General features: G+C 42.6%; 2 protein-coding genes across 5 annotated transcripts in view; one reads left to right on the top strand and one right to left on the bottom strand.

Annotated features, from left to right (window-relative positions):
• The first annotated feature begins 8,934 nt into the window (after positions 1 to 8,934).
• On the top strand, positions 8,935 to 61,519 carry PHLDB3 (pleckstrin homology like domain family B member 3). 4 transcript variants are annotated; one of them, XM_075190293.1, is made up of 15 exons: positions 8,935 to 9,177; positions 32,597 to 32,844; positions 38,561 to 38,692; positions 44,782 to 44,919; positions 45,265 to 45,393; positions 46,238 to 46,393; positions 46,670 to 46,780; positions 47,927 to 48,010; positions 48,920 to 49,010; positions 50,944 to 51,130; positions 51,737 to 51,815; positions 54,968 to 55,096; positions 55,310 to 55,526; positions 57,125 to 57,210; positions 58,683 to 61,519. In XM_075190293.1, exons 2-15 carry the CDS (start codon positions 32,617 to 32,619, stop codon positions 58,815 to 58,817), a joined length of 1,902 nt encoding a protein of 633 aa, XP_075046394.1. In that variant the 5' UTR covers positions 8,935 to 9,177; positions 32,597 to 32,616; the 3' UTR covers positions 58,818 to 61,519. The 4 variants fall into 4 exon arrangements, with proteins under 4 accessions (XP_075046394.1, XP_075046396.1, XP_075046395.1 ...); XM_075190294.1 differs by lacking the exon at positions 8,935 to 9,177 and adding an exon at positions 30,494 to 30,683; XM_075190295.1 differs by lacking the exon at positions 32,597 to 32,844.
• Positions 61,520 to 68,621: 7,102 nt separating this feature from the next.
• The window catches only part of LYPD3 (LY6/PLAUR domain containing 3), a 9,443-nt gene continuing 9,247 nt past the window's right edge, over positions 68,622 to 68,817 (bottom strand). The window contains exon 5 of the mRNA XM_075191687.1: positions 68,622 to 68,817. This exon is cut by the window's right edge and continues 1,036 nt beyond it. The gene's annotated coding sequence lies outside the window, so the exon portion shown is untranslated.

Genomic DNA, 68,817 nt, shown 5'->3' with positions numbered 1-68,817 from the left:
TTGGCTTCAGGGAGATCCCGGGGGAGGATGGCGTTCGGGGGCAGGGCTTGACGAAGCGCATCATTTTGGCTAAGATGACACAATATTTATGTTATTAAGCCCCGTCCCCCACACTTATCTATTGCAGGGGCAAGAACCGGGAGGTCTCCCATGAATGCAGGAGTCTCTGGGACATTCCGGGAGAGTAGGCAACTATGCGTTAAAGAAAAGCAGCTAATGAATCTCTAGAGACTGAAGTGTCTTTTACATTTCTGTCGCCATTACTGAAGTCATGTTGTCTTACCTGTCAGTCTTTGATGAAATCTTGGTCTACATGAAAATGGCCACCTCCAGAAGCATCAATACATGGACATAGGACACAATTTCTGAACTGTGTCATCATGCCACAGATGGCGAAGCCAACCACGTCTTGTTCTGGCTCAGCATCAGGGAGAATGCCAGACTCTTCAGGGAGTGAGGGAGATCAGCCCTATTTCAGGGAGTCTCCCTGACATTCAGGGAGAATTAGCAAGTATGCCCTAAATCCAACAAGACTCAATTTTGGGATCTGCGACAGGGCACTGCCAGCAGGCAGTGGAACTTCAGCCCTCTGCTTATAGAACCTGTGTACGTGCACGTAAGTCAGTCAGAAAGTATATACTTGTGCTTCCATTCTTAGGTTTTCTAGCATAGACAAGGATAACAGAGCGAGTAAACAAAAATGTTAACGTACCTAAAACAAGCACTTGTTGAGTACAACGGGAATAGGACGGACTTCCTTTATTGGTGTTAGTAGATTTTATACTCCACAGGTACATATTGTATTAACCTATACTATTGTACTATGTATACAAGCATTGTTCCTCTTTTGCTGGGTATTTCCAATACTTTTCCTACTGATACATTTGTAAATTATTAATTTATGAGTTAATTAGTTTACTGCTGAATATTGCAGTGTTACAGCTGACCATTGGGTGACACATATGTTATGGTACATTTTTCATTCAAATCAATTTCTATTTACAACCCAAGCATATAACTAAAGCTATGGACTATAGCTTTACATCTTCCCGGACATTTCCATTTATGAAAATGTACCCATTGCCTACAGCACAGCGACAGCGGCTGTTTTGCAAGCCAGAGAAATGTTTATGAGGATTCAGCTGATCAAGTTACTGGATCACTGATTACTAGTAAAGTCATGTACAGCGCTCTCCCAAACATTGGTGGACTTTATTCCTAAAGCCTTCGTTCCTGCAAATAATTTCTTAGAGATACCTCCTTCTTGTTCTCCTTAACCTTTATTACTGGAATTTATGGACACACTTTAAAAGTTTGCCCACAACTTTTTTGTGCAGCCTAACACAGCCCGACAAGTTATCTGACCAGTTTACTGAAGAACCACTACTCATAACGTGACCAAGGGGTCTATTAATGACCCTTCGTAAATTCTAACCGTTTCTTATGATTTCTCATCCTATTGATAAGAAATGAAATAACGTTCTAATTTAACAAAATTGTTCAGCCGGGACAACGGCGAAGCTTTTCGAAACTCCATAAATCTGTCAAGACCACAGTCCCTATTCAGAATTACAGGGACTATGGTATTCTGCGATAGTTGGCCTAATGCAGGAGATATCTCTGATATCTCGTGTATTAGACTTTTGTTAAACAGACCAGGTGCTATTCCATGCCTAAATCATGCGTAAACAGCCATTTCCGCATGGTTTAAGCCTTGATAAATAGGTCCCCGATTCTCTTAAAACATGTCACAGGTCAAGGAATACCGACTGGAAGTCATACATGGGGAAGTACAAGTAGAGAGGTAAACCAGGGGGTATATTTACTAAACTGCGGGTTTGAAAAAGTGGAGATGTTGCCTATAGCAACCACTCAGATTCTATTTATCATTTTGTAGAATAAACTAAATAAATGTAAGCTAGAAACTGATTGGTTGCTATAGGCAACATCTCCACTTTTTCAAACCCGCAGTTTAGTAAATATGCCCCCAGGACTTAAATTCACATGTACATTTAACAAAACACAAAATAGTTTTAGTATGTTTATATGTGCTTTTAAACACTAGAGGCCTGATGGCGAGCTGAACACAACTTGGGCTAACTTTACGGGCCATAGACGTGCTTGCAAAAAAAGTGTATTTCATCCCATGTGCTTAGTCGAGCACGTGTCAATAGGCATCCAGCTCTGCGTCTGTAGCCTACGCTCCAGGTTTTCCGCAGGCACACTTACACCCGTATACACAAAAGAAAAATAAAACAATATATATATATTTTTTTAATTAAGCACACAAAATCCTATAATATATATGCGGGAGCAATGAGGAAAGCAACTAGTAGCTTCAGAGGCGAATTGGTAATCTGTCAATCATCATCCAAGTCTATTTACACCAGTGCCCAGGCTGGTTCAAATAAAACAGGTGCACAATGCATATTTGCTTCTGCATTGAGAACTGCTTTGGCTCGCAATTTATTGGCGATGGACACTACATCTGGTTGGACGACTACATGTATGTAGTCATCATCTCACCACGCTAATGAATCCTCGTCGCTTCCAGCCATCTCGTCGCTTCCAGCCATTATAGATGCTCAGGCTTGGTTCCTCGAGAATCGAACACACCCAAACTTAGGGGATCCGAGTACTGAGCCGAGCCATACCCTCGGAATTGAAAACGAATCAAAACGTCATTGTGACGTCGTCGGATCTTGGATCTCGCGAGTTTTGAATTCCTTTTTAAGGGGTGGGAGGACCCCATTTTTATTTTCTGCCACTGCTGTGTGCCAATGTGTCCTAGATGTGCTAGGAACTGCCGTGTGTCTGTGTCATTGCTCTGTCGCTTACCATCCAGCCAGGTCGCTGCAGTATTTGTCCGAAAGTGTATGAAAATAATATTGTGACCTGTGAGGTGGTCTAAATTGACTGGAAATGACTGGAAATTAGTGTTATTGAGGTTAATAATAATAATGTAGGAACAAAAAAGAGCAAAATCATGTGATTTGAGCATATTTTAGGAATTTTTCTAAAAAAAAACAAAACCCATGAGGGTGGTTTTGCCAAAACCAAAACCAAAACCAGTTCACGGGGGTCAGTGAGCATCTCTAGTAAAAAGTAACCAAATAGCAGTGTTTATATATCTGGGTTATCTCTGAATATAATCTTAATTGGTAATAATCACTATGGGCCTGATTCATTAAGGAACGTCAATGCTGATACCTGACGTATTTTGCGTAAAATCCCTCTGCGCATGCCTAGTGAGCGCAAGAATTCCCAATTCATCTTCGAGCGCAAAAGACACTGACGATAGCCTACGATTTCAGGTGAGGAAATGTGCATATGCCCGTAGTCAATGTACAGTAAGGTTGTGCCAAGCTTGAGCGCACACAGCAACATCCGATGTAATTTTTGGACATCTCGAAGGTACGTATCACTTGCACCAGCTAGAGGACAGGTGTAAGTGCAGAGTGATAGTGATGACAGCTATGTATACATGCTAGAACATGTGTTTGCAATCAGGAGTAACTGTAAAAATGCATTTTATATATAGAAGACATTAATAACGTCCTAATAAATGTATTTTATGGGGGAAAATGTAACTAAAAACTTTTATTACATTTTTTTTTGTCATTCATGACTATATAATTAATAGATGACATTAATTGAATAATTTATTTTTTTCAGTGCGTTCTGATGGGATTTTATATTCCACGTATGTATTAGACGTGTCCTGCAGTGTATTGTCTGTCAGAGCTAAAATTGCAACATGATTATAAAACATTAAGAAATAATAAAACAAATAATGAAAATTATACTTAAAATCCATAACAATAACAATTCAGAATGTCTGGGATCAGACTTAATTAATGCAAAAGCACACACAGGACTGAAATCTATACAAATATCAACCTCTTACAGGAACACACAGTCCCAACCAATACAAACAGAAGAAACTCCTTTTTAGGAACATAACGTCCCAAATTACTTTAGGATATTTGGATAAGACCTTGAAGGCATTAGAACAATCCTAGATGATTTTTCAGATATTCCACTATGTAAAGAAAAAGATCTAAATGTTGATAAAAGAGTGGAACAATTTGAAAAATATCTGAAGGCAAGAACAGGACGTTTAACGGAGATCAAGGGGTAAATGTATCAAGCTGTGAGTTTATGATGGGTTGGAAAGGTGGAGATGTTGCCTATAGCAACTAATCAGATTCTAATTATCATGTTGTAGAATGCACTAAATTAATGATAACTAGAGTCTGATTGGTTGCTATGGGCAACATCTCCACTTTTCAAACCCCGCCGGAAAATCGCAGCTTGATACATTTAACCCAAAGAGATTAATAAAATGAAGGGGTTTGTACATATCACAAGAAGAGTTTCAATTTTAAGGGAAATATGTATAACTATAAATCTTTGAAAGATAATGAAATGGGGAACAAGGAGAACAAACTTTATCAACCAAGTCCATTGATTAGACAAAACAGTAATATTGAAGGACAAAAACAGCTAATTGTAATTTATTAAACCTTGGTATGAGAAATCAGGGAGTAAGTAATACCCTGCTGCTTTCATATTAGATACCAGAAAAAGAGCAATAATCTGCCACCTCTCCCTATAGAAAAAAGCCAGAACACATCCATTTGAGTGTTGCAACAAGTACAATCCTCTATTTCTGGGTACCACAAAATGAAGAAGGTACTGAGATACAGAGGAGTATAGAGCCCTAAAAGAACTTGAGTACGGACTGATGAGGAGCAATGCTGGGGGAGGCCAGTAAGGAGGAGGTTGCAGTAATCCATGGGAGATTATCGGAGAATGGATGAGAGTTTTGGTGGCATCAGTGGAGAGGAAGGGTCTAATAGAGCGATATTGTGGTGATGAATGAGGCAGGATTGGGTAATGGATTGGATTTGGGTGGTCAATGAGAGGTAGGAGTAAAGGATGACACCAAGGCATTAACCTTGGGGAGAAGAGTAGATGTTGGTATTACCAATAGTGATGGAGAGGTTGGGAGGGCAGTAGTGTCTAGATGGAGGGAAGACTATGAGTTCGGATTTGTCCATGTTATGTTTAGGAAATGTTGAGATATCCGGGAGGAGATGGCAGAGAGGCAACAGCATACCTAAGTGAGGAGGGGTGGGGAAAGGTCAGGAGAAGACAGGTAGATTTGAGTGTCATCAGCATAGATGTGGCACCAGAAGCAGAAGGAACTAATAAGTTCACCCAGTGATGAGGTATACAAAGAAGAGAGCAGAGGGCCAAGGACAGAGCCCTGATGGACTCCTACAGGAAGTGGGGAAGATGGGGGGTGGGCATTTCTGGGGTACAAACAGAGAAAGAGCGATTAGGGAGATAGGAGGTAAATCAAAGGAGGACAGGGTCAGACAAGCCAATGGAGTGACGGATGTGCCGTAGACGAGGGTTATCAACTGTGTCAAAGGCTGCAGATAGGTCCAAGTGGATAACAAGAGAGCAGTGGCCTTTAGATTTGTCAGATAGAATGTCAATTACTGACTTTAGTCGCTAATGTCCCTGTCAAACCAGCTAGTAATATACCTAATAAAATGTAAACGCAATCTACAATGCATAGGCAGAACAACATGCACACGTTTCCTGGAACATCGTAGAAACACAGACCTAGGAGCTTAGTACTATGGCAGATTACGAAGCTTTCTTGCATGAAATCACTGTGTGCATGCTCAGAAAAGTAGCTGCATGCATATGCGCCTATACAGAATTGCGTAATTGTGGCACTTACACCTCAGCTGGAGACACAAGATGACGAAGAGAATGGACGCCCTAATGCGGTTCCAGTACAGTAAGGGGGTATTCAACCAATTTCGAATGGATGCATACTAGGGCACAGTTGCATGAATGCCTATCCAAGACTTATGCAGGTGGTCAAGGACGGGTGCATTAGCGGATGACGATGGCGGTCGCCAGCAATAGCGAACCTCTTGTGATTGGCTGTTCGGGAATGAACTGCGGATGCTGGTAGGTGTCTTCTATGTTGCGCGTGCCATGGTTTTGTGTGCGTATTTAATCAAAAAAATTTTCACGTTTTTTTTACAGTTGTTTCTCTTGTACTAGAAAGATTTTTGAAAATGTTATTGATGCCTAATAATGAATAAGTATTTTGCAAACAAAACAAATGTATATAAAGATGGGCGTAAGTATATGTGACGTATTCATGGCCTACATTTGCTACTGGTACAGACCTGTACGTATCTTACGATAGTTGCAGCTTTGCATATTTCTGAAATTGCGGCTTTTTTTTTTTTTTAAGTGAGCACAATTTGCGAATGCTATTTGGGGAGCAATTGTGGCCAATGTTGCATTAGCTCCCGAGTGTACCTATGAATGCATTTGAAAATGCATCTAAATGTATGATAAATGCATATGTAAGTGCAATGTGGTTTATATCGGTTTTTAGCTATATTTTAACATGCGTTAAACATGCACTGCAAACAGCAGTGTGTACATAGCATTTAGATGCCCACACGTGCAAAAATTCTAGACATTTTAATCAAAAGGTCTTTTCATTGGACAGTTTGTACACACACAGAAGGATCTAAACATGATAAACTTGATAAAGTGAATATGCACAGAAAAGAGATTGCTTAATCATGATTGATCTGACCACACATAGGAAGGAATTCAATTCCCCGCGTAGTGCCTGCGGAACGCACTGTGCAGCGATCTAAGATTTCAGATTTTCCTTCACCCCATAGAGCAGGGTTGTCCAACCCGTGGCCCGCGGGCCGCATGCGGTCCAGCACGCCTGTAAATGTGGCCCAGCAGGAGTTTTGGTTGTGGCAAGGGGGCAGCACTGTTAATGGAAAAAAAAATCCTGCAAAAAAAAAAGAAATGAAAATACTTACCTTGCAGTCACGCCAGCTGGTACTCCGGCTCCCTCCCTTGTCTCCTCCTCTGTGCAGCGCTCGCAGTGAATGTTGGGCGTGTCATCACGCCCAACATCTCTGCAGCACAGAGGAGTCACCCGCGCAAGAAGAACAATCAGCAGCAGAGAATCGGAGAAAAGAAGAGAAGAGGATCAGAGAACCAGTCGATTAAAAGGTAAGTTAAGGGGATTTTTTTTATTATTTCAATGGACACTGACCAGTGAATAAAAGTCACCTGGTCCTGGAGCATCATGGACCTTATCTCCCTGCTACATATAATATATTATTCTCTTTGGCCCATTACAAGTTGTTATCCCTTAATTAACATAGTGGTGTAATTAGCAAAGCAGGTGACAATTTGGGGTCACAGTGGTGTATAGGTCAGTACCGCAGGCCTGGTCAGGGCACCCTGATATACAATGCCTGCCTTAAATGCACTTTATTGATATTGCATCGAAACAATAAAAAAAGTGATTATAGTATAATAACTAGAGAGGATTTTTTGAACAGGGCGATTGAAAGGTAAGTATAGGGTGATTTGAAAAAAAAGTGATATATATATACATATATATATATATATATATATATATATATATGTTTTCTATGGTTTTTTGGATGATCAGCTATCATTATTGTTAGTGTATCTTATGTGCGGCCCAAACCAACTCGTCGTCCTCCAATGCGGCCCAGGGAAGCTTAAAGGTTGGACACCCCTGCCATAGAGGTTTGCAAGAAAAACCATAATAGTCGGGTTTGTAGTACTCGTAAATGAACTGTGATGTCCGTCTGTTCATTGTGGGTTATTGAATTCCCCTCAAAGGTTGATAAAACTGATTTCCAGTACTGGTCACAGGGGCAAATGCAGGATTTGTAGAGGGGGGTTTCCACACCACGCCGCCAGTGGGCGTGACCAGCATGCAAGGGGGCGTGGCTATAATTTTAGACAGTGCTTGGCTGCTCTCCAACTCTTCCTATCCCCATAATATACATGGGCAATGCTGCGTGCACTACTGTTAGTGCTTGCAGAAGCGTGTGAAGCGGGGGCAGGGTCCAGCCACCTCAATTATACAGAGCCCCAGGCTTGGAGGGGGGTTTCCAGGCACTAGGACCCCCCCCCCCTTGGTTTGCCTATGGGTCAATTAAAATGGTCAAATCTGGAGGAACGTTCATCTTTTCCATTCCATTCCTTTTCTATTAAGATCTTGCCATGCCACACACAGCGATAATTGTATGACCTCATGGACATATGATTGCATCATGACAAAAAAATGAAGTTTGTTTAGAATGAATTAGTCATATTTTGACTGAGTTGGACTTTCCTGTTGAGCAACCAAAGTCGGTTTATTTTCACATTATGTACATTAACTCATGGCAACCAAACAGAAACGAACTCACATTAGACGCAGAAATACCAAACCGTTCTGCTGCCTGTGGCCAAAAACATTTGTGCGCACGTATATTTTATTTTGGAAGCATTGCTCGACCTAACAGCAAGGTACATACCAGAAATGTACGAATCTGCTTTAAGAAATATGGCATTTTTTAAATTACTTCCCTACCATTAGATATTATTAGACATTGAAAGCAAACAACTGATTGGTTTCGGAGAGTTTGTGTCCAATTACACTCAAATAACACCCACAAAACTGTATTTTGAGGCGACAGATATAACTCTGTGTACTGTAAGACTCAAGTGCATTATCCAAATATAAAAACGTGTAAATGTAACAATGTGCACTTTTCATATTGTTCTGAACTAATCTGCAAATTCTGTTCCTGTTTCTAACCAAGAACAGTACAGAAACTAACTTTGCAGGAATAAATAGTGGTACTTTAGAACATCTATTATCCTTGCACACAAAAGGTTTTTTATTTTCAAACTGCTTTTGTTTTGTGAGAGATAAGGGGATTGTGTGTGAGACAGGAGGGGGAGTGAGGGAAGGATTAGGAGAATGAGGGAGAGGTGTGTCAGTAGAGAAGGGGGCAGGTCTTACACAACCAGTATCTGTGAATCATTCACTCTGTCAACCACTCTGATACTATAGTGCTACAAGCTGGTTGTACAGCTGCTGTGTGTACCAGGGTTGCTACTACAAGCTGCGTCTGCTGTACACACTATTGTGGTGTTACTGGACCTGACTGTGGACTTGTGTAGTGACACACACACACACACACACACTCAGGTGACTGTGCACAGGAAGACTTTGCCCTTTTTTTACTGCACTGTACAGCAGAGGATCACAAAGCAAGCCAGTGGGGGACACAGTTCAACAAGGTAAGACCTGTTCACCATTGGATTTAATATACAGAGGAAGGGGCTATACAGATCTTGTAAGCAATTATGTGCAGGGACGGAGAGGAGTTGTACAGAGTTCACTTTGGGGTTGCTAATCATGAGATCTAATTAAAATCAAGCGCAGAGTGTGTGGGTATGCATTCATTAGCAACCTGTGGCTGGCTGCTTTATGTGGAACTACAAATTCCAGCGTGCCCTGCTGGATTGGAGATCTGTAAGTACCTGACTTCTGTTATCAGGACGTTAGGCATAGTTAGAACAGCACAGGTCTATGGAAAAATGACTGGTTTTCTGCAAATGATCAGTATAATATTAAATAGACCTATATGATAAAAGTATATATTCAAATAACCTACTGGCACCCTGTTACCAAGCCTAGTGAGTGGGACGTGCGTTTTCCCTCCGTTAAATTGCTGAAAACTCCCCGGACGCTGGAAACGGGGATCGTTCAGCTCTACAGCAAACGCACGGTCAGTTCACACTAGTTTTTAGTTACAATCTCTGTTCCACTTTTTTTTGTAAACTTTTTTATTTATTTTTAACCAGAACTGTTACTGTACTTGCGGTTTGTTTACCCGAAGGGTCGATGACCCCATGTTATAAACTTCCAAACGGTGAGCGCAAAGCAACGCAGGGTGCCCTCTTGGCTCTTCCAATTGTGTTTGCAAAAACAGTTATTGCCGCACATGTCTAGGAATGTAATAATCATCCTAAAATTGTTGCTATAAATACACTTTCCCCTCTAATAAAATGTATAATTAGCTAGCACAGCTGCATGCAGATGTGACCTTCCCCTTAAATATAGGGAGCTGTTTCTTGAGTATGAAATTAAAGGTCCAAATAGAAGTTAAAAGTAATCGTCTTTCATATAATTAGTATTTTGGAATTGCTCTTGATGGTCTGCTTAGATGCAACTGATCTATTGAAATATTAAACATTTTTTTTTTTGGAGGGGGTGGTCCTGCTATAATCAAAGCAACTCAGCTGTAAAGTGTTGAATAGACTGGGTTTATATAACTCAATGGATTTGTGAAAGCATTGATCACAGTATAGTAAACTAATTGCTTACACATGCATTGCTGGTGCAGATCAATGGAATTCTATGCTATTTACCTTTGATTAAATGGTATATGGCAAGTCTGGCATTGATTAGGCTGCTTACTGGGTTTCATTCATTGAGTTAGCAAAGGAAATGAATATCCATTACGTTAACCGCTTCCCTGCTGCTAGTACACCACTAACAGTATACATCTTGTGGTCTGTGCTCCAAGTACTTACATCCAACTTATATGTTTTTATATTTAATTTTTTAAATGCAGCCGGTTATTTGAGTATGATCATTTGTAGCCGACTATTGACTATATTATTTTTCTATGATATGTTGCTCTGTTGGCGTATAAGAATTGCATACATTTTTATATGATGCTTTCATCCCTGTTGCATCATATAGTTGTTATAAGTTATATGCAGCACGGTGGCTTAGTGGTTAGCACTTCTGCCTCACAATGCTGTTGTCATGAGTTCAATTCCTGACCATGGCCTTATCTGTGTGGAGTTTGTATGTTCTCCCCGTGTTTGCGTGGGTTTCCTCCGGGTGCTCCGGTTTCCTCCCACACTCCAAAACCATACTGGTAGGTTAATTGGCTGCTATCAAAATTGAACCTAGTGTCTCTGTCTGTCTGTCTCTGTCTGTCTCTCTTTAGACTGTAAGCTCCAATGGGGCAGGGACTGATGTGAGTTCTCTGTACAGCGCTGCAGAACTAGTGGCGCTATATAAATAAATGGTGATGATATGCCAATGTTGCATGTTCTATTTAAATATATATTTTCTAGAGCTATATATTGAATTATTACAGCTGTGGCCACAATTATGTACAATGTAGGAGACAATCACACTATACAGTCAGGGAAGATGTGAACCAGTTGAGAGCTAAAAAACTTCTACCAAAAAGTTAGTTGCCATTATTAATATTTTAGGTGCCGTGGCTTCCTGGCAGCTGGCATTTGACCATTCCTATGATATTGCTATTGAATTAGTTCATTACAGAGCATCTGAGCTTGTTTATTAAACCGCAGCTATGTGTGGGATATAAGGTTACCTGGCGGACTGAGTTAATGAACGGCAAAACCTTTAATTGTTGTGATCTTGCCCTGGATCTAGGACACTACCATATGGCGCTTTTATGAAGAGGCGACAGGTTGGCACTTTGACACCTCTAAAGGACACGAGGTCACAGGTGGTGTTAGGTTTGACGGCTGCTCTCCAAGCACTTTCCGTTGGCGATGCTCCCAAAGCACAATGGGAACAGTGATACAAGATCTGCCGCCATATCCGATTTCCACTACTGTCTGCACTCACTCAGTGGGCCCTATTACACACAGCAGAAAGTGGCTTTCCCATGGCGGAACAAAACATTTGGATGTGCTCATTCTCCCTTCTGTGATGCTTGAGCATCTCCTGCTATATACACTGCACTGTCCTAATTTATATTTCTAAATCAGGAACCACGGGTAGCTCAGGACATTATCACCTCAAGACAGTCATTTTTTGTATAAATAGGTACAAAACCAATACACGGCATGGTCGGGGCCGAAACTAGGGCCTAGTCAGAGGGGTGACCGTCCAGTTTTCTTTTTTCGCCCCAGGCGCTAAAATTTTAAGTTGCGACTCTGGGCTTAGCGTTAAAATGCACCCGTCACTTACTGAGGTAGCAGCCATTTTGAAAATGGAGTCCGTGTTGACAAGAGTACAGCCTATCACTTTATTAAGAACCAGTGTCCACTATGTACGTATTACGTAGATTGGTTAATGACATTAACCCCTCTTAGACTGTGAAACCCATAATATTTAGTGCCTAATACTCTGTAAAAGAATACAGATCTAAGAAACATAAAATAAAATGGAGGCTGTGCCACCAACAAATTGTTTTGTTTAGCATAGGGATCTGTGGCACACAAAATAAAAGGCATAATATATATATATATATATATATATACCAGGTTTAATTAGACGAAAAAGGGTATAATATTATAATTAGGCAGATAAGCCTTTTTCAAAGTTACTACAGTGAGACCATGGTGATTGTTATCACTCAGACCTGCTATAGTCTAGCATCCTTTGTTGTGTAAGGTTGTTTAACTTATTTTTTTTGTTCACTTTCAACCCCTCCCCCCCCATAAATCTAAGTGTAAGCTTTCAGCTCAAGCCAAATGAATAGCAAACTGAAGTTGAGAGGAAAAAAAACAGCCATGCAAAACCTGACTGCTGATCCGTTATGAGGGATATAAACATTCCCATAAAAGTGATTTTTTTATATTTTTTTTTTTTTTTTATTATTTTTTGTGTGTGGTTGTTTTATGTGTTTTTTTTTTTTTTTGTGTGTGCTGAACCATCTGTCAGGTTTAGCTGATGTAAACAATGAGGTGTGTGGTGTGATTGATGGTATAGCGGCCATGCTTGTAAACTGGCTGCACAATCTGTTCCTTTTCTAGTCACAAGCCTCTTCCACACCCCTGTTTTTGTTTGGTTGGACTGACACATGGCAGACAGCGGGCACATCGTGCCACACCTGGATGACAGGGTCATAGTATACAATGCAGACATGTTTAGTGAAGGGATGTGCATTGATCATCCAAAGGTCCCTCTTTTGGAGCCCATAACTTTTTATTACCTTTCTGTCCCTAATATATGCATATATTTAATATTTTATTTTATTTTTTTTACACACCAAGGGGCTAGATTTACTAAAGCTTCTAAAAATAATAAGTTGGTGTTTCCCATAGCAACCAATCAGATTCTAGCTATCCTGTTCTAGAATGTACAAGATAAATGAGAGCTAGAATCTGGTTGGTTGCTATGGGCAACGCATTCACTATTCCATTTTGGAAGCTTTAGTAAATAGAACCCCCAGCTTAGTGAAATGGACAAGAAAAATATGATAGTGATGCCAATCTATTCACAAGCGACCATAAGGTTACTAGTCATGAAGAACCTGAGTGATCTTACTTGTCCCTAGTAACTCATTAACTACATTATCATAAATGTTGGTTAAGGCCACAAAATAGCTGACTTCACCCCGGCTAGGTGACAGATGCTCATTAAGTTATAAATGGCAGGACATTGTGATTATTCTCATGCCATTTGGAGATTACCGAGAGTCTGAAGCGACGTGGAGAGAATAACTGGGTCTGCCTGACCTCTTATGAAAAATTACCACATACTTGCCAACTTTTCCTCGTTGGCTTCAGGGAGATCCTGGGGGAGGTGGCTGTGCGGGGGTGAGGCTTGACGAATTGCATCGTTTTGGCCCCTCCCCCTAAACAATTGTCACAATTTTGGCCAATTGCAGCAGGGGACGGGGCTAAGATGACGTGATATTTGCGTCATTAAGCCTCGCCCACTGCCACTTATCTATTGCAGGGGCGAGAAACGGGAGGTTGCCCTGCTCTCCCGGGAGGTCTCCCAGATATGTGGGAGTCTCCCAGACATTCCGGGAGAGTAGGCAACTATGCGTTAAAGAAAAGCAGCTAATGAATCTCTAGAGACTGAAGTGTCTTTTACATTTCTGTCTCCATTACTGAAGTCATGTTGTCTTACCTGTCAGTCTTTGATTAAATCTTGGTCTCCATGAAAATGGCCACCTCCACAGGCATCAATACATGGACATAGGACACAATTTCTGAACTGTGTCATCATGCCACAGATGGCGAAGCCAACCACGTCTTGTACTGGCTCAGCATCAGGGAGAATGCCAGACTCTTCAGGGAGTGAGGGAGATCACCCCTATTTCAGGGAGTCTCCCTGACATTCAGGGAGAGTTGGCAAGTATGAGTTACCATCATAATCAACCATATTACATTGGACTTCCATGTTAATTTAGCCGTTTACTATGGTTATCCTTGCCTTTTGTTTGTAATGATTACCATGGTACCTTTACATAAGTGTCGACAATTCTGATCGCAATAAAAAATATCCATTCATAATAAAATAAAAGAATTGTATATATCTACGTCCATGCCAAGCGTAAGGAAGGCCGAAATGGATGGAGTAGGCACCAGAATCTCTTTAAAAGTATATAAAAACAACATTTTATGTCAGTGCTACTTCATAGAATATATATATATATATATATATATATATATATATCCATCCAGGTCTGGGTAACCTGTGGCTCTCCAGGTGTTTGTGAAACTACAAGTCCCAGCATGCACTGCCAGCAATGCCTTGCTATGTACTGGAAAAGCGTGCTGGGACTTGTAGTTTCGTACAGGCCTGTATTAAATGCTAGTGAGGTTTAGAAGAGTGTAATGTTGTTTTTCAAACAGCACCTGTCTGCCACCTGACGGAGATGGTGACAGTAGTCACTCCCAGTAGTCACGCAGTTTCGTTCCCTCTTTCATGACTATTTAAATCACTGACAGGAGTCGGTATCACCTCTCTGTCACCAGGAACCTGTCACTCAGACACATGTGTAAACTGTTGGGAAAGCGTCTCCTCATTATATAAAAATGCACCCGCCCCCTCCTTCTGGCACATGAACGGTTATCACGGAAGCACAGTCTGGTGGTTAAACTGTCGGTTTAAAAGATGACAAGATAAGTCCCTGCAGGCGTATTCTCAAACCACTCTGACAACATCTACATAAAGGAACTAAAATCTTATTTTTTTTTTTTTTATTTTTTTTTATTATTCTCTTGTTCAGTCATAGGTGTCTATAAAACCCTTAATATTGCAGATAATTCCAGTCAATTAACTATATAATCTTTTACAATATATCAGTTATAATGCTGGATACATCATCATCATCATCACCATTTATTTATATAGCGCCGTACAGAGAACTCATTCACATCAGTCCCTGCCCCATTGGAGCTTACAGTCTAAATTCCATAACACACACAGACAGACACACACACAGACTAGGGTCAATTTGTTAGCAGCCAATTAACCTACCAGTAGGTTTTTGGCGTGTGGGAGGAAACCGGAGCACCCGGAGGAAACCCACGCAAGCACGGGTAATTTTGATAGGTCTGTTCTAGTAAATTGTACAGGGTGTAGGCTTGCCAAACCAGATCCGATCCTATTCCATATATTTGGGCATGGTGGAAAACTGGATAGATTGTTAACTCGAGTCTCTGCCACTTGCAGGTTTTGTATTCAACATGGAAGTGTCCTTATTGCAACTTGGTTTGGGATTGTGCTTGTATAACCGTATTGGTGGAATTTAAGCACAATTGGTGCCAGATTATTTGCGATCTGTCTGTTTGGTGTCATGCCAAACAAGTAGATTACGACACTTGTTGGAGGAAGCCCAGTGTGGGCCGAATAAGTAGCAGCTAATCTATTAACCGTGATCTAAGCAAAGTCCACATGACTCAGGGATGTCGGTAGAATGGATTGGCTGCATTTTCACAAATATTGGTTCAGGTCAAAAAACGACTGCGTGTAGGGGGTGGCTACATTTTTATCTAGCTGTACTGCGTCAAAATGAGCACAAGAGGAAAAAAAAAAGTCCATTGCGGTATATGGGATCAAGGTATATTGGCCAATTTATGAAAAATCTTTGTTGTCGTGGCGATTAAATATATATCTAATATTGGCTTTGTTCTTTTCCATAAAGGCAAAAATCTTATGTGTCTGCTAGATGTGCTCAATAAACAGGCTCCTTCCAGTTCAGTGGCTCTTTGAATACATGTGTTTCCGAAATGCATAACTGAAACAGGTAGAACAAATGACCGATAGATAGACAGAGACACATCTACCGATGGTATTCTCAGGCCAAAGAGGCCTTTGAGGCAACTAGAATGAAATGCTGGCACTGATTGCAGGACAGGATATCCAGATATCCTGTTGTTGACCATGTCACCGACATAATGACCTAAATAAAACAACTGTGACAATTTACCATCAACATATCGCTCAATGATAAATAACAGACTGTAATTTATTTTTGTTAGAAGGCTGCTATTGCACCTAAAATCTTCATGCACTATACACTGTCATTTTTATTTTTAATGGAAAATGCCTTTATAGGGAGAACTTTTTCGTAAGCTGCAATTTCACATTATGCGTAATTTACTTCTAAAGTGCAAAAAATATGCAACAGAGGATCCTCTTCCCTGACAGTCAAGGCCAAAGACTTGGTAGGCTGTGGGAAGGCCAATCAGAAACTTCAGTCAAGGGATTGCGGATTTTGATTGGTCACACCCCTTATCCGATGCCATTTAAAGATGGTGATCTTTATTTACTTTCCTGTTGTGTATTACGTCACGCACAGACCCCCCAAGCAAGTCAGCTGCATATAGCAGCCCGAGGGATCTGCCTAGAGGAAGGGGGACATGTTAGGGGAAAAACGTTTTTTTGGGTGGTAATGCAGCTTTAAGAAGATCGCTTTTTGTGTACCTTGTAATATTTTTCCAGATTTAAATAGCTTATTTAGCAGCCCTATAAAAGGGGAGGAGAGTTGCTGCAATGTTTGACTTGACCAATTTGGTACGTGGGCGTAGAATTATGTTATTTTAAATTGGACAATGAGATTAGGAACTATAAATGCGATAAGCCGCGGAATCAGGAAGTTATTTCAAGGTAAACAGACATAAGGAAGTAAGTTTGACCCAGGTAATATAAATGCATTTCTCAGCTTGCTGATAACGGGCTGTGTGTCCATGAGAGATGACATTCCCTTACAGATGATTGCAAAGTCCTTTGCGATCGCCTACTGTCCAATCTGCAAGGCTTGGATTATAAACCGAGTCTACTAATGGGATTTATCTGCCTTTGGAAATGTTACATTGTACTTTTTAAATAAGATTATAGTTTGATCTCTGTGCCGCCCATCACAGTAGTGCTATTTAGTTCCGCAGTCACATGTGGCTTAGTTAGCTGCCTCTGAGTGATACATATAGAATTCTTGAGCCTAGCCCTAAAGGGTAGTTGCACTCACTTTCACGTTAGCGCCTTTCTAGCTACAGAAGTGCTCTACGCTAATTCTTCTAGCACTTATTTCAGTGCCTTCATGGTTCACAAGTTGTCACTGTCTTGGGTTCTGTTCAAATTTAACAGATGTTAAGTGGAGAGGGTTTTAATGAAGCATTTTGGCAACTTGTCCGAAAATACTCCTGTTGGTGTTTTTAAAAACTCTCCGATGATTAAAGTCTCTCCCTATTCCTTGTGTAAATTAATGATTTGCATTCGGAGCGAATAAACACTGCGTTTTTAGACACCACGGCTATGACGCCATTCTGAAAGATTTCCTATCAGCGAATGACTTCAGCTGTTGTCATACCTATCAAATGTCTCTTGTATTGAATCCTTTATGTCACATTCTATCAGAATCTCTGGCAAGGTGCTTGTAGCTGTGTACAAACACAATGCCTGTTTACACAATTCTTCTCCATTAATGCGCACAAACACTTTTATTTAAGACAACCGTTCTGTTTAATGTTCTTGTATTTACGTAGTTGACAACTTGGCTGATTTAATTCCAGGATGTCTGTCTGTTCCACGATTTATCACCGACTGCCCATGATGGAGAGGCTTGACAGTCATTCGTTAACAGAGAGCAGAGAAATCCCCTGGACAAAATGGGTTTAGTTGACATATAAGTGTTTGTGGCCTCCGTGGGTCCCTCCTGATCTCTTGCTTACCCCGTTCTTTTGTGGTTTACGTGACTTTGACTGTCCAGGCCCACGGCCAAAATCCTGTGCTCCCCGAACCTCTCGCTTATTTTCTACAGCCGTTGTCCGGACTCTGTTGATTTGTGATGAATGTTTTACTGTTTTACCCAGTTTGCTTATTGGTTTACTATGTTTGTCCCCAATTGTAAAGCGCTACGGAATATGTTGGCGCTATATAAATAAATAAAATGATGATGATGATGATGATGATGTATTCAGGCCAGGTAACTTGAATGGGAAATAAATGGGAAGATTGGAAAGTGGGTGTTTAGTATTGGGGGGGGGGGGCATTTTGGAGGGTCCGCTCTTGGTTATTAGAAATTCTGGAACCTCTTTAGACTTTAAGTTCAGTTTTAAAAATTTAGCATAATTTTACTCAGATCCTGAATATGTGGCCTCCACTATGTGTACGTGGGTTCCTGTGAATGCAAATTGTGTTTTCAGAAACCAAATTAACAATGGCCACAAATGTTGAAATGACTTCCCTTACCGAATTTATACTCTGGATTCAGACAGACGTATAGATTTGTTGCAGGTACTTGTATTGCTTAAAACTCTGTTATATATATATATATATATATATATATATATAACAATGAGAAAATGGCTCTTTTATGAGGTTACAGGCTTTCGTTGTCTTTTTTTTTTTTTTTTTTTTTAACTCATTTGCCATTAGCTCCAAAGACGCTTCGGGGTAAATGTATCAATATGTGACTCTGGCAAATTACCGGCTAAAGTTAAAAAGGCAATTTGATTGAAGACAAAATCTGCCTTTAATTAAAATGCCGTTTTAATTCTAGCCGGCAATTTGCCAGCCGCACATTGATTCGTTTAGCCATTATATGTTATTGTCCCATCGATCATATATGTGCAAGTCCCATGGATCATATTTGCAAGTTAAAATGCCTCAAGTCAGTTTTCTGGGAATTATTTACACTTTGATTCTCAAAACTTATTTAAAGCTGTCCTAACGCTTCGTTATTTAATGCCGGATGGGCTGTTACCACCACAAGTGTTTCTGGAAAGAAGGTATAAATGTTGGCTTGATAAGTGTACTGTAGTAGAGGCTGTCTATGTAGTGGGTTGACAAATCTGTATGTTATGAAGAATCGCTAATGGTGAGTGATATTAGGTCAAAGATCCTGAGATTATGGACCACTGATCCAAATATTAGGACGGATTCATCATCATCATTTATTTATATAGAGCTACTAATTCCGCAGCACTGTATAGAGAATGCACTCACATCAGTCCCTGCGCCAAGAGAGCTTACAGTCTAAATTCTCTAACATATACACAGACAGACTAGGGTCAATTTGTCAGCAGCCAAATAACCTACCAGTATGTTTTTGGATTGTGGGAGGAAACCGGAGCACCCGGAGGAAACCCATGCAAACACAGGGAGAACATACAAACTCCTCACAGATGGTTGGGAATCAAACTCATGACCCCAGTGCTGTGAGGCAGAAGTGTTAACCACTAAGCTACCGTGCTAGTGCTATTTAATAATAATAAAACAAAAAGGATGACCATCTTTTCATATCATCATGCATCAGTAGTCTTGCGTCACTACGATGTGAGGGACTCTGCTCCTTCTGCTATATAACTCTCAGTCTGTGGCTTCCTGCTGCCTCCATTTTCCTACTCACATCATGTCACTGGCCCTGTCCTCACTGACATCACTCATCTTCTGATATACTCTGTGCTGCTGGGGGACCCTGCTCCTTCCACTATATAACTCTCAGTCTGTGACTTCCCACTTACCTCCTTTCCCCTCCTCACATCATGTCACTGTTGCATGTAGCCCAGTCCTCAGTGACACAATCACGTGAGTGGACAATTCAATACTTCTCACATGACTAGCTTGCCCATTACCTGAAATAATATGTGCTGCTGTGTAGAAATCCTTTGATCTGATTGGCTGCAGGTTGCTACATTCCCACCCACTTCCAAACTAGGGACATAACAGAGGAGCAGGAGATGGAGGGCACAAAGATCAGACCCCAGTCAAACACGTTGACCAAAAAAAATGTGTGCTTCGATTTTAGTTCTCTCCTTAACTCACCAGGAACACTGTTAAATGAACAGCAGCAGATTGTACCAGTGCTGCTTATCCAGTCAGGTTCTACGATCTACTAGTTGGACGCTGGAGGGGAAGAAACATCAGGGGTGTATGGAAAACCCTTTCCTCCCCCACAGAGGAACATTTCCTTTAAAATCAATGAATTCCCCACTGGCTAATGCACTATGTGAAAGGTTCACTGTAATTGTACTTTATGAGCTCTGTGGCATTTACCATCAGTACACATGTCCTGAATGCCATTATGCTGTGTCATCTTGTCACTAACCTGGAATGCACCTATGATTAATATTGACACAAACCTTGTGGTATTTGGACAATAAGAATGGTGGATGTTTTGGGAATGGGAGCTATGCAGAGATGCAGGCTGCTTGTGTTCTACAGATAACCTTGCAGCCCAATGTGTTGAGGACAAGCAGGGACTTGGTGTGTGCTGCGCTGTCTCTTAACAGAACCTGGCAGGTTCTGCTTTCTGTAATGTGAGACAGTGTAGATAGAGCAGACTTTAGATCGTTTCTGGCTCAAAGTTCTACAACTGCTGGTTGGTCACAGGTTGTCTATGGAGTGACAAGTCGTTATCAGGAAAGCTGGGGAAAATCCAGTTTGGAGTTATGCAATGAGGGTGTTGAAAGCATATGTCAGCGATTATAGGCACACAAATGCAAAAGAACAGCCCTGAGAGACCAATGTCGGCTAATTATGAGTTTGGACAGTGTCTTCATCAAATATTAGATTGTAAGCTCTGTCGGACAGAAGCGCTAGAAGCAAAAATACATTTATTTTGATTTAATAAAGGGCAGCTCGATAGCCACAGGCTGGTAAAAATCTCTCCCCAATAACTGGGTTTATGTAGTAGGTAAGGACATTCTGGATGGGCCAATGATCCATCATCATCACCATTTATTTATATAGCGTCACTAATTCCGCAGCGCTGTACAGAGAACTCGCTTACATCAGCCCCTGCCCCATTGGGGCTTACAGTCTAAATTCCCTAACGCAGACAGACTAGGGTTAATTTTTGTCAGCAGCCAATTAAACTACTAGTATGTTTTGGGATCCATATAGTATATTTTTGTTATTGTATAATATTATAAACCAGGTTACAATAATATATAAATATGTATAATTATATTATATAATATTATTGTTACATATATCTATGTCTGGACAAAACAATAGTGATATAAAGCTTTACAAAGACACAGCCCTTGATGATACATAATACAAATGGGTTTGGCAAAGACATTGTATGTTTAATATGCTGTTTTGTGGCACGGCAGCCTCTCCATGTTGTTGTCAAGTACGTGCAATAAATGGGCTGGGCACTACCCTATTAATAACCATATAAATAGCATTGAACACGTAGTACAGACATACCCATTAGTAACCAGTCATCCGGTTTTTTGTTTTTATGCATCTATGGGTTATAGCACAGTTGTGCTATTACTGCTGTTATTAAGTGATGATGGTAATAATCTTTCTGGGTGCAAGCTGGCATTACAGATGGGCATGGAGGGCAGTTCTGCTCTTATTCTAACCAGATTGCTCCCTCTTTATACTGGATAATGGATCAATGTTCCCGTTGGGGGAGACATAGCAAGGGCACACAGTATATAAGTGTAGAATTATGCACTTACCTAGCTAGACCTCTGGAGACAAATTTTGGGTCAGAAAGGCAAAAGTGACTCACGCGTTTTGTGCAGTTTTGAGATGCGAGCAAAACGCGTGACCAGACAGAACCGACTGAAGCCTATGGGATTATATACATGGACGCGACTGGATGATGACTACGGAACTAGTGAAGGAGTCCAAAAGCCCAACGAACTTGGGTCACTCAACGTTTAAAGGGCACATGTGAGAATGTTCCCTTAAAGGGGGTCTCCGCAGTTGGAAAACCCACTAAAGGGAACAGGAGGAGTGTCCCTTAATAGCAGGGGTTATTCACATGTCGAAACCTAATGTTAAATGCATTATGCAGGGATGGTGTCTAAAATTATCTCCTTTCCAACCAGATAAATGAAGGAGCTAGCCTTATGTAGATTTATTGCAGGAGTTTATACATACATTATCTCTATAAACGGTGCGTTCGGATGTTATCACTTTAGTGTTCATTATAACTTGGGTATTACACGGAATAACCCCTCACTGTAAATTGGATGAATATAAGACGTCAACTTGGACTTCTGCCGCAGTATTTGGCCAACTGCCTTGTCCTTTAACATGGTCACCGAACAGAAATATAATGTACAGTAGTATAATAATGTCCTGTACATGAATATACTGTTCCCGGCTGGCAGTCATAGAGTTAACGGCTGTAGCGTGATGCTGTAGCCAAGAGCACGGCAGTGTAAACAGGTAATGCAAACACGCGTGTGTATGTTTAGGTCAAGGACGCCTTGGGGGATTTAGACATCGCCGGCAGCTTGGGTTGAAAATAGCTGCTGATGATCATTCCCCAGCGACCTGAGGCATTATCTGCCAAAAAAAAATGAAATATGCCTTTGGTTGGATGACATAACATTACAAAGGGTCTCTGAGTGCATTGCTGCAATTAGGCCGCAGAGTGAAACAAAACGACTCTTTGAAATGAGTAAGTGGGGCTGGTAGATGAGGGGACGAATATAAATAAATTGCTAGTGGCTTTAATGTGTGTTTTTCTGTGCTGTAACGGAGCCTAAAAGGTTTGTATCCCGCAGGGAGAAATAAAACCTACGTTGGACTGTTTTTTAGAAGCCAAACCAGACGTCCCCCAGCTCTTAGTACCTCAAGTTTTGGTTTAATTCAGGAATGTTACCCATAGAGGGATCTGAATGAGTGTGTGTGTCGGCGGGAGGGCTCGTTAGCCCCCATTCTGCGATAATTAGGCCATCTGGTGCTAATAAAACTTGTTCTTGTCAGTGACTAGACTTCACTTATTAATATTCTACGCGCCAAGCCGTAGCAACCAATCGGGCGCTTGCTTTCATTGTCTGATTTACACAAGATGGATAAAAGCCAATTGCTGATTGGTAGCGCTGAGTCTGCTCATGTTGTGCATGTAAATATAATATTTAGTAATTTAGTGTTGAGCTGGATGCCCTCTTGTGTCTCTTGGGCCAGTGGATAGCAATCATATTTGGTATAACGGGAAAAGTGGAGGTGTTGCCCATAGCAACCAACCAGATTCTAAGTAACTATCGATTATCTAGTACATTCTAGAATATGAGAGCTAGGATCTCATTGGTTGCTATGGGCAACACTTCCACTTTTCCTTTAAGAAGCTTTATTAAATCTATCCCTTCGTTTCATGTTAGCCCTCTGTACAAGCTATGATCTGTGTGAGGGAATTTCTACCTATTCGTCTGCTTCTGAGCAAGAGAAGGGAAACAACTGAACTGTACTGAATGGCAAGCTCTGCAAGAAGGCTTGCTAGCTCCATCATATTATCTAGGTAAAGTGAACTGTAACTGTAGACATCCTATACCAACAATATTTGTATCCTTTAATAGTTACTTTTAGGCAATACAAAGGGCAAATAATATACAGGAGTACATTTAAATGAGTACTTCATTGGTATCCAGTGTGCCAAGCGTTTCAGACCTCCGCTTCTTACATGTGGGATGGATAAAATGTCATGCACATGCCGCTGGGTAAGTGGTTGCATAGTTAGTCCTGCAAAATTGCCAAAATTCTGTTGCTATAGGATAGGTGGACTGTTAAATATTATGATCAATTAGATTATAAATAAGAATCCACTCCATTTAGCTGCAGTTTGCAGTCTAAATATATTTCAAATGGAGCGCACTTAGTAACCGTCTGCCATAATCTGTTTATTTGGATTCTCTGGTTTAATGACTGCGTGGGAAAGATCTTGCACAGCGTCATTTACATGTCATTAAACAATCTCTGCCAAGAATGGTAGGCGGAAAAAAAATCTCTTTGCTATTATTAAATGTTTATTAACACAGTATATACTTATCTACACGTAAACTTGCGCGCAGCTACATTACTGGTGTAGAAAACGCCAGCGAGCGGAAGAGAGGAGTGCAGCCCTAAAAATCGGGACTGTCCCGCTGAGATCGGGACAGATGGAAGGTATGCACTTTATGAATAAACAATAATAATAGTATAGCTACGGAATATGTTGGCACTATATAAATAAATGATGATATTGGAACAAAAAAGGAGGGGCGTTTAAATCTTTACACGGTGACCTGAACACTTTAAATCGTATCGAACGATAATTTGGACCCACACCTCTGCCAAAATACAGACCTATGTCTTGCAGGGCAAGTAATAGACAGGAAGTCTGCAGTGCAAAGGAAAAATGTGCCCGCCTGGGACCTGAATCTCAAATTTCTACAGCTCTGTCCGTGTCTTTATTGATGTCAAATATCTGATATGACTGAACGTGGATAAGTGTTGGTGTCGCTGCGGAGAAGTGATTTTTATACACGGCTGTGGCGTAGCCTGTACACATGTTGGGACAGGCCTGTAATTAAATAATAGCATTGTTTGACCTGGAAAATTTAATACCTGCAACGCCCAATGTGAGAACGCACAATGGCTCCCACTCCCAGGCTGGGACAAACCAGCCCTCCTTAACCGTGACAGGGGAACCCTGTAGGGCAGGTTCCACCAGACAAGTCCGATAGGTAGTGCAGGATTCTGGCAGTGCAGAGGTTAACAGGACCTTTTATCAGGGGTGAGCAGAGCCCCCCCTCCCCGTTCCTTCAGCTTAAATACAAAAATAACAAGGCATTAAATCTTTATTTGAATGAAGGCGATGCATCATTAAGCTCTCATTAAAGCGATAACAAACAGAGTGGTTTCCGGAGCAATCCTGGGATAATACATAATGTTTTTATTAATGCATCATTAAAGGCCTATTCAGAAGCACAATGATTCTGTGCACTAGATGAATTGGCTCAGAGCGGTAATTTGTGTATAGCTGTATATTCAGTAAATATTGTGGGTGCAAAATATATATTTTTTTTTCCCCACCCGTCTGCAATGTCTACACTTATCTTAAATCATGCTTGCCCACTCTCCCGGGATGTCCGGGAGACTCACGAAATCCGGGTAAGTCTCCTGGAGTCCCGGAAGACTAGGGCATTCTCCCGCATCATGTGGGCAGGATTTAGAAACTCCATGACACGATTTATTGGGGAATTGTGTCATTGTGTCGGGGGAGCAGGCCAAAATAGCGCGATTCGCTGGGCCCAAACCCCCACACGTCCACCACTCCTCCCAACATTGAAAAGTTGACAAGTATGTCTAAAACATACTTGCCTTCTTTGGGCAAGTTCTTTCCAGGAGAGGGGCATGGCCAAACACTGCATTTTGGCCCCACCCCCCACGACGATAATGCCATTTTATAGCGGGGGCAAGGCCAAAATGACACGATTCACTGCGGATCGCATAATTTTGGGACGGCAGTAGCGGGATGCGGGAGATTTGCCTGCTCTCCCGTGAGTCCGTTAGACTGACTTGAATTTCCAGGACAGTCCAGGAGAGTTTGCAAGTATGGTCTGAAATACATGAATCCTTAAATCTAGCGTTTAGATACGTCTGGAGCAAATGTACGGCAATCTTAATCATCAACTCGAAAACTAAATTCATCTTGGGTTGGCGCAATTTGTGATTGGCTATGAATGTATTTCATGGACGCGCGTTACCCAAAATAAGCGTCTCCTACTGTACTGCTCTATCACAGTAATGCCCCTGATCTACCTCTTCAAGCGCAAGAGTCAGATACGTACAGCTCCGTTACCTGCGCAAGTTGGATATGTGACCAGTGCAACAAAAGGTTCATCTGATGCGCAAAATTCTGACACGTAAATGCACTTACATCCAAATCTATCACCCCCATAGTGCGCAAGACACAATACGAAGAAGACACAGGAATCGCACCTCTGTGAGGTCACTAGTTCCTGATGAATTAATAGGAGGCGTTCTCGCGTATGTCCGCCATCTGCACTATGTATACGGGATCGGCCCACTTTTAAAATGAAAAACAATATTTGTATTTTGAGGACTGTTGTCATCGAAATTCAGTATCTGTTGTAGGACAGTGGCCTGGTGGTTAGCACTTCTGCCTCACAGCACTGGGGTCATGAGTTCGATTCCCGACCATGGCCTGTGTGGAGCTTGTATGTTCTCCCCGTGTTTGCGTGGATTTCCTCTGGGTGCTCCCGTTTCCTCCCACACTCCAAAAACATACTGGTAGGTTAATTGGCTGCTATTAAATTGACCTTAGTCTTTCTCTGTATGAACTTAAACTGGCATCTGCAGACTCTCTTACAGGAATCTCCTTCCCAGTTGGCATAAGTTAATTTGTGTTTGTTTAGAATTCTTTCCTCAACAGTTTACTGAAACCTTAGTCTAAACATAACGAGAAAAAGACAGTGTGTTTTTCCTGAGGCACTCTAGTGACAGTAATATAAAGTTAAAATCTCAATCTTTATTTTATTCCATTAAAATCTGGACAAGAAATATAAGAACCTTTTATTCGTATTCCAATTAAAGATACTTGTAGTGAAATATTGAAAAAATGAATGACAAATGATAACCAGATTGAAATACTGTTAAGATACACTACTAGCCGTGACGCTGTTCCACATGAATCTTATTTATTGTTCAAAAGTGGGTTCATTTTATTAGTGCAAGTTTATATGTTCAGACATTAATATTGAATATAGGGCAGCACGGTGGCTTAGTAGTTAGCACTTCTGCTTCACAGCACTGGGGTCATAAGTTTGATTCCCGACCATGACCTTATCTGTGTGGAGTTTGTATGTTCTCCCCGTGTTTGCGTGGATTTCCTCCGGGTGCTCCCGTTTCCTCCCACACTCCAAAAACATCCTAGTAGGTTAATTGGCTGCTATTAAATTGACCTTAGTCTCTCTCTGTCTGTGTGTCTCTGTCTGTGTGTATATTAGGGAATTTGGACTGTAAGCACCACTGGGACAGGGACTGATGTAAGTGAGTTCTCTGTACAGCGCTGCGGAATTAGTGGCGCTATATAAATAACTGATGATGAACGCAGCCATATTTATGACTGTGACTTGTCCGAGACTTATTTTTGTAACCTAATCTGCTTTCAGTGTCCCATTATAAAACAGGTGCACAGTTTTATATAATCATTTATCGTATTCGTAAAACATTTTTCCAGACCTGCGGACTCTTCTGCTCACAGGTGTCTGTGTTGCATTGTCATAGGAGAGCTGCTGGGGTCTGTGCCAGGGTGTATCTAGGATTCTGTCTTATTGATTCCGTTCTGCAGCTGTTGTCTCACCCGGGGAGCACAATGAGGCGCCACAGGGGGTTTAGAACTGAATATTTCATGTGCTAGGTTCAGGCAGATCATTGTTGAAAGTGCCACCATGCTTCACTAATATGTGAATGTACATGTGGGTTTACTATTGTTATGGGATGTAGAGGAGAGCGCCCCCTCCTGGATGTACAGTGCGAGAAGCCACAGGACTCCGTTCAGTCTAACAAGATTAATCAAACCTTCTAATACGGAAAAGTGGAGGTGTTGTCCATAGCAACCAATCTGATTATATCTATCGTTTACCTAGCACACTGTAGAAAATGAGAGCTAGAATCTGGTTGCTATGGGCAACACCTCCACTTTTCCTTTTTTGTTAAATCTACTCCTAAATGAGTTTAATCACTGCAGCAACAATCACATTGAGGGGTGAGCTAGCAAACAAACAAAAACAAAGTTAATTTTGTGAATTGAAGCCCAAGAGAATTGTTAGTTTCCCACTGTAGTAAAAAACTACACGTTCAAAGCAAAGCATATATTTATATATTATTGTTATGTAATAATCACCTACAATTAAAATATGTCCGATACACACAGAGCCACAAAATACATGACCAAATTTAGAATTGCCAGTCAGTTTAGAATCAGATAGACATGTCCCACTCTTAACGCATTTAAATTCAAGTCTGTTCCTAATGGTACGACATTTCTTAAAAGACACCAGGGGGTAAATGTATCAAGCTGAGAGTTTTCCGGCGGGTTTGAAAAATCAATCAGATTCTAGCTATCACTTATTTAGTACATTCTACAAAATGATAGCTAGAATCTGATTGGTTGCTATAGGCAACATCTCCACTTTTCATTTCGGGAGAGTAGGCAACTATGCATTAAAGAAAAGCAGCTAATAAATCTCTAGAGACCGAAGTGTCTTTTACATTTCTGTCTCCATTGCTGAAGTCATGTTGTCTTACCTGTCAATCTATGATTAAATCTTGGTCTCTATGAAAATGGCCACCTCCAGAGGCATCAATACATGGACATAGGACACATTTTCTGAACCGTGTCATCGTGCCACAGATGGCGAAGCCAACCACGTCTTGTACTAGCTCAGCATCGGGGAGAATGCCAGACTCTTCAGGGAGTGATGGAGATCACCCCTATTTCAAGGAGTCTCCCTGACATTCAGGGGGAGTTGGCAAGTATGGTCGCACGTGGCCCTCCGAGCCTTAACCTGCGGCCCCCAGCTCCTGTTGTATTGTCACATTCCTTTGTAATAGCTTGTCACAATGCCGGTCATTACAGATAGGTGTCTCTGCCTTATAAAGTACGCTGGTAGAACCACTGAATAATGAAATCAAATGTAAGCCAGAATTATTTTCCCACGACCGTTTTGTTTTATTTGTGTATGCTGCGTTTATTTACATCATACTTACCAACTTTACAATGTTGGTATCCGGGAACCTGCGAGGGAGGTGGGCGTCATGGGGGGCGGGCCTCCAAAATCTGCGTCATTTTGGACCCGCCCCCGTGACTGCATGACGCAAAATGCGTCATTTGACAGCGGGGGGCGGGGCCAAATGCCAGGAATCACGGCGTTTGTGACCTAATTCCTAGTGAAGTGGGCAGATCCGGGATTTTGCCACATTCGCCCGGGAGTCCGGGAGACTCTCTCAAAATGCGGGAGTCTCCCGGACATTCCGGGAGAGTTGGCAAGTATGATTTACATTCACTGTATTGAAGAACTTGTATCCACTCGTACTGTTAGAAAAATAACGTTTAAAGAAAACAAAACACCCCCCACTCCTCCGTGCATAAATGAGAAGTGATTCAGAAAACGTGTTAAGTGATTTTTCAGCACACAGATTACTTGTCACATCACTATCCTGTAGAACAGTTGTATGAACTCCTGAAAAGATCACTGCTGCTTCCATGCCTTCATCTGCGGTGTTATGTTCCATTCAATGCAAAGAAAGTGGCATTTTAAGAAAGTCTGGGGGGTACCCCCAGGAACAAAGGCCTGTTTCATATATCTGCAGTTATGTTAGGCTGGGTACACACTACAGGTTTTTAACCCGTTTATCGGGCCAATTGCACGATAAACAACTGTTATATCATATTGTTTGCTTTTATAAACGGACTAAAAATATCTAAAAACGAAGGAACGATGTGGTTCCAATCCTGCAGTGTGTGCGCACTCCTGACCGGCAGTGTATGCAGATCTCCAGAGAATTTAGAGCATAGTTGCCAACCTTTAACAATCGGCCTCCAGACGTTTCAGTGTAGAGGTGGGCATGAGGGGGCGGGGCTCCGCAAATCGCTTCATTGTGGCCCCGCCCCGTGATGCAATGACTTAAAAACGCGTAATTTTAGCACGGGGCCCACATGATGCGATTCCCGGAGAATCGCATCATGCAGGCTTCAAATCTGCCCACTTCACTAGGAGGTGGGGAGATGCGGGAGAATTGTCAGTTCTCCCGGGAGTCCGGGAGACCTACCCGGAATTCGGGTAGAGTTGACAAGTATGGTTTATAGTTCCAATCATTTCAGCCGATGGTTATGACAGATGAAGAGCACAGAAGGTAAATAGTGTAAAACGTGTACAGTGTGTGCACATGAATCGTCATGCTGATCCGGACTTTCAGTCGTTTGTAAAATCGTTAACAATATCGCATCGGGAGACGTTTTCTGTAGTGTGTACCCAGCATACTGGAGCCTTTCCGGTAGGGGGGGGGGGGGGCTGGCAAATTTTAGCCTGGGGGACCAGACTCTACTCGGAAACCTATTTTAAAGGAAAAAAAATAAAGGTGGCCCATTGACCCAACCAAGGTAGCTCACTATGTGACCAGCCTGGGGGGGCAGATGCCCCTCTGCCCCCCAGTCCAGGCTGCCCCTGCTTTCCGGGTGTCTTTGTGAATGTTGCTAGTAGCTGTTTCACATAACTCTATATTTAGTTTTCTGTTGAAAAGAGGAACCTAAGAGGTCACACAAAGTAAAAGCCACAGACCTTGTAGGGCAATCTTAATGGAAAGTCCTGAAAATTGCCCGTATCAGCCTTTCGTGGCTTCATTATCTTTCCCAGGGAGTTTCCACACAGGGCCGGCTCAGACTCTCTATTATACCCCCTACGAAACGCTCTGAAACTCCACAGATTTAAATCTGCTGGCAGTGCAGAAATCTCATGACGACTGTGAGCCTGTGACTAATGGTAAGTGAAGCTTGTCTGGGGCTGTGTTGCACAACACGTGCTCTTAATGCTAAATGATTCCTTTTGTGTTTGGATAAGAAACTCGTGTTTTAGGACGAGATGTCCGAGAAGTCCTGTTTTGGCCGGGACGCCAGGACTGAGTCACTGCGATGTATACACTCGAGACGCTGCAGGGGCGAGCCAGGAGCTGGGGAGGAGAATGGCGTAAACAAACAGTAGTCGTGAGAAAAGCAGACGCAGAGACAGGGAGAGAACTGAACCATAGAGGAGAGGTGTGAGAAATGTTCTTGTGACGTAGCTTAAAGGAAACTTTCCTCAAAATCGGGGAAAACGGATTAAAAGGCAGCCACCTACACAGGGAATGCAGCCAGTTGGTGGGACTGTACTGATATACATGAGGATGCAGCTTACTGGTGTCGCCACTTGAGGCATGAGGCACTTTGTGCCTCGGTGATGTCACTAAAGCCAATTTGGTCAAATTGAGTAATCAAAATCTCACCCTGTGCAGGGGCAAACGCAGGATTTGTAGAGGGGGTTTCCACACCACGCCACCAGTGGGCGTGACCAGCATGCATGGGGCGTGGCTATAATATTAGACAGTGCTTGGCTGCTCTCCAACTCTTCCTATCCCCATAATATACATGGGCAATGCTGCCTGCACTACTGTTATGTGCTCGTAGGTCTCCCTTTTCGAGCAGAGCCGTGTGAAGCAGGGGCAGAGTCCAGCCACCTCAATTATACAGTGCCCCAGGCTTGGAGGGGGGTTTCCAGGCACTAGGATCCCCCACCCCTCGGTTTGCCTATGCTGTGTGGCAGAGTGAAAGTTGACATAAAGTGAGAGATCCCAATGCTGCTGCAAAACTATGATTTGAAAAACAATCTCTCCCACAACAATGGTTTCATAGAATTCTGTTCCTCTACTTAATAAACCGTTGACACAGTTGTTTATTATTTTTTGGCATTGGTTCCTTTTTTGAATAACCCTCCTGATCTACGTGTCCTATGATGAATGGTATATTATTGTCATAAAGTGCTTTGTCCTGAATGTATTCCAATATAATTACGTCGTAGAGAAGACGAGCCAGTGACGTTTATTGATGAACGTGTAAAGCATACGGGCGAGCGGAGGTTTTCGTTTTCTTTGTGGAAATGCGGCTATTGGTCTAGCGCATTCATAGGTGTGCGCCCGCAGGCTGTTTTTGTTGGGGACTGCTCCAGGGAAGTCAGTCTGCTCTCTTTACAGGTGTCAAGAGTGAAACTATCGCTTTAAAATGAAATCCACCCTACTACCACTTTAAGATCACCCCCTTCATTAGTTTCAACTTTTCTGTTTGTCTCTTAGGGGGGAATTCAATTGGCCGAGTTACTTTTTACAGTAACACGGCCTGCGCACTATTAGTTATTACAGTAATGCTCTTAAATACTGTTATTACGGTAATTTCAACGCCGGCTTTTTGCTCACAGCTCAAACGAGCAGAAAGCCGGTTGGAATTTACAGTAATAACGGTAATAGAGTTATCGCAGCGCTAATCTGGGGGGAATTGAATTCCCCCTTATCATACAATTTCAGCGGGATAGTCCTGATTTTGGGGTTCTGTCCCGCAGGTGGGAACATTGGGGGGGAAAGGAGATTTCTAATGGTCAGCGTAGTGCTTTATAGCACTAGACAGCCCCCTGGGGGTGTGACCATGCCCCCATAATGATGTGGCCACACCCCCTTTCCCGCTGCCTGGGACTGGCATGTTGTGGGTTATGGAATGCTGTACAATTTAGACTCTTTTATCTCTTAAAGACAGTCCTGGGGGTAAATGTATCAAGCTGAGAGTTTTCCAGCAGGTTTGAAAAACCAATCAGATTCTAGCTATCATTTATTTAGAACATTCTACAAAATGACAGCTAGAATCTGGGAAAATATATAGTTTCCGATGTGAACATAGCTGGATAGCAATAGGTGCCCAGGAAAAAAGGGGGAGCAGCGAATGGGGGCCCCTACACTTCAGTGGCATTGTCATGATTTGGGGCTCACAAAAGCGGCGGTCTCCACAGCATAGGTGACAGATACACTTTGAAATTTGATCGTCACTATTGTTTGCACAAATGTATTCTTGTTTTGCGCGTTGCAGCTCTAAACGCCGTTCGTGCCGATAGGTTCTGTTCCGATCTAATGTTTGTCCTCTCTCCGCAGGGTGTATGTCTGGGTAACTCATGGTTGTCGGACGCCCGGGAACACTCTTGGGGCAGACGGAGCTTCCAATCTGCCTGGACCCAGCCAATCAAATTGCCAAATCCATGCCCCCCGAGCGGAAGGAGGAATGTGCGTGGGAGCTCCGAGGGGAAGAGCTGGAGGGAGACTCTATGTCCTCTGAAGGAGGGAGAGTGACGGACAGCACGGACGATGAGGAGACCAGCAGTACAGAGAGCGCCCACATACAAGTGAGTTCCCTTATCTCTCGCGTACAGAAATGAGATTGTAATCTCTTCTTATCTGTCCCTTGTTTCTGTTTTCTGTCGCTCACACGTATTCTGTAAGGCCATCCGTAGACACCCTCATTTTCACATTTATTAGCTTGTTATACGATTTAGTGCCATTCCCAATCACTTGATTATACTACACACGCTGGAAGTAACTTCCGTTCAACCACTACTGGGATTTTCGCTCTACCAGGTTTCACGGTAAGTAAAATATTCCTGTACCTCTGAGGTGTGACCAACATTCAGCAGCGGTTTAGTGCAGTAACATCCCGTGACGTCTGATCACGCGAGGCACAAACGGGACTTTGCGCACAGTTGAATTCCCCTTACGGTGTTTTCACGTAATTGCGACACACATAGAAATTGAAGCATTCCCTCTTGGGAGGTTTATCTCTTGCGGGTAACAGAGGGTAAAGGTACGTGATGCAATGACGCTGGCAGCTCTGTGTAACTGCTTCTGATTGGCTAATTGCGTTTTCACACCTCCAGCTGATAGTATGTAGTACTAACACCGCCAAGTCACATTTCTACGCTATCGTGGGGTGTAAATTAACACACATGCATGTTAATACCCTCTCTTACATGTGTCTTTGCGTACGTACATTCCGAGCCACCTCTTAATGAGCCCCATCCCAAACCACAGCATTGTTTATTCCTGGAAATGTTTGTCCTTGACCGTCTATCTCGCTGCATACCGTTTTGTTATCAGCAATTTTTAGGCTCTGATAGGTCTGTGTGGTGTCCTTACTGGTAGGGAAGTCTAATGAATATAGGAGCGTGCCCATAACAACAGCCTTATGGTAAATATATATAATCCTGACTCCAACATCTGTGCATGTTTTATAATAGCTTGTTTATATGTTACCTTGGATGTACAGGAAGGAACCGTGCAAAAAAAAGAATATATTTTGAATTTCATGTTTCTAGTGCAGTGACCTGATAGATTTCAGTGGCCGCATGGGGCGACCCTCTAACCATCTAAAGGGCCACACATTACCCTTAATCTCAGTAATAAGTTACAGCAATACATTTAATGAAAGAAAGAGACTATCTGTTATGTAATAACAGCAGGCAAACAAGTGTTACAAGTTATAACAAACACATATGACAATAGGAACCGCGGGCCACAGGTTAGGGCTCGGAGCCCATCTCTGTCCTCGTGACTATTGATCACCTTAAGACAATGGAGTATAGTTACTAAACTGCGGGTTTGAAAAAGTGGAGATGTTTCCTATAGCAACCAATCAGATTCTAGCTGTCATTTTGTAGAATATACTAAATAAATGAAAACTAGAATCTTATTGGTTGCTATAGGCAACATCTCCACTTTTTCAAACCCGCAGTTTAGTAAATATATCCCAATGTGCTTTTCATGGGATTGTGTAAACAAATAATGTGGTAGTTTACCTCTTATGAACAATAAAGGAAACTTATAAATTATAAATAAAACACCAGCATGCATATTATTCTATGTCCAGATTTTAGAGTTTTCTCCAAGTGAACAGTTTTGTAGATGCTGGTTGGGGATACATGTAGTTTAAGCATAGACGGGCACTATTAATGCTTTTTGCATTCAGTGTCCCTTTAATAACAAGGCCAAAGGGCAGAAAGACAGGATGTTGCCCATTTGCCTGTTTGACATCTCATAAACGACCAGAAATACTATAGCTTGTCACTTGTCACATATTAATGCATTATGTTAGCTAGTGGCTCAAACCGTACAAGTCGGAGATCTAAATCTGTTCTTTTGTATTTTGGATATCTCCCGGACATTGGTGAGTTGGTGGCTGTCATTTTGACTGATATATGTACGCTCAAGTACATTTTACCAGGATATACTGGATTCGTACTTTCGGTGAATGGTTTAAGGACCCCTCAACCCATTGCTGGTTGTGATTGACATTAGGGGGGGTATTCAATTGTTTGTTTTAACGCGCTAAAACCAAAAAAAACGAGCGCTCTAAAAATATTACCGTTAATACGGTAATTACTCGCTAAATTTCATCTCGCAGCTCCCTGAGCAGCGAGCTGAAATTCAGCCCGCTGGCAGCGAGTAAGTACCGTATTAACTGTTTACGCGCGCAAAATTACCGTATAATATGAAGTTTTTTTAGAGCGCTCGTTTTTTTTGGATTTAGCGCGTTAAAACAAACAATTGAATACCCCCCTAGGAACGAAGTCAATTTTTGTAGCAAATTTGTGGACACGACTGAACACAGTTTTTGCTGCTTATACAAAAAAAAATAATTCCATCGGCTCTTGAAATGTGTTATATGTTATAATCTCACAGACTGGGTTAGATTTTAGAGTGTAGGCTCCTCATGACCAATTTAAAGGGTAGATAGATATATGTTGAACCTTCTAAAAAGGAAAAGTAGAGGTGTTGCCTATAGCAACCAATCAGATTCTAGCTATTATTTTTTAGAATGTACTAGATACCTGACAGCTAGAATCTTCATTGGTTGCTATGGGCAATGCTTCCACTTTTCCTTCTTAGAAATCTATCCCGAAGTCTTCTCTTGTGCCATTGTGGTTACTATAGCAACATATGACAATAGGGGACAGCCGTATACTCTATACGCCCAGGTCCCAGTGTTGCAAACTGTAAAACAGGATGTAGTAATAATTACAGGTATTAGATTCGGGTACATTAGTCATCATTATGTCACTCTGGTCCTAAAGATAATTATTCTATTAAAATTTTATTATCTCTCTCTTTTAGTTTCACAGTCAAATCAAGGGAGTCGCATTCAAAAATACAAAAAAACCAGAAACCTAAGTCAGACAAATCCTTTACTAGCCCCACAGCTTTCTATGATCCGTGCCTAATAAGCTCATTACATTCAGTGATATTACGGTTTACAAAACACTTTTTTTGAGATTCAGCAATAGAATGTTAGTCTGTGTAGCACACTAGTTTATTATGTTCTACACGTTGACCTATTTAGAAATTGTTTGTGTTGTTTAAGGGATTACTATTCGCTGGTAATGAAACTTCTTCTATAGAAGTAATTTTATTTTTAGAAAAATTAAGTGGTGCAAATGGGGGGTGTATTTGTGTGTTGTCGTGTTCTCCTGTGTAGACCAGGTTGTTGCACCCAGAATGTCGCTCTGTAGTTGCATTTTTTAGTCTAAAGAGTTTCTCTATTTTCAGGCAACTTTGACTTTTTTCCGTCCTCTGTCTGCCCTCTTGTGACTTTTACTAAAAACATGTTGCTTTATCTTTCTGGCTTCCTGCTGTGCTCTTCAGCTGTGTCTTCATATCATCATATAGAGATGTTTGTTTTTATTGCCCTTAGAATAAGGTCCACATTGGCTACTTATATTGTATTAAGGGAGCAGCTTTGCATCATATCCAAGGGCAAAATAGGGTACAAGGGCATGTCTGGAAAAGCGTAGGGTAAAATTAGAAGGCCAAAGCAATGTTTTCAGTAAATGTCGCAGGAGGGTATAAAGTCGCCTGAAGGTGGAATCTTCCTTTTTGAGCCTGTAAGAACACATGTGAAGACTTGCACTTTTCCTTTAAGGCAGCGAGTTCTCAACGCCCTGTAGCTGAGATGGAGATAAACGTGTGGCTGGATCTCTGCCCACTGTCCGCTATCCTGGGACTGATGGTGGGTGGCTTGCGGTATCTGATTTATTATCAGAGCCGTCTGACGTCAGCAATGCTGACTCACAGCTCAACGTGACTGTAGAGAATCAGCAGCCACAAGTGACAGTGATTTAGAGGCCAGACTTCAAGGTGTTCGTTCACACTGTCCAGCTTGTCAGACCTACTTGATGCTGGAAAGCGTTAGATATAAAGTCCTGGCTTTTATCACCTTGCGTAAGAGTGTGACATTACATTACAACCTACGCAGTGAGGCTGGGTTAGTTCAGAGTACAATAATGGCTTCCTCCATGGTGTGCAAGTGACTTTTTACCCGCTCAGTCAGGTAGCCTGTGGATACTTATTCCAGTTCCATCCGTTAAAGTTAGTCATACTTGCCAACTCTCCCTGAATGTCGGGGAGACTCCCTGACATAGGGGTGATCTCCCTCATTCCCTGAAGAGTCTGGCATTCTCCCTGATGCTGAGCCAGTACAAGACGTGGTTGGCTTCGCCATCTGTGGCATGATGACACAGTTCAGAAAATGTGTCCTATGTCCATGTATTGATGCCTATGGAGGTGGCCATTTTCATGGAGACCAAGATTTAATCAAAGACTGACAGGTAAGACAACATGACTTCAGTAACGGAGACAGAAATGTAAAAGAAACTTCAGTCTCTAGAGATTCATTGGCTGCTTTTCTTTAACGCATAGTTGCCTACTCTCCTGGAATGTCCAGGAGACTCCTGCATTTCTGGGAAACCTCCCGGGCTCCTGGGAGAGCAGGGCAACCTCCCGGTTCTCGCCGCTGCCATAGATAAGTGTTGGGGGTGGGGCTTAATGACACAAATATTACAACATTTTAGCCCCGCCCCTGTTGTAATTGGCCAAAATTGTGACAATCGTTTAGGGGGTGTGGCCAAAATGATGCGATCCGTCAAGCCCTGCCCCCGCACACCCACCCCCCTTGGGATCTCCCTGAAGCCAAGGAGCAAAAGTTGGCAATTATGAAGTTAGTACACCGTTACTGACACGAGCTCCGTCATTCAAGAATTACGCACACATCTGTAAGTGGTATTTTATTAATGGACTGTAATACCTTCTTGCAGCCTGTAGACATGTTTCTATGGGAGACACCATGTACATTTGACGTGGTAAAACGGATTAGCACTAATGGACTGTAGCCAGTGATCTAGTTACCAGCCCGCATACCAGCATATGACCTTGAAGACCTGACAATATATTTGTTTTGTTTTTACAAATTGCTCATTGGGGGCTATTTACTTACATAAGTGCAAATATTCAGTGATTAATAGCGACCAGTCAGTCGTTCGCTTTCATTAAGTTATGGATGGGATGAGTAGACACTTACACTGCCTCGAAAGTGGTGGACATTTCATGAAAGTCCTAGGCAAACCGAGGGGAGGGGGGGGGGGGGTTCCTAGTGCCTGGAAACCCCCCTCCAAGCCTGGGGCACTGTATAATTGAGGTGGCTGGACCCTGTCCCCGCTTCCAACGGCTCTGCTTGAAAAGCGAGAGCTGCGTGCACCTAACAGTAGTCCACACAGCATTGCCCATGTATATTATGGGGATAGGAAGAGTTGGAGAGCAGCCAAGCACTGTCTAAAATTATAGCCACACCCCCATGCATGATGGTCACGCCCACTGGTGGCCTGGTGTGGAAACCCCCCTTTGCACATCCTGCGTTTGCCCCTAAAAAGTCTTCTTCTCCCCAACGATCCCAGGTTGGACACGGGACCCCACCGCTTGGCACTCAGATTTGTTTTCAATGTGTCCATACACGCAAGTGGCTATATCACTACAGGCATGACTGGGAAGACCGGTTTAGAGGTCATCTAAACAACCGTAATATAAATGGGGATATAAGCGCCTGCAATTAGGTCCTCCAACCCCCTGTCCACTTGTCATATTGACATTTAGATAGTAGTTTTAATAGTTGATAGCGGTGCACTGATATTTATATAATCACACTATTGGGCTGTGGGCTTTGTACAGTAGCTTCAGAGATAAGAGAAAGGACTGTGTGAATGAGATGATCAGTTTCTCTCTCTCTCTGTACCCCCCCAGTATGAGGAGACGCCCGGGAATCCGTTTCAGAGGCGGCTGGAGGTCGAGCAGATGAAAGTGATGAACAGAATCTCCCAACTGGAGCAGGAGATCCGAGAGCTGCAGCTGCAGAGACGAGAGATGAGAATTGAGGTAACACATGTCAGCTGGTGGTGGTGCACCCCGTGCACCTCTCTCGCTCTCGCTGATAAATAAATGCATTTATTAGTTATAAGCCCAAAAACAACAGACAAGTCCCGCACACATACTCCATAAAAATCTGCAGCTAGGAATTATGGGGCGTGAACATGTAAACGTGCCCGTTGGCATATATCCTCATAAAGGGTCACTTCAGCTGTCACAGTATTTTCTCTGTAGGTTTGGAAAAATGAGGACTGAACTCTGAGATGGTTTATAAGTTATTTGTATATATAAATCCATATAATGCACAAGTGCGCTGTGTTTTGCATGACTGTTTGTAAAAGGAAACATGGCGGCTGCGCAGTCACTGAAGGGAAGCCAGGCCCTGGTAGTTGTATGGGAGACCTGAATCATGGAAGGCATTACTAATAGAGCCATGCTGCTATGGATTATTGTTACTATGCCTCCTGAAGCGGGCATGACCATGTGACATTGGGGCGTGCCACATGCCACTTGGGGGGGGGGGGGCGCGTGTACTGCACTTTTGGCCCCTCAAAACATCCCTTCAAATCCATGGGGTACCAGTTTGCTGCTGCTCTGTCATGCTTGCTAACTGGACATATGTGACCCATCTTCACTCAAATAAATTCGGACAGTTGCAATCCCTGGTGACTCTTTAAGGTGTCTCCTGATTTTTCCAAACAAACTTGTAAATATACTAAATATACTATAGCTTCTAGCTCTATAGCTATTTCAGACCTACCTGCCTCCTCTATGCTTGGTCAGAGTGTTTAGGAGTCTCCCCGATACAATCCCGCCTGCAAAACGTTTGCAGTGGACTGGGGGATGTAGCAGGACACAACACAGATCGAGTCAAGCCCCGCCCACCCAATTGAACGCCGGGCGTGCGACGATGTGATGATGCAGCATGCATCATCATAATCTCTGCCACGCCCACTCAGTGGCACAAATGGCGTGCAGTAGTCCTCATCATCACCATTTATTTATATAGCGCCACTAATTCCGCAGCGCTGTACAGAGAACTCACTCACTCACATCAATCACTGCCGCATTGGAGCTTATAGTCTAGATTCCCTAACACACACACACATACACACACACACACACACACACACACACACACACACACACACACACACACACACACACACACACACACTAGGGTCAATTTGTTACAATATATGTCATAATAAATATATATAATCATAAAATAAAAAAATATATTTCTGGATGCTGTCATTGCTTTTTCTTGTGAGTCCCAGGAAACAAATAAATCGCAATGCAAATGTTATTCCATGTGGAACTGATTTGGCTCTAATCTAAAAAAAAACTCCTCCAAACTTAAGGGGGTTAATGTCATTTGCGTGTTTATAGAACTTATTAGCATGCACTACTATGGTACTAGAATTTATTACTTACTTTGTTGGATGATGCACTTTTTGTGCCAGCTCATAAAGTTTTGACATGTCTGTACAGTATATTTTATGGTTCTGTCCCTACTGTGTCTCCTTACACCCCTTCCTCCTCTGCACCCCTCCTTTCTGATCCCTCTCTCCGCCAACCTCTTTGAATCACAAACCGAGTCTCTCTCGCAATCCGGACAAACCAGTATTTCCAGACCACGCACCCTCAGGGGAGTTGAGCCGAAACCAGAGGAGGAAGAGGATGGCACTGCAGTCTGGGAACATCAGTCATGATGTCGGGGAGATAGGATTTACACATGCACTCTGTGTGACTTTCAGTATGGTTTGCAGGCTCCCAGCATGCTTTGCAGGTAATTGATAGAGCATGCTGGGTCTTCAGATAGGAGAGAACCAATGCCATGGCGCTTGAGCGTGTCACCCATACAGAGTGAACCTATTTCAAGGGTTGTACCAATATCCTAAACAATGCAGTATTTGTGCATTATGCTTCAGTGATGGAACTACTGACTTAATAAGCTAAATATATTGGTTCAGCCCACAAAATTGCTGCTCACACACATTGATATTCCAGTGTGATATTGTAAAGAAGACAATGATATCAAGGCACAATTACACACTTGTCAGATATTATGTCTCACCCTTTATACTATAGTTTTAGAGATTCTTTTTTAACCTGGTGCAAATAGCACAACTGTGCTGTTACCCATAGCAGCCAATCGGTGCCTTGCTTTCATTGCTGTGGACTGGTTGCTAAGGGCGACCGCATGACTGTACTAAGGATTAAATATTTTATGTTTTATGGAAATTCTATAACCTAAACTGGCTGTTGCAGAAAGTGATTGTTAATAACAAGTAGCGATACACTGAATGGACAGACGCAGGTACAGGGAGGGGGGGGGGGGCCGTCTCAGCCCCTGCCTGGCCCCCGGCCTGTGTCTTTGAGTGGCTGACATCTGTTTATTTTGCTTGTACAAAGAGCTGATGATGTATTGTGCCGCTGGCCTCCTTTGGTAAATGTTGTTTATTTAAGCTGCAGACCTTTGTTTCCGTCTGTTCTAATAAGCTCTGGAGACTGTTACAAGACCTAGAGACAAAAGGGAAATATTTTGCTGCTAATTGGTTGCTGGAGATCTTCCCAATTCAATGGCCTTTAGTTGGTTCTCCTATAAGCTCTCAGATGCACACTATCGATCCTGCCATTTGTCACAAAACTACCGGTGCGATGTTACTGGGCAAACGCCTACAAATACCGTATCCCAGAAACAGGAGCTTAACACCGGGCCAGATAATGCATTGATCTTGGCACAGTGACATATACAAATGGTACACTATATTTTCTGGTTTGTCTGCATTAGTAGACACGAATCTAGGTGGAAGGGTGCTCTGGGTGAAGGACCTCACAGATTATTATTTTTGTCACTTATTTATATAGCTCTCAATATCTTTCCTGGTAAAATGGAGCAGGATACCAAATCATGATGATGTCGTGTGGAATTATAGTCGTGTATCTCCACCTTGACCTTGACCTTGGCTCTTGCAGCAACTTGTCCCACTGCTGACCGAGCAACCTCATTTGTTCCTATGAATCAACCTGCGGAGTGTTTAGTCCACTCAAACTGACTGAGCCCAATAAGCTATGTATTGCCCACCTTAGATTTAGCATTAGAAACATTGGCAAGGCCAGAGCTGGGTTGTTCAGCGGCCCCCCAACCTGGGGTCGGGCCATGCACCGTGAAGCCCTCTAATCCTGCACTTGCTTTTACACCTCCGCTCCGAGGAGAGCAAAGAGGTAGACTCGGAAGTTGGAATGGTACCCAGCAGAGACAGAAAATAATTTTGTATTTTGCGTTGGTGGGGTGCCCTGGAAGTGTGATATCCTCCTGCCATGCTTACTGCATAGGCAAATCGAGGGGGGTTTCCTAGTGCTTGGAAATCCCCCCCCCCCCCCCCCCCCCCCCCCCCTCACAGCCTAGGGTACTGTATGCTTGAGGTGGCTGGACCCTGCCCCGGGACCAGCCAATTTGCAGTTTGTTTGCAGGTCATTTCTGTCTGCACTGTTCACAGCCATCTCTCTCCAACAAGTATTGAAAGCAGCAAGAACAGGTAGGAGAGAGCAGGACAGTCCGTCGACTGTTCTGACGCACTCAATCAGGACTTTGTCCTGATTGTAAGGACAGTTGGGAGGTATGTCCCACTTCACAGGGCTCTGCTCGAAAAGGGAGAGCTGTGTGCCCCTAACAGTAGTGTACGCAGCATTGCCTGTGTATATGACGGGGATAGGAAGAGTTGGAAAGCAGCCAAGCACTGTCTAAAATTATAGCCACGCCCGAAGCATTCTGGCCACACCCACTGGTGGTGTGACATAGAAACCCCTCTCTACAAATCTGGCGTTTGCCCCTGTACTGCGTTACGCTGCCACTGTGCCTTTAGCAGCAGAGGATAGGCACACACGCTGTCCCCAGCACCTACTATATATCGATTTTTCAGTAACACACAACAAAATTGGGTGATCCTATTACTGCCACCTCTTGATACAATGGATGAAGGCCCTCGGGCCACTGGTGAACTGATTTCTTAAGTCGCGATTCTCAAATTTGTTTCAAATTGGCTTTGATGTTCGGAAACTTTTGATACCTTTTTTTAGAACTTTTTAAATAGACTAAAAAGTTTTGAGCTAAATTCCAACACGGGTTCAGCACTGAGGCAGGTTGAGCACGTCCAACCTTAAATAACTTGTACGGTTTTTTGTGCAAATGGCACACTAGCACTTAACCAGGGTAATATTCATCATTGATTTTTACAACCAAAAAATGCAATAAAATGGAACCTTCTCATCTTGAAACACTTCGTGGTCTAATTTAACGTCTATTGTTTTAACCTTGACCTACGACCTTTGACCTGTGGCTGTCAAACCCAAACTGAATCGGCCCAGACATCATGATCATACCGAGGGGAAAAAGTTCAAGGTTAAAAATTTCACTCAAATTTCTAACCGGTTGAAATAATTTAAAGTGCTATATCCGTAAAAGAAAAAACCCTCTAAGATTACTACTAATATCTAGCACTTTAATGGCAATATAGACTTATCTTGAATCTTGGGTAGTTTGCCCCCTTTTAAGGTGCCCCCCACCTACATACTGGCAGCAACTGAACTGCTCGCTATAATCATCATCATTTATTTTTATAGCGCCAACATATTCCGTAGCGCTTATAATGCAGCCTCTCTATTCGCTAGGAACCAGTGACCACACTGACGTGCTTTGTGCCTGTGAATTCTTGATTATTGGTTAAGCTTAGAAAATGCCGACCTCCTATATGTTAGAACCAGTTGCCCCTTAAAGAAACGTAGCTTAGAAAAAGCTTTCTCTTGCCTACTTTAATATAACCTCAGCCGCTGTCTATAAAGCTATATTCATTTCTGCAGTTCACACACAAATCCCAGAACACAATGCCAACTTTTTTTTTTTAAAACCTTAACGGTGTTGAGAGATTCTTACCAAACCCGTTGCCCGTCTGCCTGACTCCTCCTAAGTGTGTACAGCAGTTGGATGTTTACGCTATGTGTCTAAACAGGTGTACAACGCTGTGTGGGTGTCTTGTGAGCGAATCAATAGAGCATTTTGTTACACAACATATGCTAGCTCTCTCTCTCTCTCGCTTACTTTTCTTCTAATGCTACATTTAGAAGACAAATTCCCAACACCTACTACACTACTGTCCAGGTCTTCTCCAGGAAGAGAGAGCAGGTTACACACGTAGCTTCACTTTTCACTCTGGAATTTCTTTTTACAATAAGATTGTGTTCCTACCTGGACTCTTGTAATAAGAGGGAGCTTAAAGAATTGGGCAATTCCAGAATGCTGTTTGTCATCTTGTTGTCGGCGAAAGTCTCCATGTTGGCATTCCGGGGAAGACTGACTGTGCAGGAAATACAGATACACAGTAGATGAAGGTAGTTGTGCAGAAGAATAACGACTATTTGTATTATTTACACTATTTATAACTCATAATGCTGAAGTAACTGAACATGTTACAATATTAACCTAATGTGATGTATCTTTAAGACTTCTTATTTAGTGCACCTGTAGATATGAAACATCAGAGAGTTTGGTTTAATGATTTTCTGCTTATTTAATGCCTTATATGTGTCGCAACGTTTATGACATATGTGTTGTTGTTTTTCTTTTAGCTTCTGTGCTTTTCAGCCATGTCTTCATTATCAAAGACAGAGTTGTTTATTTTCGTTTCCATGGGGTATGGTTCTCTGTATAAATCAGTATGATGATAGAAATACATGGCTTGAGACACTCAAGGAAGCTAGAAAGATAATGTATTAACTAGAAGCCGAGCACAATTTCTCCTCTACATCCGTACAATGGTTACATGGTTTTTTAATGTTTGCACAAGCTCAGTGGGTCATTTTGGGACACTAAGTTAATTCCTAATAATGAAGGAGAACTGGTAATAACACAAAACATCAACTAATAGTTTCTAAAATGTAACAACTCTTTTTATTGATTAAGGAAAAAGGATTTTGGGTTTGTCAGCTTGTTTCTTGTATGGTGAAACTTGTGCCCAGCAGAGCGTTAAATGTGTAATGAGGTTCCTAGTGGGTGGAGCTTGTTAACAGTGTTTCCCACTCTGCTTTCCCTGCAGGTGGAGATGGAGGTGGCTCTGCTGGAAGGGGAGCTGAGAACAGAGAGGAAGGAGATGGAGAACGATGAGGAAATGATCCGTGTATTCCATGAGCAGCTCGGGGAGACAGAGAGGAAGTGGCAGGAAGAGAGAAACAAGGTAAAAACTGGGCTTAATTTGTTCTGGGAGCATTGCGGATTTATCAAAGCCGTGTGCTTCACTTAATGCGTTTAATGCAAGTGAAACGCATTAGTCAGTGACCCCCGAAACGCGAGGAGCACAACTGCATCTCAAACCCGTTCGAGCTTGCGTTTTTAATTCCAAAAATGTTGTACAAATACTAGCATGCTGGTAATTGTAATTCCATAGTAGCTGGTGAGCCAGAAGTTGCCTACCTATGATGTAGGGTATACATGGTGCAGACATACTGTCTGGTGCATTATGGGTAGTACAAATATTATATTCTAGTATATAAAGCTTTAGTGCTTCATCTTGTCCCTGCAGGATAAGCTGCAGCTGCAGAACGAGAAGAAGAAAGTGAAGGATCTGGAGCAGAAGATATCGGAGTGTCGCGCACAGCTGGATAACCAGCCGGAGAGTTTGCGGGAGCAGCTTAGGAAGCGAATTCAGGAGGTGAGCGGAGATGCCAGCCTGGTGCTTCCATAACACGCCAAGCAGAGGCCAAGTTGAACTTCTGTACGATTCTATTCTAGAAGAAGATTCTGTGTGTGACGGCGGGTTTATCAGAGTATGGTTCTTCTCTAGAGCAGAGCTGTATTTGGGATGGTTGTAGTGTACAGTGTATTTTTAGTTATTATTAACTGTTTTTATGTAGTTCCTACATATTACTCATTTCTATACAGCGAATATGTAATCCTTCACGTCAGTACCTGCTCCAATGGTACTTGCAATTTTTATTGCCCTCAAGCAGAGACGCACACACTAGGGCTTATTTTGTCAGAAGCCACTTTTGTGACCCTTATGTTTTTGGAGTATACAGTGCATTTCTAGATGAATATTCAATGAGTGAGGGATTTATCAGTGTACGTTTTTTGTCTAGATGAAGATACGGTGCCAGGGGTATATCCGTGTATGGATCGTGTCTAGATGAAGATTTGTTGTGTAATGAGGTTATCGGTGTATGGTGTTCTCTTGGTGAAGGTTCGGAGTGTTGATGGGTTTATCAATGGAGGATTCTAATGTAGATGAAGATTCGGCGTATGAGGGGTTTACTACTGTAAAACCATCATTCAGATGATGGTTCCTAGTGGGAGGGGCTTACGAATGTAAGTGACGGTATTGTGTATAAGGTGATTACGGTTCAATTCTAGATGAAGGTTCTGTGTGGGAGAGGAGTTTACCATGTATGTTTCCTCGCTAGATAAAAGTTCTGTGTGAGCTGGGTTTATCATTGTACAGTCCCTTTAAATGACGGTTCCGCATGGGAGGGGCTTATTGATGCACCATTCCCTTCTAGATGACAGAGTCGATGGAGAGCACTGTGAAATCCTTTGAAGATTTGGAGTTCCAGCAGCTGGAGAGGGAAAGCAGCCGAGAGGAGGAGAGAGAGGCCTCACTGAGACAGATCTCACAGAACATATCTCAAAAGCAAAATGAACTGAACAAAAGGAAGGTGAGATTACATCATAAAAAGCGTCCACTGTTCATAGATATGTAAAAGTTCTCAGTTGTCCTATTCATACAGCAGACGGCTCATATATAATCTCCGGTGAGGATGTGAACTGAAATCTACTATTTGCATTAGTGACTTTGCTGTAGTTTAGGATAGGATAACGATTGAGGTCACTTAATATAATAATTTTGTTTCTCCTTTGCATGTTTACTAAACCAGATCTAAAAGGCTGTTTAGTATCAGTCTTAAGACTTGTAAAACATTCATTTTTTTCAGGATAAAGTTCTGCGCTTGGAGGAGCAAGTACGACGTGCAGAGGAACAGGCTCAGACGGAGAGGCTGAGAATCCAGGAGGAGAACACCCGGGTCTTCCAGTCTTTGAATAAGGTATATCTACAATAGAGCGACAGTAAACCAGATATACATCTGCCTGTGCATACACAATGGGGGTCTTGACTCGGAGTCTTGTATTCAGTGTGAACAATTTCTAGGCTTCATGCGGAGATGGTGCGTATGGGCTTACGTTGAGCGGATGACCCAGGCCTCTCATGTCAAGCATCACATAAAATACAGTCAAACTAATTATCAACCACAAAACACACAACTGCAGAGAAAACGTGTGTTACCCCCGTCCCCCCCTCGTTGCTCCTGAGCCTTTCTGTAACTTCATGGTAGGTGGGCTGTGATGTTCTTCTGAGAATAGAAAGCGTAAAATGGATTTTAAATGCTACATTAAAATTGTCAGGACTCAGCAATCCCATTTCACTTTAATCCGACAAACAAAGAATGAATGGGAGAAGGCTTAGTGCCGGATGACTAAGTGAGCGTATCACACCCAACATATACAGAGCTGGAGAATATCAGCCAGGAAGACAGGTTCTCCAGAAATCATGGTACTTAAGCGTCATAGAGCTCTGTGTTGGAAACGACTCTCGTGTATTAAAGAATAACTCCAAACATGTTCTAGATTCCACCCCCTGCCACAGAGTGAGCTTTTTAAATAATACTAGGCCCCTAATTAATGGGGTGATTGTTGATGGGGGAGACTTTGGTGGGGTGTTTCTTTTCGATTTCACTGTAAGCAGTGCCGCCTTCAGGCTATTATATGGTACTGTAACTCCTCTATCCGTCATTACTTTTAAATGACTTAATGTAAACTTGCATTCATCAGCAGACCCGAAACATAGCGCAGTTAATTTTCTTACTTCAAAAGAAAAACACAATAAATATAAATTCGGAAGAATTCCATACCTCCCTTCTGTAGTTTTCGTGGGCAATTTTGGGGAAGTAATTTGTTTGCTACGTTTAGTATACAAGAATCTCCGGGACGTGTTAGTGAAATGTCATGTGTCATTTTTGTGGTGTGTAGATCATATACCTCTTATAACTGACTTTATACTGGACTCCATGTGATGGGTGAATTCAATTGTTTGCCGGAGCTGAAAAGTTGTGAAACGCGTAGTGATACGTTTGAAACGCTGGTATTGTAGAGAGAGTGTAACAATGGTAGTGAATTGATTTCCTTGTTTTCAGGAGAAAGATCGCTTGCATGCTATTAATGCATTGTGTGAGAAGGACTCTGAGCAACAGGAGGGGAAGGGGAGCTCCCCAAAAAAGGTGAGAACAAAAAGAAGATATTATTTTTGCTTCGTATAAGGAAACTTTACACCCCACAATCTGATTTATGTCATGACATGTCTCATTCTGTCTCCTCCTTCCCAATCTCTCCTATGGCTGTCTCTTTCCCCCTCTCCCCCTCTGCACCATTATTTGTGATAAATATATATTTATGGCAGTAATCACTATTGACTTATTGTCTTATGATTGTGCATGCCTATATTTATTTATTCACGTTCCTGTCTAATTACGGGAAAGAGAACCAAAGAGTGCCACTGCTCCCTAGTGGTGGATATCTCTATATATTTAACTTTCTTTTTTGGCACATTTTTTTTATGTGAATGTGGAATTTTTTTCCATTACACTTTATGTTCATTTAAACCATCATGTGCCACTTTGCTGATTTTAGAAGGGTGAGATAGAGTGCAATGCATCGTCTCACTCTCAGTAGCTTGTAGCACCTGCTGGTCGTGAGGAGGAACTGCACCCATTATTGCATCTGTAATGTCAAATGCTAAAATATATATATATGTGTATTTATTATATATACACACTGCAATGTATGCATGGGTAAAATGCTCCCGTTTATAATATACCATTGAATTCATGATGTGTATTCTGCAGAATACAGTCTTTTAGCAAGCTGAACATGTAACTTAGCCATATATACGTTGATTTGGATAATTGATTTTATAGTTGGACGATTGCATTTGCTTCCATATTTTATTATTTTAATGTTCAGCACTAAATTATTATGCAAGTGAACCTATATCCATTTAAACACACTGGCAGTCTGTCTTCAAGTCCTGACCAATTGTAGAGCGCTACGGAATTTGTTGGTGCTATATAAATAAAAGTTGATTACTTGTATTTGATTCTTCTCATGTCCTGCTCCGAATCGTCCCCTAGGGGCTCCAGAGAACCTCAAGCCTGCCCAAGAGAAGGGGCAGTTCTCCGTTTGTCCGGCATTCTGATCGCCCATTGTCTCTCCATGGCAACAGTGAGTGATCACACCTTTACCGCTGAGTTCCCAAAATATATTTCTTTTTAGTGCTTCATATTTTAAGTGCTTATCTTTTTTATAAATGGCATCCTTTATTAAGGCAACATGTACTGGGAAGCAGTGACAACACTGAGGTATGGTATCACTGACAATTAATGGGCTGCAGTCTCTTGTGATTGGTTCAGTGCATAAAAATGGCCGCCTCCATGGTGTGTGAGCAAAACCTTAATGTAAAATATACTTCAAGACCTAGGCGACATTTGTGAAGGTATACTTCATGTAATGAGTACGAGTTTTATATTCCATCTCAGCTGAGCCACGTTTCACACTGGTTCCAGCTAAATAGAGGAAATAATCCTAAAATTTTAGGTTTCACATCTGGGATGAACACAAGAGAATCAACATATCTGCTTTCTAAAGGTGGTGACACCATTCTTTATCAGGCTTTTAAATTATGGGATATAACTAGAGATGCTCACTGACCCCCGTGAACTTGTTTTGGTTTTGGATTTGGATTAGCTTCGTGTTTTGGTTTTGGCAAACTCCTAAAATATGCTAAAATCACATATATTTGCTCTTTTTTTTTTTTATTTTGTTCCTACATTATTATTACCCTCAAGAACACTAAATTCAAGTCATTTGCAGTCAATTTTGACCACCTCACAGATCACAATATTATTTTCATACACTTTCGGACAAAGACTGTAGCGACCTGGCTGGATGGTGTTACGAGCTGCGGCGGTGCCCAGCCGCCGCGACTCTCCTACCTGCGTCCCGGCCGTCGCTATGGCGACCGGGACGTCACTTCCGCCTGTGACCCGGCCATTGCCGGGACAACGGAGGGATGCTTCAGCGCTGCGTCCCGGCAATGAGAAGCCGGGCGCATGCGCCCATCAATATTACTAGCCTGCGGCTAATAAATTTAGATTCAGGGGGGCTGGGTATTATCAGAGCCAGGATCTGATTGGCTGTCCTCACTATTTAAGGCAATGAGGTCTGCTACCTCATTGCCGGTTATAGCTTCTGTGCTCCAGTCTGCTGACCTGCTTGTTCCTGTTCCTGTATCCTGATACTGCTACTGATTTCCCGTGTATGACCCCTGGCTTAGATTCCGGGTTGTGTTGTGCCGGCTGGAGGGGTTCCTAACAGATGGTAAGCGACAGAGCAATGACACAAACACACGGCAGTTCCTAGCACATCTAGGACACATTGGCACACAGCAGTGGCAGAAAAAAAAAAAATGGTGCAAGATGGAGGTGACCTTGGGCCTGACCTCCCTCCCACCCACCGTTATGTTGGATCTTAAAAAGGAACCCAAAAATCGCGAGATCTGACGACGTAACAATGACGTTTTGCTTCGTTTTCAAATTCGAAAAAGCGCGATGGTACCGAGTCGTCTCGGCTTGGTACTCAGATCTGCTAAGTTCGGGTATATTCGGTTCTCGGGAAACAGAGCCTGAGCATCTCTGGGTATAACCAAATTCATACTGATTGAGAAACACATTAGTCCTTTATACTACTCTTTGAAATAATCTTAAATAAAGAGAACGTGAATCCTTTCACGATTTGGAAGATTGGAAAAGGTTGGGACTTGGGTAATAAATTTATTCTCCTGTTCTAAAATCCTTTAAACAACTGAAATTAAAATTCCCCATTCTTCACCGCTACTTTTACAGATACCTTCACATTTGATGGCATCTGCTAACTGTTTATATAAGATGAACATGTTGCACTTTGTACTTTTGTATTTGTTTTATCTACGACAATAATAAACGTTGTGTTGACATTTTGGGTGGGTGTAACAATGTTCTTGCTATAATATATAACACACTATTATTATGTATGATGATCTCCATATGCACAGTCCATAACAATGTGTTATTTTATATATAGATAATATATATAACATGGATTTTTGTTGGTGTTGCAGCGTGTTTGGAAAGTGCCGGTCTAGCACTACACCTCGCCGTTTCCTCCTGCAGCTCCGGTGGTCAGATCGCCTTGGCCATCAGCCCCAATCTCCAGATAGCTCGGAGCCGGAACGGACAAGGCGAGGACAGACGATCTAGTGGAGGAAGAGTTCCGAACAGTCTGCCCAGACTACCGCTGACATACGGGTAATCCTGACGTACTGGCACGTTCCCCCTATCTGACCTTAAGTGGGAAACACTTTGTTAAAGGACATGTAAACCTCTTCTCCCCAAATCAGTAGAAAGGGGGGAGGGCATTAATCATTCAGTTAGTGATTGACACAAGTGGGGCCAGTAGAGGTGAAATAGAAAATTAAATCCGTTTCGAGGCATCTGGGGTGATTATCCCGAATGATAGGGGTCTCTGACATCGTACCTCCTGCTGTTCTGATGGTTTGGAGGTGGGGGAGCCATTTGCCATTAAATATTCCATATCGAACCATGGCTACTATACTTTTTATGGTGTTTCCTTTGTCTTATACTGCTGAAATAATAAGTATGTGTTTGTCCTCTAAAATATATAATAGTAACAGTACTGATAATAGCCTGTGTTCAAGAGGCAGTGTATACTGTGTACTGTTCTCTCCTATTTACCATTTTTATTTGTCTATTCTTAATGCCTCTGCAGCTTTAGGGGGATGGGGGATGGAGGGGGGGGGGGTAGTGTAACGAAAAAGGTACATGTCATATTTCACAAGTATATTTGTATACGGTACCTCTCTTTTAATGACCTTATTTGTTCCTTGTCCGCAGACCCCTACCCAACATAGCGGAGATAGAACGTCAGCTGCGTGAGGCCCTGGCAGAAAAAGAGCGCCTCCTGAAGGCCAGAGTGAGTAAAGATTATTTTAAAAACTTAAACCCCCCCCCCCCCCCCAAAAAAAAACCCCCACAAACAAGAGAGGCGGCCATATTGTTGAAGTTTACAGCTTACTAGGAGACGGTGATATTACTGAGGCAGCCATTTTTATGAGACTTGAGTCTGTTAATTCAGCCTCAAATAGTAACTCCAAAAGATTATTGTAAACCTGTAAGCACAATACATGTCTATGATGCACCAAAGTGACATGAAATAGAGAAGGGAAAGGGTCAGGCAGATCTTAGTACACATAATTGTCTTTGGGTGCTGTATTATGCAATAATTAAGCAAAGTGTGTTGTAATCTGTCATGTACCGGGGATGTATTCCCACACGCCACTTTACTACTGGACTATACTCCATATTTAGTACTGGCGCCCACACATGGCTCCCTAGTTGCTTGATGCAGCTCTGCGTGTTATTGTGACGTGACACTTGCATTAATCCATCCCTGCATAGCTGATTTTACAGTCCACCATGACCCAACTCCATTCATTCAGCACTACGGAGTGATGATCTGTAACTCAGCCTGCTGGCCTGGCTGTCACATGACTGTCACATGACTGTCATGCAATTGCTTCTGCTTTTTAAAGGCGAGCCACAATCTCCTTCCTCTCAGACTGTGCTGCCACGTCTGGGAGCTCCACAGACCAGGTATAGAGGATCTGTCAGCGTGTGTGTGTGTGTGTGTGTGTTTGTGTGTACTCATACAATGAGGCTTCATTGCTAGGTGTAGGGGACCTGTGCATATATTATATTAGTATTTTCTATATGCGATTTGGAGAAATTAAGTTTTATAGTGTGACTTTAGGTGTCTTAGTGGAACTGTCCCTTGTTACCGACAAGCTCTTTTTTACGGAGAGTTGACAAACAAGTTTCTCATGTTTGCTTGAGCTCAGCAAACAGAGATTGCTCAGTAATGTAGAGAGGAGGTTGATGTATTCGTTATCTGGATCCATAGATTTTGACGAACGTTATAGTTTAATTTTTTTTTTTTACAACAGGAGGGGGGGGGGGGGGGAGTGGTGGCAATTATCAGTCAAGCAGAATGATCAGTGGATGTAATACTGTATTGTATTACTTCTTAGTATTGTTTTTACATCAGCATTGTTGCAGTCTTATTCCCAATGCATGGCGATAAGTTTCGTCTTTCTTTTTAAACTACTAGTATACTTCTGAGCCTGTCTCCTCCTCATTTGCTTAGGCTGGGTACACACTACGGAAATTTTCTCCCGCGGCGATATTGTTAGCAATTGTACCAAAGAGGGAAAGTCCCGATCAGCAGCCGATTCCTGTGTACACACTATACACGTTTTACACGATTTACCTTCAGATCTGTGCTCTTCATCTGTCATAACCATCTCTGCTGAAAAGATGGTGACTGTGCACACTCCATAGAGGTCTATGGACACTGCCGGTCGTGAGTGCCTACACACTGCAGAAATTGAACAACATTGTTCCTTCGTTTATAGAGATTTTTAGTTTAAAAAATCAAATCAAACGCTACGATGTTGTTTGGACCAAAAATAATTCATCGTTGGAGTATGAGCTAATGCGATATCTGGCCGAATGGTCTTTTATCGTGTGATTAGCCTGATAGTTGTCTGAAAAACCTGAAGTGTGTACCCAGTCTTAGGGAAGCCAATGACATTATGTAAGAAATACAGACACGGAAAAGCAGAGAGATCAAACCGAGTTACTTCACTTCTGCTTTGCAGCGCGGCCATACTGCGTAATGTTTACAAATGTACTGCAGCGACCTGGCTGGATGGTAAGTGACAGAGCAATGACACAAACACACGGCGGTTCCTAGCACATCTAGGACACATTGGCACACAGCAGTGGCAGAAAAGAAAAGTGGTGCAAGAGGGAATTGTCCTTGGGTCCGCCTTCCCTCCCACCCACCGTTATGTTGGATCTGAAAAAGGAATCCAAAAATCGCGAGATCCGACAACGTAATGATGAGGTTTTGCCTCATTTTCAATTTTGAAAAAGCGCAGAAGTACCGAGCCGGCTCCACTTGGTACTCGGATCTGCTAAGTTTGAGTGTGTTCGGTTCTCGGGGAACCGAGCCTGAGCATCTCTAGTTAATACGTCTCTCACTCCAGCCGACTAATGCAGATTATTATGAAATGTGCTGACCCAGGGGAAGCTGTTTGGTTTTGTCTGTTTGTTTGTTGAGTTTATATTTCTGCATTTTTTTATTTTTTTCACCAAGGGTTTTCTATCTGTTGTTTTGAGGTGTTGCCAACACTGCTTTATAGATATAATTGTATCCATTGATCTTCTCCGCAGGTTTAAAACGTTTCTTTTGTAATCAAATTATTTAACTCCCCTCTACAAGCACACAAACCTACACACATCAGGGTCAGTTCAGGCATATGCCAATTGATTTGCCAAGACATGTGAGAAAACCCACAACCTAAAGATATACATACAACTTTGCACTGAGAGGAAGGGGTTAATGAAGAAGTTTAGTGTGAAAGCAGTCGTTGGCATTGCATTTTTTTAAGTGACCGCGGACCCACAAACAGGCTCCACATATTGGTTGTCCCCTGCCACATATTAAGAATATACACAAGTGGTTTCTCAAGCTGCGTTCCTACCGTAAAGTATCCATGTATTTGTGCCTACCTTTATTTCCGTTTTATTTGTGTTATGTCCTGTTTTCCCCACTGTCAGGCGCTGTGGAGCACTGTGGCACCTTAAAAATCTACCACCTTAATATTATTAATAGGTGTGCAAGTGTCACACAACAGTGTAATCTGCTGTATCCTGCACAGGTTATATCACTAAACCACGGATGTTTTATTTTTCTTGTTTGCAGCCTTTTTATATCATATATTGTTTATTTTAAATACTAAAATACTGTCACCTGCTGCCCGGTACTAGAAAATGCCCCAGATTAATGTTAAACCTACAAGATATTAATTCATTAGCCAGAACAGTACAATCCCATTTCGGATCCAATATTAATTATAAACCACCCTGTCGATGGAAAACGCTGAAAGTTAATATATAACCTTTAATAATGACTGAATAATCGAAGTTTAATCCAGTGTTCATTTTAAGCACAATTTTTTTATTATACGTTCCTGAAAATCCTTTCTCTTGCTGTTATTCCAGGAGGAGAGGAGGGCAGCTAGAGAAACTCCCAAACGTCCGGAAACGGAGCAGAGTCCCGCGAAAGAAGAAGCGATTGTCCCCATCCCATCCGCGGTGCAGCCGCTTGTACCGGAGACTACCCCGGAGCCTGTAAGTTACATAGGACATGTGAAGGCTTTATCACATGACACTGTTCTACACAGCAACCATTCAGCTAGTAGTACTTATTACCATAACTTGCTCACCGCTAATATCTGATTGGCTGATTTATATTCACTCTTTGCTGCATGTTATTAAGAGGCATAATGGGGTAATTTTATGACATTGAGGGTGGTCCTAGTAATACGTTTATTTTGTGCACAGGTACCGGTCCCCTCCATGTCTTCCGCGCCGCAGCCGCCCTTTGACCTCAGGTCTTACCTGGAGGCGTCGGGGCACAGCGTGGAGACCTGCTCACACGTGAGGGTCAGCGCGGTGTGCTGCAAAGGTTACCTGGTGAAGATGGGCGGGCGGATAAAAACCTGGAAGAAACGCTGGTTTGTGTTTGACAGACAGAAGCGGAGGCTGGCCTACTATGCAGGTACCTAGCACACAATGACATACAGCTTAATATAAATATATATATATATAATCTCGTCTTATTCACTCTCTGATCATCTCCCGCTTGGACTACTGTAACCTCCTCCTCACTGGCCTCCCCCAATCTCATCTCGCTCCCCTTCGATCTGTACTTAACGCAGCCGCTAGGCTTATCTTATCCTTTCTCGCCGATCCTCGTCTGTCTCCCCCCTCTACCAATCCCTTCACTGGCTCCCCTTGCCCTACAGAATCCTCTTCAAGCTCCTCACTCTTACATACAAGGCCCTCGCCAACTCCACTGCACCCTACATCTCCACCCTCCTCTCTATTCATGCTCCATCCCGTCCCCTCCGATCTGCCAATGACCGTCGCCTCTTTTCCCCCCTTATCACCTGCTCCCAATGTGCATATCCAAGACTTCGCCCGCGCTGCCCCCCTCCACTGGAACAAGCTCCCTCCCTCCATCAGAACTTCCCCTAATCTGTCCAGTTTCAAACGGGCTTTAAAAACCCACCTTTTTCTTAAAGCCTTCCAGTCTCCCACTTAACTTCATACTTTTTCTTCTGACTCTTCCCCTTCATTCTCCTTCCCTTATCCTTATCATCCGTTCCTCCTTCTCTCCCTCTCTCCCCTGTGTCTCTGTCTGTCTACCCCACCCCTTATATTGTACGCTCCTTTGAGCAGGGTCATCTCTCCTCAATGTCTTCACCACTTTTAACTCTGCTCTCCAGCTACTTAGCCCTCCTCCTCGAGGACCCTCTTCCCCCTGTCCCCTCTCGCTCCGTCCTCTCCCCTCTGGGGGTTTCCCTGTCATCCGTGCCCTCCCTCTTGGGATCCGTCGTATGCGGACCTTCCCCTCTCCCCTCCCCCCCTCTCTAGCTGTGGTTTGAGCTCACTGAGTTACTATGCTTATTGTTTACTGTACTGTGCTGTCTCACCTCGTATTGTAATCTCATTTGTCCCTGTACGGCGCAACGGACACCTAGTGGCGCCCTTTAAATAAAAATATATATATATATATATATATATATATATATATATATATATATATATATATATATATATATATATATATATATATATTAGAATGTACACACATACAGCGTTTTCCTCGTTGGCGCTTTCCACGAGGGCCCCATGGAGGCTTGTGATACTTTTATTAGTGAGTTTGAGCTTGCCCAGGACTCAGAGGTGACCTATAATATAATTTAGACCAGGCTTCGTCAACCTATGTCTCTCTCTAACTGTGGTACTATAAGTCCCAGCATAACTCTTGCACTAGATTAAAGCTAGGAAACCTGTGGCTGTAGAACTACATAGACAGGCAGGACACACTGTGACCTGTAATTTCACCTCCGTTGTAGTGAGAGGTTACTTAGGTCTGCGGTAGAGGGAACTGGTTGGGCATGCTGAAACTTCTGGTTCCACAACAGCTGGAGAGTTACAGATTCCCTACTTTGCATCTGGAGTAAGAGGCGTTTATTTTATTCCTGATTCCTGCTTGTTTCCAATGATCGGTGATATAATGACATCACTGCGCACCAGTTATAACCGATGACATCACTATTCACTCACTTTACGCTGTGTGTATTTCTGCAGACAAAGAAGAGCAGAAGTTGAAAGGGGTGATCTATTTCCAGGCCATTGAAGAGGTTTATTATGACCATCTACGCAGTGCTTCCAAGGTGAGTAACATAAATGGGACAATATTCTATATATTTCCAAACCGCTTCATTGTTAGGAACTAGAGTCTTTTCTTGGACGTAGGCTCTAAATTTGCTAGGTTTGTAGAGACATCCAACACTTGGCAGCGTGGCGTTAGATTCCTGCCCAGTACCTTAGAGGCGACGTAACAGATAATATAGATGTCTCTAATTAAATTGGTTAAGGATAATCTTGGGATTGTTCCTTGAATATAAATTACTGCTAAAATACCTGGACATGTTGGCTTATGATTTTGGCCTTATTAATAGATGTGATCTTATTTTGTTATCTTATTTCATGCCATTTATGGCAACTGTCATAATTGCTTGTTTTTCCTAAATGTGTTGTTCCCCTAATAAGTATTATATTAGGCATATTAAGTAAGTAATTTTGACTATTTTACAGTCAAACAAAGAAGTTATCCACATTTAGACAACTTCTGCTATTAAATGTAGAGATGCTCAGGCTCGGTTCCTCGAGAACCGAACACACCCGAACTTAGGGGATCTGAGAGCTGAGCTGAGCTGGCTCTGTACTGTCACGCGCCCTCGGAATTGAAAATGAGGCAAAACGTCACTGTGACGTTGTCGGATGTCGCGAGTTTTGAATCCCTTTTTAAGATCCAACATAGCGAGGGAGGGCGGACCCCCATTTTTCTTCTCTGCCACTGCTGTGTGCCAATGTGTCCTAGATGTGCTAGGAACTGCCGTGTGTTTGTGTCATTGCTCTGTCGCTTACCACCCAGCCAGGTCGCTGCAGTCTTTGTCCAAAAGTGTATGAAAATAATATTGTGACCTGTGAGGTGGTCAAAATTGACTGCAAATGAGTGGAAATTAGTCTTATTCAGGTTAATAATAATGTAGGAACAAAAAAAGAGCAAAAATATGTAATTTTAGTATTTTTCTAAAAAATCCAAAACCAAAACATACGAGGGTAGTTTTACCAAAACCAAAACACAAAGCTAATCCAGATCCAAAACCAGTTCACGGAGGTCAGTGAGCATCTCTAATTAAGTGAAAACCCAAATGTACTCCTTCAGTGTCCACCCCCTCCCCAGGCACCCGTTATAATAGCGGTAAGGGGGCGGGCACAAAGAGATCCCCACTAAGGGGTACATGGATGGCTCCCCTAAATGAAATATCCCTGAATTAATTTATTCATATTATTATTGTTATTATAAGAACTTCAAATTTTAGATTCCATATAAATCTGCATTGTTTACCACACCTTGACAGAACTAAATATACTCTATATGCTGGCAGTGTAGCGGAGTGCCACCTGTTGTTCTTGACAATCAGCCATACATTGTTCTTCAATAGACTCGCAAAACAGGAAGCTTCAAATGTATTGTATCACCAGGACGCTATGTGAAATATCTCTCGTTCTAACATGTTCCGGAATCTTGTGGTATCGTTAAAGAACGTGAGAGTAACCAACGCTTTACTTCTTACAGAGTCCACACCCCAAGCTGACGTTTTGCTTGAAGACCTTCGAACGTCTCTTCTGTATGGTGGCCCCTACCCCGGAGGCCATGAGGATCTGGATGGACGTCATGGTCACCGCTGCCGAAGAAAACATGAAGTACTGAGGCCTTTTGTGACTTGTGCCAAGAACTTGGAGAGGAACTAGGGAGACTCGGAACCAAATAGAGGAACACGGATTCATGACACAGACTTTGTTATGCAAAGATGGAACTCATGAGGGGAACGCGACCAGTTAGACAAAAGCGAAAATAAAGACAGGATGTTTATCTACAACGTGAAAGAGGTTATATGACAGTTTACCAGACGTTCCCTGGTGTCTTTAACGCATCTCTCCACATCTGCTCCTTCGTTGTCATTGAATCTGATATTTGGTTCATTCTCCGCTTCGGAACCTTGTATAAATTGGGCATCTATATCTATTTATCCCCAATGGACAATACTGACAATTTAATTCAGGTTGTTTGTAGGGGTTGTGACATACCACTGCTTGTGTGCTTTATATTGTAAATAACTGTGAATTGCTGTGACTCTACATCGCTGTAAATAATGGGAATCTGTAGCAGAGCATGGGAAGGGTTAAAGTGCATCTGTCACCGACACAAAATGGCTGCCCCCACGATGGGGCGTCAAGTGAGCTTTTTAATGTTTGATTGTGGGAAAGAGATACCATATGATACCTCTGCTGGATTATCACCAAGGTCCGGACTGTGTAATAGTGAACAGCCAATGGCATCGAGGCCTGAACAAATGTCAGCCACTAGGAGGGTGCTCAGAACCTGGAAAATAATAATAATCGGCACAATAATTACAGGTCTGTTACCTTCTAGCCTGGAGATGCTGTCACTAAGATCCGCTTCCCGGCCCCATGTCCTGCGGGGGGTGGTCTGCGCCCCGGCCCCTGTCCTGCAGGGGGGGGCAGTCTGCGCCCCGGCCCCTGTCCTGTGGGGGGGGGGGGCGGTCTGCGCCCCGGCCCCTGTCCTGCGGGGGGGCGGTCTGCGCCCCGGCCCCTGTCCTGCGGGGGGGGGGGGGGTCTGCGCCCCGCCCCCTGTCCTGTGGGGGGCGCTCTGTGTCCCGGCCCTTCTCCTGCAGACGGATATAGTTTAAGTTTGTGAAGAAACTGACAATTTATACCTGGTGTATTATACTCTTGGCTTTGGTGATACAATAAGCAACTTTCTAATTCCTGGTTTTGGACTGGGTGCTTTGTTGCACGTTATACCGAACTTAACGCTACAAACTGTAGTTTTGGTTGGCTCATAACACACTACAGGCAGCCAGTGAGATGAAACAACATCACCCAACTGGATATATGCCTACCTTTACTATTCTTGTGGGTGAGGAGATTCTGGCATTGTATAAACATGGTGTACATGATGCCACAATGCAGAAGAAGCTGCCAACAATGGATCAGTATATAAGGATATGTTTTTTTGTTTTTGCACAAAGTGCCTACTGGTCACAATTTAGTGATGGGAGAGCATGTGTTTGTGAAGGTTCGTCCTGTAATGTCAGTCTGTCTTAAGGGAGCCTAATATGTTAATCTGGCTGCACATTCTGATAACAACCAATTTTTCATCTGTGTGGCCCTAAAACAGCATTGGGGCCCCATGTCACTACTAATCAACATTGACTGGCTCACGGTTTTGCACAGGGATAGATGTGGTCAGTAGCTGACAGCTATCAGCTTTGCTGTATTTTCCGACCATGTTAACAAGCCCCTGTGAAGCCGGAACAAGGCCTATTAAATAACATGGTGCAACTAAAACACCATGCTATAGCCCATATCAGCCAATCAGATAATTGCTTGTATCTGTCTTGTGCAGGTTAAGAAGCTCATATCTGATTGGTTGGTACAGGCTGCAGCACATTTGTGCAGTATACATCAGATTGATAAATACATTCTCATATCTTGCCATGTTTTTCAATTCAGGTTCGCTGCTCAGAGACATTGGTAAATAAGTTTTGGATCGTTCACTCCTTGCCTGCAGAGCATTGCTTTGTCTTTTTTTGTGACCGATAAAGATATTATATTTATGTAAGTTTTAAAGTGTGCCTATTGCCTATACACAATGAAGGCTATTTTGAGGACTGAATTAATATCCACTAGTTTACAGCCTCTCAATTCACTGGAAACTGTGGACAGCACTAAGGCACTGAGGTATTTTATGCCTCTTACCTCTGTAATGTTGCTAGTTCCTGGTTAACTAAATTGGTTCTGGTCATATTTGCCTACTTTTTGGATTCCTGGAGGGAGGGTCCAAGAGACAGATGCAGGATCTTGACAACGCTGCCCAATGATGCGATTTGCATCATTGTGCAGCTGGAGGCGGGGCTGTGATGCTGGAGGCGGGGCCCATTGATGCGATTTGCGTTGAATCGCTTCACCAAGACCCCGCCCACTTCAGAAGGGAAGTGAGGCCGGCCTACTCTGCCAGGTGTCCACAAACGTAGGCAAGTGTGATTCTGGTCACAAATTGGCCGCCTCCACTGTGTATAGCTGAGAGGGGTGCACAGTTTTGTATATCTGTGTTTTGCTGTCCCTCCATGCAGCGAAAGGTAGTCGTCAGTTAGAAACAGACCATTGTACATATTTGTGTTTTCTGTGGTGAACGGTGAATGTTGAAGGTTTGGACCCTTCCTCTGTTCTGCTGGTCCCAATGTTCAGGACTGGGTGTAAAATGTGTATATTCAGGGGAACATTTCTCTGGTGAAGGGGGTGGGAAGGGCATGCCTTTTATAACAAATGCCACATTTATTTTATTTATTATACTTTTAAATATAAATAAAAAAAAAACATTTTGGATTATTTCAGAAGATTCTGAGTGTTTCTTGTGCAAAAAATTGACCTATTCTTCACGAAGTAACTCTGTGTTGTACAGCCCACTGTTCCGTTTCCCTGCAGTACTAAGTTAATGTCGTCTTCTAAAGCAAGATCCTCTCTTCCTGTGTATTTTAATAGTTAGACCACTTATATATAGTTATTTCATGCTTGCCAACATTTCATTTTTTTTTTCCGGGAGCTGCTAGTAGGAGGTAGGCGTGTAGGGGGCGGGGCCCCGAAAATCGCTATTCAAACGCCGCTATTCCCGGTGAATCGCGGCGTTTGAACCGTATTCTGCCCACTTCTGGGCAGATCAGGGAGATTGCCACACTCTCTCGGGAGTCCGGGAGACTCCCGCAAAATGCGGGAGTCTCCCGGACTTTTCGGGAGAGTTGGCAAGTATGGGTTAGTCGTAGTCTGTTGTGCTGTCACAGTGTCATTGTGGCACAGTGGGCGTAAGGTGGGCAGTAATTGAGAGGTGGGTTTTTCTTTGCACAATGTATAAGATGTATTCCTATCAGCAGAGAAGTATGAGAAGCCGTTAAAAAGCAACTGATGTGGGTAAATGAATGTCAGATAACGGAAGATGTACCATGATAAAACTAAAGAGTGTGGAATTGTTAAGGATGGGGGGTTTCCACACCACGCCCGCTAGTGGGCATGACCAGCATGTATGGGGGCATGGCTATAATTTTAGACAGTGTTTGGCTGACAAATATTCTGTAAGAAGGAATAAATGGTGATTGGAAATTTATCTATGCAGGAGTGTGTTCATACGTAGCTATAATCTCTCACATGACTGAAGTATAGTGTTTGGGCCTGAGTCATTAAGGAAAGTAAGGCAAAAAAAGGAGTAAATGGTCTCTGGAACAAACCATGTTACAATGCAAGGGGTGCAAATTAGTTTATTATTTTGAACATAAGGAAAATACTGGCAGTTTTTTCATGTAGCACACAAATACTTGATAGCTTTATTTTTACACTGAAATTTAAAGTTGATCTAGGACATGCCCTACCCCAACTATAAATCTGTCCCCACCTTTTAAATTTACCGCCCCCTCCAATGCAACATGGTTTTGCCCAGGTGCAAAGTTACTCCTTTTCTATGCTTGGCTCTCCTTAATGACTCAGGCCCTTTATTTCTATGAAGAATACCTTATTAGTCGATACACTCGGCTAAAAGTCGTAACTCAGTGTTATCTCAGCCAAACGCTTCCATTCTCATACCGTCTGTGGAGGCGAGAGCAGAGCATTTAGTGAGCAGAGAACCCTATGTCTCCTGCCCTCACCAACGGAGCAGGATCATCCGCTAAACTTACTACTTATTCATTCCAAACAGCTTTGTTAGTTTTAGAATTTTATGTATCTTCTGTATACATTCCACCCATCGTGTTTTCTGCAGGGTGGCTGTGGGAGGGTCAGGGGTGTGGCCTAAGTTGTCCAATTGTTTAATTGAGAACATTGTGAGTTGTGCTTTTGTTTCTATCACGGTAGGGGCTGTTCAGAGGCGGAACTAGCGAGCTGTGGGCCCCGGTGCAGGGAAGTGGGGTAGAGCGAATTGGGGCCCAATGCTCACTAGTTCCGACCCTGTTATCTGCTGTGGAGCGGCCCCTATTACCTCCATGAGCCCTGATGCATCAATGGTAGTTCTGCCACTGTCCCGGATGTTTATATAACACCATAAACCCCTCAATACATAACTCCCCACTGTTTTGATTTAGACGGGACTGTCCCAATGTCCCTCCCAATTTTTTATGTCCTTGAATCAGGACAGGGGGATTGGCCAGTCACAATGGGAGCATGGACTATACCCCAGGGGCATGCCTAGAGCGTCTGAAGCGCTAAACCACCCATAATTGACCTCCCCTCCCCTAAAACTGCATTGCTGTAGGCAGGTGGGGAACGGGTCATATGTCCCAACATTCCGGCTCTCCGGACAATGGTGCAGACGATCTGGATTGCAGAATATCGACTCCTTAAATCAAGACTAGACTTTCCTGTCTACATGGGGAACAGTTGGGAGGTTTTGCGATTTGAGGGGACTGTACTAACCTCATCACTGTCAGCATGTTTGTCCCATGGTGTAAAGGACATCACCATGGTACAATGGCCTATACCAAAATGTGGGGGAAGCCCAACAATGGAGCTCCAGTCTCCTGGACCTCAACTTTCCTCTCAGAAGAGCAGAGCCAAGGGCCTCTTCTAAGTATACGCAGGTTCGGAGAGTCCAACGCTGCATACTAGGTTGGTGGTTTATCACTAATGCTTAATAAGAATAATATCCCTTTCACCATGCTATACACTGTGTGGTTAGTATATACGTTTCACCATAATCCCCTTGGCAGACATTTGTGGTGTCCCAAAATCTGAGTACCCTGGGGTGTATCTATATGTTTTTAATTTGTTAATTGTTAAAAGTGTTTATAAAGATTTAAAAAAAATATTTTCTTGATGGAGAAGTGACAGTTGGGAGTGGTTGGTGGTTGCCGGGAGTAACAGGAAGGAGGAGTGTGTGGCATAGCAACAAGTCCACTAACTTTGGTAATTACTGTGAACTCCCAGAAGGCAGTGGGAAGAGGAAAGTTCTAGACTTCTGAGGGAGAGAGATCCCTGTGTCTGCATAGACTGAGAGAGAAGAAGATAAGAAGTGAGCCAGAGAGGTGTGAGTAAAAAGGAAAGTACTGAAAACAAATAAGCAGTATAGAGATCTGTGACATCACACTAAACAGACTGAGCTATGTACTGAGAACAGTGTGAGAGGAGAGAAAATAGAGAGGTCTGTGAATACACACAAAAGAGACTGTGTAATACAAAAGATCATCAGTTTATTTGGCGTGAAAAAGTAATTTATGGGCCCCAACCACGTGCAGCACTTCTACTAAATTCCTGTGCACAGTTCAACCCAGGACTGAGTGTAAAATATGGTAACGTTACCAGCAGAGCCGTAACTAGGGTGGTGCGGGCGGTGCCGTCGCCCAGGGCGCAAGCCCAAAGTGGCGCAGCAGCCGCTCGCTACCTAGCTCTATATGTACATCCTTTGACTTCCGCAGTGGAACGCATGTGCGTTCCACTGACAGGAAGTTCGGCATTTGGAACGCAAACTTGCGTTCCAAATGCCTGAGCTTCCTGTCAGTGTAATGCGTTCCACTGCGGAAGTAAGTAAAAGCGCTCTCCCTGATAATTCCACAGAAGGGATGTTTGTTAGTGGTCACTGCTCATTCTGACATTGTGCGCGACATTTGGGTCTGACAGAAGCCGCAGCGTCTGGCACACACAGGTCATAAGGTGAAGGATTGTGAAGCTAATTCTGAACAATGTTCCTCATTACTTATACGTCACGCTGACATTTTGCAGCCACAAACTAGTTCTTATTAAACCATGGATTTCACTCAAATTCACATCTTATGTCTCAGCTACTGATATCGTTTATCACATAAATGGAACCCAGGCCCAGGAGCTAAAAATGGTCCACTTTGTGCTACAGGAGGTAAAAGTTCATTTATTTCATAAGCTGTTAGGGGATACCCAAAAATATTTGATATGACCATAGAAGTGTCACCAACGGTCAAGAGCACTGTCCCCACGTTAAGCCTTGTTTATGTAGATTGTAAGCTTTTGGGAAGGAGAAATATGACAAGATACAGATGCTGCTCCTAAAGTGGAAACTTGCAGAGTGCAGACAATAGAGGATTGGATTATGTTTCCTAAACCTAACTGAAATTATAACAAGACAGAACAAGAGTGGGAATTAAATGTGTCGTCTGTGTGCGATTGTATTGTTGTGTGTGAGCTCCATGTAATGTTGTATATATGTCCTACTGGTGTTAGTCTCAGATCTGCAGAGTGGCTCTTCTGGGAGATAGGACTCACAGTAACTGATACATTTATGGACCTGCTGTTCCGGGTGATGTTTTGCAAAATACACGATCTTGGGGCGATCTGACCATATAACACTTGATCTTGGGGTGAATCTAGTTTTGTGTATCTCTTTTACTGTTCTTATTTGAGTATTAAGTGCATGAAATATTAGAATACCTTTCGGTACATATTTTTGCATACTTTAAATGGTCATTAGGGCAGAGAACCGGTTGTTAATATATTTGAATCGCACCACTATATATATATATATATATATATATATATATATATATATATATATATATATATATATATATATATAAAATGTATTTGCAAATATGTGTAACAGAATTCTTTCAGTAAAGTGCTAGCCACACCCCCACATTAGGTTGGCCACACCCATTTGATACCTGTCACGCCCACTTAGATGGGGGGCGCCGGTGCACTGTCTCGCCCAGGGCACTAAAATGTCTAGTTACGGCACTGGTTACCAGGGATAATATTGGTGCACCAAATGTTTTAGTTGAATATTAATGTTAAGTGATTTACCTGAAAATTGATTTATTGTATATTATATGTTAAATGCTATTGTGCTCTATGTTGATGAAATGAGTGTTTTGTCATTGCCATTGAGTTGAAGGGGTCAGTGGGGCGGTGGCTTACCAAAATTATCTTTACCGCATTATTAATAAACCCAAGTTATTTGACCAATCCTTGTCCCTCTCATTGAAGAATTTACCTCCTGACCACCGGATGTCCTAATAAAAAAAAAACCTGATTCGTGTCTGGAGGACAAGGTAAGGGAAGGGAATCCCATCAGTACTCGCCCACCACGCATTTACTTTGTAGTCGCACTGTACCAGATTCTGCATGTAGTCTACTGAAAATATTTTTTTGCTGTAAGGTGCTGGTTACATATTTACTCTTTAATCGCACTACAAAACACAGTACTGCGGCAAACAGCCATATGACCATATTCTAGTTTGTAAGCTTAAACGGGTCCTGTACTTTAGCTGCAGCCTCCTCTAAATGACATGATAAAACATTCCAAGCGGGGGCTGACATTTCTTCTGAGCCATCACTAGAGTGGGGAGAGCAGAGAATCTAAATGGGGGAAACATAGAATTTGACGGCAGATAAAAACCGCTTGGCCCATCTAGTCTGTCCATTTTTAGGGGCATAGGTAGCTTGCAAGTGGAGCACAGTACTGTCTGTACCTGTCATTGTAAACTACCATTGATGGACATCCATGAAACTAGCCTAGTTAGTTAATAAGCTTTAGAAATTAATATTTTAATGTAAACTGAATAGGGCCCAACAGTCAGCTCAAGGAAACTGCGCCAGCGCACACACTCTACCTTATATGGTTATAAAACGCGTTGGAAATTTTTACTATCCTTCAATTTGACATAATTCCCATTATATTCTTAGCAACAGTTATAGAAACATCCCTATCCCTGTTAATAGGCTGTAATTTCCCTGTAACCAGCTCACATTAACATGACTTCATGGCATAAGGCCTGGTCCCATGATTTGTCATGAGGTAATTCCGGAAAAAGAGGAAGTTTTATAAAATGCTCAAAATTGCAGAAGTACAGCAATCTAAATGATAAAACAAACACTACAAGTAATATTAGTACTTCTGATAAGAATGAAAGTGGACATACACACACTGGTGGCAGGCATTTTGTGGGATGGATCAATATACATGGTAATGTGACCCATCAATGCACTAGTAACTAATGTCATTACTGCACACTTGAATACTGTCCAGAAGTGTCCAGGAGACTCCCAAATTCCAGGGAAGTCACCCGGACTCATAGAAGAGTAGGCCATCCTCCTGGATCACACCTGATCTTCTTGCGAGATGGGCGGGATCGCGATGACGTGGTTCTCAGTGAATTACATAATCAGGGCTCCCGCCAATAGGATAAGGAAGGACCCTTATGGTCCACCAGAAGGAGCCTGATGGGCCACCCTTCTTCCCATGTCATTAGTTGCATTCTCTTCGGAGAGGACTGAAGACGTCAATCTTTGAGTAATGCTCCGGCCTACCTTGGGGAAAAGGGGCCCACTGTGGTTTGGGTGAGCGTGAAGACCATTGCCGTACGGCTCTGGTGGTCAGGGAAGTAAGAGGGTTCTCTAGCTTTGGCAAAGGGGACCTGAAGACCCTTGTCCCCCTAAGGGCTTATGGCTCCGGGGAATAGGACGAACGGAGCCCTTTCCTGTTTGGAAAGGCCTAAAGACCAAGCCCCATGAACTGTGTGCATGCACATACACTGGGTGATTGGAGCACGTACCTTGGGCAAAAAAGCAATAAAAACGAAAAACGTTGGGCTTATTTCTGCCTGCAAATGCGGAGACAACACTCTGTACAGACAATTGGTTGGACTTTGATTTGCAGATGTGCAAAGGACTCTCTTCTGCTTTTTATCTCTCTAGTTCTGTGAATTACACTATAAGTTACAATTATTTATCACTACCTGCCCTTAACAGTCTTCTACATGCCCTGGGCCTTTCTGGTAACTGCTGCAGTGCAAGCACCCAATTACTGCAACCATGTCTTGGGTTCCACGGCTCATGGCTGCTTCCTCCACCTTCACATTCACTCTCCTTGTGAATGGTGAATTTGCATGTTTTCATATATGTTTTCCACCTAGATTATGTCTGTATGTAATGTGCAGGCATGCTATATCTGTTGTACGCCTCTCCCCAAATCTGTATGTATCGTCTTCCCCCCGAGGGCTGTCAGCTTTTATGTACCCCATGTCTGTCTGTCATTAGGTACTGTGACCCCCATATCTGTCCATAGGTACTGTGACCCCCATATCTGACCGTGACCCCCATATCTGTCTGTCCCTAGGTACTGTGACCCCCATATCTGTCTGTGCCTTAGTTCTGTGGCCCCTATGTCTGTCTGTCACTAGGTTCTGTGACCACATTATCTGTCTGTCCCTAGGTGGTATCCCTAGGTGGTAGGTACTGTGACCCCCATATTTGTCTGTCCCTAGATCCTGTGATCCCCCCATATTTGTGTCTGTCGTTAGGTTCTGTGACCCCCATGCCTGTCTGTCCCTAGGTTTTGGACTCCATGTCTGTCTGTCCCTAGGTTCTGTGACCCCCCATATCTGTCATTAAGTCCTGTGACCCCAGATCTAGCTACACAACATACATTAAGGAAAGTAAAGAAAAAAAAAAAGGGAGTAAATTTGCTCCTGGACAAACCATGTTACAATGCAAGGGGTGCAAATTAGTTTTTTATTTTGCACGTAAGAAAAGTACTGGCTGTTTTTTCATGTAGCACACAAATACTTGATAGCTTTATTTTCACACTGAAAATTAAAGTTGATCTAGGACATGCCCTACCCCAACTATAAATGTGTCCCCACATTTTAAATTTACCTCCCCCTCCAATGCAACATGGT

The sequence above is a fragment of the Mixophyes fleayi genome, chromosome 11 (genome assembly GCF_038048845.1).
Source record: "Mixophyes fleayi isolate aMixFle1 chromosome 11, aMixFle1.hap1, whole genome shotgun sequence".
Lineage (NCBI taxonomy): Eukaryota > Metazoa > Chordata > Amphibia > Anura > Limnodynastidae > Mixophyes > Mixophyes fleayi.
This window is presented reverse-complemented; position numbering and strand designations above follow the sequence as displayed.

What these genes read in the sequence shown, in the direction of transcription:
- PHLDB3 (XM_075190293.1), top strand. Translation starts at nt 32,617, where the DNA reads ATGGTTGTCGGACGCCCGGGAACACTCTTGGGGCAGACGGAGCTTCCA. An exon ending in CAGAGAGCGCCCACATACAA is followed by an intron (nt 32,845 to 38,560) that starts GTGAGTTCCCTT and finishes GTACCCCCCCAG; the next exon opens with TATGAGGAGACGCCCGGGAA. An exon ending in GACGAGAGATGAGAATTGAG is followed by an intron (nt 38,693 to 44,781) that starts GTAACACATGTC and finishes CTTTCCCTGCAG; the next exon opens with GTGGAGATGGAGGTGGCTCT.